This window comes from Heterocephalus glaber, unplaced genomic scaffold (assembly GCF_053883595.1).
Source record: "Heterocephalus glaber isolate CG9 unplaced genomic scaffold, H.glaber_assembly_v1.0 deba00001236, whole genome shotgun sequence".
Classification (NCBI taxonomy): Eukaryota; Metazoa; Chordata; class Mammalia; order Rodentia; family Bathyergidae; genus Heterocephalus; species Heterocephalus glaber.
The window spans coordinates 257,141-329,229 of record NW_028258223.1 but is presented as its reverse complement, the minus strand read 5'-3'; the positions used below and the strand labels follow the sequence as shown (position 1 = coordinate 329,229).

At 43.5% G+C, this 72,089-nt stretch overlaps 1 protein-coding gene and 2 pseudogenes across 12 annotated transcripts; all 3 read right to left on the bottom strand.

Moving 5' to 3' along the window:
* Nucleotides 1-17,960: 17,960 nt before the first annotated feature.
* LOC110347522 (transmembrane protein 250 pseudogene) lies at nucleotides 17,961-23,289 on the bottom strand (annotated as a pseudogene). Its single transcript, XR_015451200.1, has 2 exons — nucleotides 21,483-23,289; nucleotides 17,961-21,311 (listed from the first exon to the last, which is right to left on the bottom strand). The product of XR_015451200.1 is annotated as a transmembrane protein 250 pseudogene (transcript).
* A 9,303-nt stretch (nucleotides 23,290-32,592) lies between these two features.
* On the bottom strand, nucleotides 32,593-71,831 carry Btnl9 (butyrophilin like 9). 11 transcript variants are annotated; one of them, XM_087210959.1, is made up of 12 exons: nucleotides 71,440-71,821; nucleotides 70,169-70,300; nucleotides 66,643-66,777; nucleotides 64,902-65,246; nucleotides 62,575-62,856; nucleotides 50,961-51,077; nucleotides 50,836-50,868; nucleotides 50,635-50,655; nucleotides 49,499-49,519; nucleotides 49,246-49,272; nucleotides 35,006-35,032; nucleotides 32,593-34,029 (listed from the first exon to the last, which is right to left on the bottom strand). In XM_087210959.1, the coding sequence occupies exons 3-12, from the start codon at nucleotides 66,752-66,754 to the stop codon at nucleotides 33,416-33,418; spliced, it is 1,599 nt and encodes a 532-aa protein (XP_087067085.1). In that variant the 5' UTR covers nucleotides 66,755-66,777; nucleotides 70,169-70,300; nucleotides 71,440-71,821; the 3' UTR covers nucleotides 32,593-33,415. The 11 variants fall into 11 exon arrangements, with proteins under 11 accessions (XP_087067085.1, XP_087067090.1, XP_087067092.1 ...); XM_087210964.1 differs by lacking the exon at nucleotides 70,169-70,300 and having other exon boundaries at nucleotides 32,593-33,557; nucleotides 50,635-50,678; nucleotides 71,440-71,826; XM_087210966.1 differs by lacking the exon at nucleotides 70,169-70,300 and having other exon boundaries at nucleotides 50,635-50,678; nucleotides 71,440-71,824.
* On the bottom strand, nucleotides 35,054-49,235 carry LOC147828185 (heterogeneous nuclear ribonucleoprotein R pseudogene; annotated as a pseudogene).
* Nucleotides 71,832-72,089: the final 258 nt, after the last annotated feature.

The window sequence follows — 72,089 nt, the reverse complement described above, 5'->3', positions numbered from 1 at the left end:
TTGCAAGTATTTGGGAACTGTTGTGCGCCTGTGTCTGGGATCTTTATTTTTGTTATTTTTAAAATTTTTATTGGTGCATTTTAGATATACATAATGATAACATTCATTATAGTGAATAGATCTTGCTTCTTTTTTTTCCTTGACCCTTCTTTCCTTTACTCTTCCACCCTCGCTTGTTCCCCTTCTCATTTGAAGATTTTCTTCCCATTTCTGAATATATTTTGCACATTTTGGTCCTTGTTTATTCTTTCGGTATCTCACAAGTGGTATTTAAACATGTAAATCTTGCTTTTTTTTTTTTTTGGTACCATGGCTAGAACACATGACCTTGCACTTTCAAGGCAGGCTGAGGAATCACTGAGCTAAATCCCTGGCCCTTAAACATGTAAATCTACTTTATTTACTCTTAAGTGAAATAAATTGGGATCTTTGTAATTAACAGGTCACACCCAGCTCCCCACCCAGCTTTTGCCACTTTCTAATCTCCTATCTCACTACTTTTAATAAAATTGCCACCAGGGCCAGGAATTTAGCTCAGTGGTTCTGCCTCCTGCCTCGCAAGCACAAGGTCCTGAGTTTGATCCCCCGTACCCAAACAAAACAAACTACCACCATCTGTGCTTGTCTTGATCAATTCTTTGCTTAAAACAGAAAAAACCTAGAAATCACCTCCAGCAGGAGAGTGTAGTATCCCCAAACCCAGGAGCTGTGAGGGAGCAATCTTAGCTTATGAAATTCTCATTCTTGGTCTTTCAAGTCAGAGAAAGATGACTCTTGGGTTCATTGCTTTATTAATTCACTAAAAGGATATAAGAATAAAAATCTTTCACTGTTAAAAATTCTTAACTCTATTTTTCTGTCATGCTTAGCCTGAATAAGTCCTTCACAGCAAACATGACATTCTCAGCAAACAATGGGCTGACCTCCACAAAGAGAACAGATGGCCATTAAGAAAATTTAGGATGGAATATGAAATCTCCCTAGTGCCAAAGAGTCCAGTATAATATGCACACCTGCTCTGACCATCCTTTGACCCCCAATCATAAACATTCTACTCCAGATTATAGCCCCCCTCTCAAAACCTATAAAAACTCAGCTCACCTCTCAGCTAGCAGCTGAATCATTCATGATTTCACCCTGCATCCAGATGGTATAAACCCAGGCTTTTCTCACGTGAAGCCTGTGTCCAGGTTGGTCTCTCATGTGCCGTTTGTAACATTTGGTACCAAAAGGCCAGGATAGGGTTCCCCTTCTTTGAAGGTTTTACACCCTTGAAGGTTTACATCTTGAAAATCCCACCGAGGCCATCCAGTGACATTTTTCTCCAGGCCTTGTTCCAGTGCTTGAGGCAGCTCTCCAGTTCCTGCCATTCCACCAGCTCCAGACCAGCTAAGGCTTTTTTCCTACCTGTTAGCCACCTCAGCCCTGCTTTTCCACTCCCTGCGCATCTCCCTGTTATTGCTCTCCATCCTGTCGCTTTGGAAATCCTCCCTTGCTACTACTGATCTCCCTCCCTCTCCTTTCTACACTGCATCTTTAAGAACACCCCCCCCCCCACCAGCTGCTGCCACTTCTACATTTGCTCCTTAGTCCTGTCCTCTCTTCTCCTTAACTTCTCCCTATCTCTCCCCTCACCCACCAGGACAGAGAGCGGTCAGTGCTGCTTTTCTGTGCTGTTTTCAATCCAGCACTGGTCACAGAAATCCCCAGGGAAAGACCTGTCTTTGTCGTTGGTGTTTGACCAGTCATGATGATGAATATCTCGGTCACTCGCTCACGTTCCTCACAGCCTGGGTTGCAACTGCTGATGTCTATTATTGATCCTGTCACTGCTCTTTGTCATGCCATGTGTGACAGTCCTCTCTCTGCTCCCATGGGAAATTTTCCCTTTTCTATTCCTCCTTCCTCTCCTCTAGTCTATCTATTAAAGAATCTGAAACTTCTCTGCCTTACTCTGATCTGAAGCCTAAATAGCTGAGATTTTTCTGTAACACTGAATGGCCACAATATAAACTAGAAAATGACTTTCAGTGGTTAGAGTATTGCACTTTTGATCTCTCCATCCTGTGGGACTTAGACAACTACTGCCAGAGGCTGAGCGAATGGTCTTAAGTTCCCTATGTTCAGGAATTCTTTATACATCATAACATTCCTACTTTATGTGCCTCTTGTAACACCTCTCAAATCCTTCTCCTTTCTCTCCCATCTACATCTCCTCTGTCTGGCATAGGCTTCTTCCTGACAACAGATCCAACTGACCTTGCTTTCCCCTGGGAGCTCCTAGTTCCTTCCCCCATGGCTACGGGAGCTGCTCCTCTTCTCTCCACAGAGACTCTTGCTGGAACTTCTGCTCCCTTTCCCCCAGAGCCTCCTGCCACCATAGCTGCTTCTACCTCCCTCTCCAAGCCTCCTGTCACTTCTAGTCAGTTCCTGGCTGAGTCCTCTGTCACTTCTCTCCCCACCGACGCCCCCATCTACCCAATGCTGCCCTCTGAATCTGACCCTCCTCTCTACACTGTAGCCAATCCAACTCCTCCTCACACTCAGTCTGGGCTACAGTTCAGTGTCCCTTCCCTACTCCACTCCCAAATTCCCACTTCAAGAGCTGCAGAAGCAGAGGGAAAAATTCAAGTCCATGTTCCCTTCTTCCTGTCTTAGCTCTCTCAGATCAATCAGTATTTAGGCTACTTTTTCACAGACCCTACTAGATATATGCAAGAATTCCGATATCACACTCAGTCTTATGACCTTACCTGGGATGATCTAAATATTATCCTGTGCTCAACTCTTTCACCTGAGGAACAAGAATGTATTTGGTTTTTGGCCCAGGCCACTGTAGATGATCACAGATGCTTTGAGCCTAACTTGTGATTTGAGCACAGGAAGGTGCTATGACTGTTCCCCAAGCCAACCTGAATTGAGATTTTAACTGGCTAGATGAAGAAGGACAATCCCTGGCTCAAAAAAGCCATAACTATATGGTTACTTGCTTAATTGAGGGACTCCACAAGGCAGTACATAGGGCAGTTAATTATGATAGAATTAAAGAAACCACCCAAAGGATGAAACTCTAGCTCAATTCATGGCCCATTTGGCTGCCTCCCTCAGGCATTATACAGCCTTGGATCTAGAGGGACCCTGAAGGCTAACTTATTTTGAAGATGCATTTTATTACTCAGTCTGCTCCAGATATTTGTAAAAAATTACAAAAACGAGAGACTGGCCCTCAAATGTTACATCTGGATCTAATAAATTTGGCTCTCAAAGTTTATAATAACAGAGATGAATGTGCTCAACAGCAGCACATCCCTGAGCTGCAGATGCAGGCCTCTGCCATAAGAATCTGTAAGAATCCATAAGAAAGCTGACTCTAGAGTCAGCTGCCAAGGTAACTAATAAAGGATCAAAAGCACCCCTGACTGGAGGTGCTTCTCCAGGTCCATGATTCAAATGCCACCAGAGTAGTCACTGGTCTAGGGAATGCCCACAGCCTGGATTCCCTCCAAGCTGTGTCCTTTCTATCTTTCTATGGGGGTCCCTACTCGAAGTCAGGTTGTCCAATACTGGCAGCCACACCTGCCACCTCAGCCACAGCCTCAGGGATCCCTGACTAGATCCTTCCCAGACTTTCTTGGCCTGGCCACTGAAGACTAACCCCATTTGGAGGCCACAGAGGCCTCCTGGACCATCTCAGATGCTGAGCTCCAGGTAACACTTGTGGTGCAGGATAAGTCTATCCCATTATTCATCAACACAGGTGCTATGCACTTTACCTTGCCTTCCTTACAAGGACTAACCTCCTCCGCCCTAATTACTGTTGTGAGGATTGATGGCAAAGTCTCCAGACCTCTTAAAATGTCCCCAATTTGGTGTCAATTGGGCCAACACCCTTTCCCACACTCATTTTTGTCATCCTCACCTGTCCCATTTCCCTTTTAGGGTGAGACAATTTATCCAAGCTGTCAACCACTCTGGCCATCCCCTGGGCACAGCCAGCACTTACAACTACTCTGTTCTCTCCTTCTCTGCTTCCCCTTGAGACTCCCGTCATCTTCCCTCACCTCAGCCCCTGAGTCTGAGACACTTCCACCCCATCCCTGGCCTCATCTCAATAGCCACTCGCCACTCCTCTCAAGCCTAATCCCCCTTACACTGCCCAACAATAATATCCCATCCCCGAGCCACCTTTAAGGGGCTTACAACCTATTGTCTCTTGTCCATTGTGGCACAGGCTGTTAAACCTTGCCAGTTCCTCTTACAACACCCCCATTTTCCTGGTTCAGGAGGCAAATGGCTATTATAGGCTGGTAAAAGATCTGTGCACCATTAATCAGGTTGTCTTCTCCACACACCTTGTGGTGTTAAACCCCTACACACTTCTTTCCTCTACCCCTCCATCAATCACTCATTACTCTGTTTTAGACCTGAAAGATGTGTTGTTCACTAGTCCCCTATATCCCTCCTCACAGCTTCTCTTTGCCTTCACCTGGACAGACCCTGACATCTGAAAGTCCCAACAGCTGGTCTGGACTGTCTTGCCTCAGGGCTTCTGGGATAGTCCCCACTATTTTGGTCAGGCCCTTGCACATGATTTGCTCTCCTTTACTCCCTCCTCATCTCATACAGTATGTAGCTGACCCCCTCCTCTCCAATTCCTCCAGAGTTATCCCATAAAGATAGCCTCTTGTTACATCGAAATTCCAAGGGATAGCGTGTCTCCATCTCTAAGGCTCAAATTTCTTCCCAATCTGTCACCTATCTAGACACTAGACTCTACAAAAACACACAAGCCCTACCTCCAGATCATGTTCATTAAATTTCCCAGTTTCCAGTTCCTACTACCAAATAGTAACTCCTTTTTATTCTCAGCACACTAGGATATTTCCACCTCTGGATGCTTCCCTCAATGAACTACACATCTTCATGGTCTGAGAGGGGCAGGAAACTGATGTCCTGCCTGCTTGCATAGGTGTTGGAGATCACTTGTACACAAGACTAGCTAACTTCTGGGCTGGTAGGCATCAAGAGAGGCAGAATTAAGAGTAGTGCATTTTTACTATAGCCTCAGGGATGTCTAAGAGCATGGCCTGATACTTAGCAAGCTATTCCCCTATTAACCACAGTAACGTTTTGTCTCTAGAATAGCCCTGACCTGATCCATTAGGGAGACAAAACTTCTAGTCTCTGTACTACCCTTTGGGTCAAGACACCCAAAGCAATTTCTCTCTTTTCTGATATATAGAGGAAGAAGAGTTTCCTTAGATCAGGTATTCAATTATACCATGCATCTGGGGATATAGCTCAGTGGCACCACACCTGCCTGGCAAACACAAGGTCATGAGTTTGGTACCCAATACAAAAAAAAAATCAATTATACCATGCAGCAGAATACACCGGTTGGGTAATTTGCTCATGTAGAACTGGTGTAGCCCCAGTCAATAAAATCCATTTTGGCCTTTGTTGGAATTTGAGAATTGTTCCCCAATTTTGCTAGTAAATCTCTTCCTAGCAAGATAGTAGAACACTATGGGACAATTAAAAGCTCATGTTCAAACATTTCACCTTCAAATGATGCATCAGGGATTTAGCTCAGTGGCAACATGCCTGCCTTGAAAGTGCAAGGTCCTGAGTTCAATCCCTGGTACTGGAAGAAACAAACAAACAAAGTGACACATCAAAGTAGGAGTAAAGAATCTCCAAGTAAAAGTATAATCTAGAGGGTTTTCCAGAGAAGTAAGACAAAACATAATGAAGTAATTGAATTGGCTCATCCATGACATTCAGGGATATGCAGAACTCCTCACAGGAAACGGTGATGTCCACGGACAGGGACATTTTAGGTTCCCTTGGGCCTCTTCAGAGCATGGAACAAGGGTTTGACTGGCCTAGGCTCTCTCTGGAAGTGGGGACTGTCATGAGTCAGTGCCATGAGTCAGGCACATTGACTGATTCACACTCAGAGAAGGACCCAGGTGGTGGCTTGATGCAGTCATGTGCCCAGTGTCCAGACTTCTTGCACTCAATCATTGTTGGGTTTTCTTTTAGGTGAATTGGTTGAGTTTAAAGAGTTTAAAGCATTGAAATAGCTATAATTGAAACAGTTATGATTCTAGCTTTTCTTTCTTGTCCCTCCTCCAGATCCTGATTATTCAACACAGAAAAGGCCATGTCCAGTAATTGGGCCAAAGGTGTCTGACATCCCATCTGAATTTTCTTCATTAAACAGATGGCAGAGACATATATTCCCCAGAGAGACAGGTAAGGATCAGAGGACAGGATCATCAAAGACACAGAAAATACCTGAATTACAAAGTTCCATTTTGAGAGAACATTCACATGTTGGATTTGTTCCTAAACAGTGTAGTGTTTAAACATGTGTGTCCAATTTATTTCAGTTAGGAGTATGGTCTCAAGGTCCATTCATGTAGCTATAAATCTCTGAAGCTCATCCTTCTTTATGGCAGAGTGGTACTCCACTGTATGAAAAAAAGCCCACATCTTCTTTATCCACTCATCAGTTGATGGGCATTTGGGCTGTTTAAGAAAAAAATCTTTAAAATTCCTAAGAATGACTCACTGTCACTTTCATTAAGCTTCACTGGCTGTTCTTTTGTTCTGTTCAGGCACATATTTCTAAATTATCTGCATTTTGTTAGAAATAACACAAAAGGTATCTAGCCTAATTCAAAGGAAAAGAGGGAAGAAGCCCACATGTTCTCTAAAATCAGAGGCTTAGCTCCTACCTACAAGGGTGAGATTTTCTTATTACTATGAGGTCACTTGAGATCAAATGTGGCAGAAGCCCGTGGCTGAGTCATGTGATGAACCAACCTAGAACTGAATGAAATAGCACCCTGACATAGAAAAGTCCATCTAGGAAAAAAGCACAGATGAGACTTTGAGCACAAAAAGGAGCAAACTGTGGTAGGCAACTACTCAGGCCGGCTACCAAGTTACCAACAACTATTTTTTCGGAAGAGTGAGAAAGCCGAGAGAACACAGAGAACAGCAACATGAGGTCATTTGACAGAGAAACAAAAAATGTGCTCAAAAGGCCTTACCTGCTCTCCTGGCTGGCTAAGGCAAATATGTTACTGGGTTTGGGGGTGCTTCACTCTCCTTCTGGAAGTGGTTTCTAAATTCTTTCTACCATGGGGAAAGAATTGGTCAAGACAAGCACGTATGGTAGAAAATTTTATTAAAGGTAGAAAAGAAACAGGTGGTGTAGAGTGAGTTTTGGCAAAGTAAATGTAGGAAAAGTAGTACAACCTACAGCATGACAGTTGACCCCAATGTAAGAGAGAACTGAGTGCAAAAACTCAATGTGGTCGTGCAGATGAAGCCAATAATGAACATGCCAAACTCCTTTTACTGGAGTCCATTAGAGAGTCCTTCTGAAGAGAGTCTGTAACTGCGAAACCCCAAAATCTATCAAAGGCTCCTTATATTAGTTCTCTGGAAGAAAGTCTCTAACTCCTGTCTCCTCTATATCAACCCCTTGCAGCACGGAGCAACTGGTTTTCCCTTAGTGGTAGTTAAGGATACTTCAAGGTGGTGGAAATGTAGAAAACAATTTATTTAGTTAGCTTATGAGAAAGGCAGCCAGCTAGTGGAAAGGCCTGAGAGAGATGAGTGACTAGCCATATTAATAAAAATTAAGAATAGACAGTGAACTAAGACTTTGGACCAAGAATGAACTTCCTCATCCAATATGGGATATAGCCCATCCCTTACTAAAGGGAGGTGCAGCCACTCCTTATAAATTCCTGATTTTTGAAAAGATTATGATTCAAATTAACCCATTTCTTCTAAGATCACAATTTCCTAAAAACCCCCGCACGTTTAAGAAGTGGGTTAAAAGCCCGAGTTCCTGCTGTTCATTTCAAATCTACAGAGCCACCTGTGATAGATGACCACCAAACAATTAAGCAATTTCTGTGCTCTGTTTATCTATAATTAGGTTTGTTTTTTTTGGGGGGGGTGTTGCAGCCAGCCACATGGGACCCCTCCTGGAAATCCAGGTACTTATTTCAAAAAAACCTCCTTTGGTTCATGATTTCATTCTTCAGCATTTGTAGATCCATGGGCCTGGTACTCATAGTATTAATATCTTCTAACATAGACATTCTTTCTGTATCAGATATCTCTGCCCGATTAGCAGGCTATAGTGGCATAAGCTTCTTGCCCCTTCATAATTTGGCAGTGTTATGTTGGATGTAGCAGAGCTTGGCTGAGTTCACTCCCAGCAAAAGTCAACTGACTCCAACTAAATTCTTCCCCTCTGAATTAACCATTTGTTCTCTTCAGCAAAGATATGCTTGTGCCCTCATTCTACAGGCCTGCCTGCCTGATACTTGTTATCAGCAAGTGTCCTGAGGCCTGCCTAGCTTCTCCCGTTTCCATGCTTGTAATGAATAAACACTGGATGTCCTGGGAGTCTTTTATTTTTACTGCACAGAGCAGCTTAGATCAGCCCAAGACTCAGTTTCTCTCAAGTCTCTGTGTGTTTTTTCTATTTCCCACTTTGCTATTTCACAGACATTGCACTGGCTTGCAGGAGACCACCAACCACTGGAGGGATCTCTGGTAACATCCCCTTTCCCTTTCACTACGTCTTTCCTCACCTACATCCAGTCTACTCATGAGACAAAAGACATTCTTTTTCCATTAGTGTTTCTGAACCTAGCTGTCAGGGCTGAGCCTCCTAGGGGGTGGCAGAAAGGTTCTGTTTATTTGTGCATGAGTTTCCAAGGGCAAAGAAAGGATGTACACCCCAAACCAGCAAAAGCAGCAAGAGCCAGGGAGCCTGGTATCTTTATTCCTTCAGCCCTTATATTAGCCATTATCACACCTTACAGACATTACATCATCGTCTCCTGACATGACTGTGTTGCACATGTGTGGTTGTCTGTGCTGAGTCATTCTTACATAACTATGTCCCGCTGTGTACATGAGCTACACAGGGGGGTCATGTCCTTAAGTGTCCACAGGTGCCCCAGGCTTTGAATCAATCAGAAGTGATACCCCACATCCCACACCCTCAAAGGTTAGGAAAATATCACATTTTATGATTAGCCCATAGAGTTGACCCTTGTATGCAAAGTCTATAACAGCAATAGATAGAACAACAGAATACTACTAACATTATTGCTGCCACAGCACAGCTTGTGCCTGTCAAACACTAAGTGGGTCTCAAGGATTTTTACCACTGGGCACAAGCAAGCAAGTAACATCAGATCCATCTGTTTTCCAATTTCCCTTAGTACGTTCTCTGGTAAATAACTTAGCTTCAGCTGTCTTAACTGTTCCCTAATATGTAACATGTAATCGCCTGAATCCAGTCTTTTTCCTTTCATGCTCACAAGAAGGCCAACTAGACCTTAATTTCTTCTGGTCAATGTAGTGCTGTCTAAGTGCTTATACTAATTTAGTTGTCTGTCCTCCAAGGAAGCACCTCCCAAGTGCCATAAGGGGTAATGGGCAAAGACCAGTCTGTCTTCTTTCTTCTGAAGAGGGTCATAGTTGTGACCAACAGTCAAAGATATCCCGCAAAGGGCCCACCCAAAATCCTTTGCCAGGCAGGCCTCCACAATAGGAGAGCTTTATTTTATTATGAGTTTATTTATATATGTTATAGCAAACCATTTATTGGTACTAGGCATACATAATGATGACACTTATTGCAGGGAATTTGCACCCATACATGATACATTCTACCTCTCTTTGCCCATTCCCCCTCCCCTCCCTATGTACAAAAGCTTTGTTTCCATTTTTTCCTTCTACTTTCACTTTTTTTCTTGTCCCTTCCTTCCTTTGGCCCTCCCTTCTCCCTTGTTCTCCTTCCCTTTGAACATTTTTTCCCATTTTCCAATATCTGTTACACATTTCACTCATTTCCACTTTTGGTTTCTCACACCAGAGAAACAATGTGGTGTTTAAACATGTGTGTCCAATTTATTTCACTTCCGAATATGGTCTCAAGGTCCATTTGTTTAGCTATAAATGTCTGAATCACATCCTTCTTTATGGCAGAATAGTACTCTATTGTGTAAAAAACCAAATCTTCTTTATCAATTTGTCATTTGATTGGGCTCTTTCCAAGATTTAGCTATTACAAATTGTGCTGTTATAAACATGGGTGTACATATATTGCTGTGGCATAATGTTTTTAATTCTTTGGGAAGATATCATGAAGAGGAATACCCGGGTTAAGTGGAACCTCTACTTTTAGTTTTTTGAGGAGTCTCCACACTGATTTCTGCAGTGGTTGCACCACTTAACACTCCCACCAACAGTAGAGAAGGATTCCTTTTTTTGCCCACAACCCCTCCAGCATTTATTGGTTGAGTTCTTGATATCCACCATTCTTTCTGGAGTGATATAGAATCTCAGCATTGTTCTAATGTGCATCTCTTGAATGATCAGTGATGTTGAACATTTTTTCATGTATTTATTCAGTTTCTACTTCATCTGAGAAGTGTCTATTCATTTCAGATGCCCATTTTTGGACTGCACCTTTAAATTTTGAGGGTCTAACTTTTTTGGGATCTTTATATTATTCTAGATAGTAGTCTGATGAATAGCTGGTAAAACTTTTTTCCAATGGTGTGAGTTGTCTTTTTACTCTGTTGGTATCTGTGGCTGTGCAAAAGGTTTTTAGTAAGATGATGTCCTAGTTTTTGATTCTGTGTAGTATTTTCTGGGCAGTGTGGGTTTTATTCACGAAGTCTTTGCCTACTGCTATGTCCTCAAGCATTTTACCTATTCTCTCTTCCAGCAGATTTAGAGTTTCTGTTTTAATATATAGCTATTTGATCCATTTTGACTTTAGGTTAGTGTGTAATGAAAGATATGGGTCTAGTTTCAATCTTTGGTATATGGAAAGCCAGTTTTTCCTGCACCATTTATTAAAGAGGCTATCTTTCTTCCAGTGAAGGTGTTTGGCTCCTGTTTGTCAAAGATAGAGTGGCTGTGTTTGGAGTTGTTTCTGAATCTTCTAGTCTGTTCCATTGATCCTCAGGTCTATTCTTGTGCTAGTACCATGCTGTTTTTATCACTGTAGCTTTATCATATAATTTCAACTCAGGGATTGTGATACCCCCTGCCTTACCTTTGTTTCCCAGAATTGCGTATGCTATTCTGAGTCTCTTCTGGTCCCAAATGAATTTTAGGATTGTTTTTTCTAATTCTGATATTCTATTGGTATTTTGATTGGTATTGCATTAAATCTGTATAATAATTTTGGATATATGGCCATTTTCTTTATTCTTTTTTGTTTCTTTGTTTGTTTTTGGTACTGGGGAATCGAACTTGGGTGCTTGTGCTTGCGCAGCAGGTGGTGAAACCACTGAGCTAAATCCCTGGCCCTGACCATTTTCACTATATTGGTTCTTCCTAACTAAGAACAAGGAATATCTTTCATTTTCTGTTATCCTCTTTGATCTCCTTTTTCAGAGTACTGTAGTTTTCAGTGTCAAGTTATTTTACTACCTTTGTTAGATTGATTCCTATGTATTTCATTTTTTTTTGGATGCTATTTTGAAAGGTGTTGCTTCCTTAATTTCTTTCTCAGTGACTACAGAAAGGCTATTGATTTTTGAGTGATGACCTTGTATCCAGCTACACTACTGAATTTGGTTAACAAATCTAGGAGTCTTTTGATGGAGTTTTGGGGGTCTTCTATGTGTAGCATCATGTCATCTGTAAATCATGATAATTTACGTCCTGATAAGGGAGGGGTTTTTGCCTCCTGGATAGTTTCTTTCAGTGTCATCTGGGGGAAAGCTCTCACTGTTGAGAAAAGTCAAGTCATGTCTCTTTATCAGTATCCATATTGTCTGTTCTTTTCCTGTAACAACACAAATAAGTTTGCTACATATCCAACAATGTAAATATGTATACCCAGGAGATAATGCTGTCAGAATGACTCCATTATAGGAAGATCATATCCTTTTGGGAAAATGTAGGCTATATGCTCATCCTATGCTAGGATTGTGTCTGGGATCATCTTATTTTAATGAAAGTTCTTTGTATTATCTCAAGACCTTGTTCTACAGGTCAGGTATACAGAACAGTCAGCTGTGCTTTCAAGAGGGATCTAATTGCCTGTTACCCATATGTCTAGATTGCCTAAGCTGGTAACCAGAGCATCAGCCCTTGGTGTATGGCCCAATTGCCCATGTAATCATGTAGATTTTTATCCTCATGTGTTAAAGGTAGTCACCTTGCCTGTAACTCTGTCCATTGGCTCGACCTGCCTGTTTCAGTTTTAAATGAGAGGACTTCTGTACTAGGTTGGATAGCAACTGCCATCCATTGTGGGGTTGTGCTATGGCTAGAGACATCAGTATACCATTTCTTGGCTGAAGGCCTCTTTTTCCCTTCTATATAGGGAATAAGTGTCATGAGCTGCAGTCTGTCATCCAGCATGGTCTCTTGTGTCACATACATCATGGCTCCCAGTACTAAGCCCTCTGTTGGGTATCCAGTCTGCACTTCCACAGACTACTGGTCTGTGATTCTTTCACAAGCATGCAGAGCAGTGTACACCACTGCTAACCATTTCTCAATCAGAGAGTATCAACTCTCAGCTCCTTTCTACAACTGTGACCAAAAGCCAATAGGATGCTTCTGCTTTCCTTGTTTATGTCACAGACTTTAAACCTAACATCATCCATACTAACAGGGAAAAAAGCAAGATAGGGTCAACAACTCACAGGGCTTGCCCTTTTTGAGTCCTGAAAAGTAGCTTCCACAGTATCTGTCCAGTCTCGTGTCCTTCCCTTCTGGGTCATCTGTAATTCCTTTTGTCTTACCTGACCAGAAAACATTTAAGAATTTGACAAACAAGCCAGTTCCTAGGAGCTTTGCTTCTGATGGCCCACCCTCAGGCCAGCAAAGTTTCCTTCAGATTATACAGTGGCTTCCAGATCTGTAAGGCAATCATAAATTAACATATAATCAGTGACAAAACAGAGCATTGCTTGGTCCAGGTGGCCAAGTCTTGGGCCACCAGACCATGACACAGAGTCAGGCTACATACACAGCCTGTGGCAACTCCTGGAAGGTTCACTGTTTGCTCTCCATGCAAGGGAGGGTGCAGATTTCATCACTTTATTTAAGTACTGGTAATCCACATTTATCCACCATGTTCCATCCTGCTTCTGCACAAGCTCAACAGGGGACTGGAAGCAGGGCATATTATCCCACATCTTCCAATTTTAAAACAGTCAGTTCTATTTCTTCATGGCATCCAGGAAGCCAATACTGCTTTATGTATACAACCTACTCACTCAATGGTTTTTACCATGCAAATTCACAAATGGAATTCTCCCTGTGTGATGTCAAGCCTAGCATTAATCAGCACGACCACTGCTAGTATATATTCAGCAACCTGGTAAATACAGACATCATAAAGGATGCAGGGTCAAGTACTCAACTCTCATTTGGGTCTTTTGGCCGCTATTGCCATTTGTGGGACAATTGTTGCCTCAGAGACAGCAACAAATCCAAGAAGTGTTCGTTCCATTTGGCTGGGGGTCAGTCACTGTTTTCGCAAGTGGCTGAGTTCCCACTGGTCTCACCTTGCCTTGGCGCTTCACTTCTACATCATCCAATCATGCCAAGACTATTTAGGGTCTCTCTGTGTGTGTTGAGGTTAGTGCCGCTGCCCTAAGCCTTCCGGCTCCGAGTCTTGCTTTCCCCGCCACCATTTCCCCAGATTCTGGTGCCACCAGTTGCATAGCTGTTTCCTTGGCTCTTAGTGCTGCCCACTCGGTCTGGAGCACTGGCCCCCTTCACTCCAGCCCTGGGTCCCCAGCCGTGGCTGTTGGGGCCCTAGTGGCCCTGGTAAGGGTGCCACTCGCAGAGCCTGAGTATTCTCCTCTCTGAGCTTTTCAGGCTGTGTGTGTCAGTACAGCTGTAGGGCCACCACTTTATGCTATCTGTCAGCCCTAAGAGCGAACATAACTCCATGGTATCCAGGAGGAATTGGTGCTCCTTGTGTCCTGTAACATGACTTCTGTGGCAGCCAATCATTGTTCCAGGTTTTTCTGTGTTCATTGCAATTGGTCCACTTGCTGGAGGTCTTTTGTCTCTTTGTCTCGGACACCGGAAAAGAGTGAAAACAGTCACTCCATCCACCCTGACAATTCACAGCGAGGGGGAGGAATTTGTGCGTCCAGCACTTCTAAGGTCCTTAATATGTCCTGCGTATCAGGTGGACTGTTTCCCAGCCCTCAGGGGCCTTTAATGCCACCAAAAAGGTTGCTACAATAAAAGCAAGGACAGGGAGTGCATGCTCGTAACTCCCTGGAGCTCTCCCCTCCCTTCGAGTGCTGTTTCCACAAGCACTGAGGAATCACTCATGATATCTTGCCAGGGATCCTGCCACAACTGCGCCATCTGTCAGGGCTGAGCCATCCTGTGGGTGAATGAACTCATTCACTCCTGAGTTCCCCAGAGTAAAGAAAGGATGCGCACCCAAGACCAGCAAAAGCAGCAAGAGCAAGAGAGCCTGATGTCTATTCCTTCGGCTCTTATATTAGCCATTATTGGACATTACAAACATTACATCGTTGCATCCTGACATGTCTGTTGCGCATGTGTGGTTATCTATGCTAAGTCATTCTTATGTAACTGTGTTCCACGGCCCACCTGTGCTACACAGCAGGATTGTGTCCTTAAGTGTCCTCAGGTGTCCCCAGGCTTTGAATCAGTCAGAAGTGGTAACCCACGTTAGCATTTCCTTTTATCTTGACAAGCATTTTATTATAATTATTAGCAAGTATTAATTGAATAAGTTTTGTGACTTTTTATACATGCACATACCATGATTTGCTTGTATATACCCTCCCTATCATCTGCCTCTCTTGTTCTTCCACCTACCCCACGGTATTTTCTTTTCCGAGTTACTGAGAAGGACCTTCACACTGAGATACATCCCCATGCCTTCTATTTTTTATTTTGAGATAGGGTCTTGCTGAATCGCTAAGTTGCCCAGGCTGGGCTGAAGCTCTTGATCCTTATGCCTCAGTCTCCCAGAGTGCTGGGATTTCAGGTGTGTAAAACCACGCATTGCTTACTTTTGCAGTGAGAGCTGTTGACCTGTTAGTCGTAGCTATGTTGGATTCCTGATCTGACAGTTCCAATATCCCTACTGTATCTGTGACTACCTCTGAGGCTTTCTTTCTTTCTTCTCTTTTTCCCCCCCTTTCAGTGTGCTTTGTAGGTCTTTTCTGTTATTGAAAGTTATACAAAAGGTACGGCCTAAAAAGAACTCTGATAAAGAGGACTTTAGTGATTTGGCATTAAAGTGGAAGGGAGGGTGGGTGGGGACAATTCTATAGTCCTTACCATTAGGTCTCAGTCATTTAAGGAGTCTGTGCCCTTGGGCTTCAACTCTTTAAATCCTTCTCTTTTTTTTCCTACCCTTTGGTGAGACAGGATGGCTGGAGGAAGCTGGAGTTGGGGATCTCCCTTCTCCCAGGTCAGTTAAACTCTGACAAAATAATTTCTTTCAGCTGGGTGTGGTGGCCCACGCCTGTAATCCCAGCAAGGAGGAGGCTGAGGCAGGAGGATTGCCGTGAGTTTGAGGCCAGCCTAGGTTTCATAGTGAGTTCAAAGCCAATACCCTGTCCCCAAAAAAAGTTCCTTTCAAGGATAGGCTTTGCAAAAGGCAAGTATATTTGAAAACTGTTGCTCTCTCTCTCCCTCTAATGTGGTTAGAAGGTCTGTTCTATGATCTTCTCTGTGAGTATCTCCTAAAACTATGGGGATTCTCTGTTACTGAAGTCCTGTTGGAGTTTCATTTATTTGTTTGTTCTTTAGACAAGACTTTCTAGGTGGCTCAGCATGGTCTAGAACTCTTGTCTTTCTGCCTAAGTCTCCTGAGGGCTAGTGTAGAAAATAGTTTTAGTTAGCTTATGAGTAAGGCATCTAGTTACAGGAAGGGCCCAAGGTAGAGTTGGGTGACCAGCCATATTGATGGGAAATAAAATAAGAATAGACAGTGAACTAGGACTGCAGCCCACTCCCTACTAAATTCCCGAGTTCTGAGGAAATTCAAATGCAAAATAACCAGTTTTTTCTTTCTAAAATTTCAGTTTCTTATAAACCCTACATGTTGAAGAACTGGGCTAGAAGATTGAGTTCCAACTGGTAATTTCAAATTCACAGAGGCTCCTGTGATATGTGGCCACGAAACAATTGAGCAATCCTTGTGCCCTGCTTATCTATAGTTAGCTCTGGATCAAGAGGCCAATGCATGCCCCCACTTAGGACCCTTTCTGAAAATCCAGGAGCTATTCTATTTCTGTTATAATTCCCCTAACCTAACCTCCTCTTTTGGTTTGTGACTTTATTCCTTGACATTTGCAGAATTATGTGCTCTGTACATACAGTAACACTAGTATTGTAGGCCTGAGCTACCATATCCAGCCTCCTGCAGTTTTATTTTTTAATTTAATTTTTTTTTTGCTTTTTTTAAAATGACAGGGTCTCACTATGTAGTTCAAGCTATCTAGCCCAGGCTGGCCTCCAATTTGATCCCCCGGCATCAGCCTCCCAAGTGCTGGGATTACAGGTGTATGCCACCATGCCTGGTTTGCTCACTAGAGTTTTAAATTCTGAGCCTTAACCATACTTGGCTTCCAACAATTCATCAGTTCCAATTTACGTCTTCCTACCCTGATGGTGTTTGCTAGGCTGGTTTCTGTTGGTAAGGACTGCTCTGGCAAGTTGTGATTCTTTATGCCCACCTGTCTTTCCAATTTTGAGGGCAAGTTTTATCATGTTATCTCCATTTCTGTGGATTTAAGAAGAGTTGTTGACTTTTCCATTTGCTCATCTTTTTACTTGTAAAGATGGAATGATGACTTCCAAGGTCTACATATGTCAGGCATGAAACTGGATGCTAATCTTATTCTTTCCAGTGAGGGCAAAACTTCAGCACCCAGGGATGAATCTTTGCAAGGCCCAGGGTAGGATGAACAGTGCCATGGGAGAGTCAGACTGTTAGGTGAACCTTACCTTCCTCGGGCCAGGGCTTTTTCTACCTCTCCTGGTACTGAGGATTGAACCCAGGACCTTTGCACTGAGCTATCCTCAGCCCCTTCCTAAATTTTTTATTATTAGAAAAGTTTTCATTAAGTTGCTAAGTTGCCCAGGATGGGCTGGAACTTGCAATCTTCCTGTCTCAGCTTCCCAGAGTGCTGGGATTATAGGCAGTGTCACCATGATTGGCTGCCTGTCACTGTTCTCGGGGCTCATAACCCAAGCCACCTGGAATAGTGTCTGAGAGAGAGGAAATTTTTATTTTTTGTGTATTAAGGATTGAACTCAAGGCCTCACACATGCTAAGCAAGCATTCTTAGCACTGAGCTATATCTCCAATATCTCCAGCCCCCTTTTCTTCCCCAGCCTTTTTTTGTGTTTTTTTTTTTTCTTTTAGTACCAGGGATTGGACCCAGGACCTCATGCTTGCCAGGCAGATGCTGTACCACTGAGCTACATCAAAGCCCCTAGCCCTTTTATTTTTTGTTTTGAGACAAGGTCTGGATAAATTTCCCTGGTTTACCTGCATCTTTTGATCCTCCTTCTTCAGCCTCCAGAGTAGCTGAGATTACAAGTGTGTGGCACTATGCCTAGTTGGATTAAGTACGATGCCACCGCTAGAATAGATAACTTAGTACTGGGGATTTAGCTCAGTGGTGCTGCACTTGCCTTGCAGTCCTGAGTTCAATCCCCGGTATGGAGTGGGGGGATGGGGGGGTAGATAACTTAAAATATTTTTAAAAACTAGAAATGGAACTCAGAATAAGCAAGATTTTAGGATAAGAATGCATTTTCAGAATATTCCTGTCAAAGACCACTAGGAATACAACTGCAATTCAACTTGGGTGCATCCTTTGTTGGAATAAGGAAGAACTCACTGCACATGGAACCATGAGGCATTTCATTAAGAAGGTTACATGGATTTATTGTAGGTTTGGAACTCATTAGAGATTTGGGGGCGTAGTGAAGGCAGCAGGATATGCTTGGCATTGCCTATTGTTGAGAACCAGGAATGATTCTACAATTGAGTATCAATATAAATGCTACGTTGGAGTGGGGAAGAACAAAGTGAGGCCAGAGTTGTAACTGATGATGAAGGGCACAGACTCAGGCAGGAGATGGAGATGTTTGACAATTGTGGTTTATAAGTGGTGTTGTTTTTGTCTGTGCCTAGACAAGACTGTACAATATCATATTTTCCATACTTTATCCCTTGGCCTTGTCTGGTGCTGGTGTTCTGTGAAATTGCCTCCATTTTTTTTTGTCTTTTGAGATATTGAGGATCAAACCCAGGGCCTGACTCATGCTAACCAAGCACTCTCACTGAGCTACACCTTCAGTCCATATTTCTTTTAATTTTTTTCAACATGTTAAAGAAATAGGTTTAATGCAGGAGCTTCCTCTTGTAAAGAATTCAATAGGCACTCAGGACACAGGCAGCTGGGTGTGCAGCACAGCAAGGTCCTGTCCACATTATGGTGACCCAGCCAGACCCCTCCCACCACCCGACGCATCTACCGGCACCCATGCAAGAGGGCTCCGGCAGCACTGAGTTACCAGTCAATGAACACAAAACAAAGCTGCTCTGAGGAAAGACAGGAATTAGTGCAAAAGATTCTCTGCAGTGAGAAGTGGGGTCCTCTGGGGAGCTCCTCACCTGCCCCTCCTAGGGGAAGCTAGACAGATGCTCTGGGCAGAGCCCTCCCTCTGGGAGGTCATGCTTGAAGCTGGAGGAGCAGTTTATAACCAGTAGGCTTTGCTGTCCCACCTGGTTGGCAATTTTCTAGGTTTCTCTTCAGTGGATGAATCTGTCCTCAGATTCCCTGCCTCTGGTCTGCTTCGCCGGACAGGATCAAAGGGGCCACGACACATGCCCAGGCATGGGGATGACAATCTGAGGTGAAGCAAGAGCTGGCTAACCAGTCACTCTCCGACTGGCCCAGGGTCCCCACTCTGATGTTATGAATCAAAGCCCCTCACCAGTAGGCCGTGCTGACCACCACAGCACCATGACCCCACCTCTCATGGGGTTGCTGCAGGGGGTCCCTACCCAGGATGCTCTTGCAGTGCACAGAGGCCAGCAGCCCTCCCACATGCCCACTGCACATGGCACCCAGAAGGCACCTTTGGAGTCTGCCCAGGATTCCCGGGGTGGGCCTGTCTGAAACCCTGACATCCCTCAAGACAAGCAGGTCTAACCCTGGATGCTGTCTCAGAGATCCCGGAACTGCCCAGGAGTTACAAGGAGGCACTCCCTGGAAGCCCACATTTGCAGCAACTTAAGCACAGGCTCAACTCCTTGAGACCTGCCCCAGGTGAGGGGGACAGAGCTGTTGGTGTGGGGCTGGCACCTGACTACCTCACCCCCTTGGGCTGGCCCTGCAACAAACTGCAGTGGCTCTGAGACTCACCTGGGATTCAGGACCCACGCAGCCTCTGTCTGTCTGTGGCTGGCCCAGAACCCACATGGCAGTGTGGTGTCACTAGTGGAGGCTGACTGTCCCTGAGGCTGCAGCTGAGATCAGGGGCACACAGGAAAGGGGTGTGCTGGGAAGAAACCCCTCCAGATCTGTTCCTGTACTGCCTCCCTGTCCTCGAGTCTCAGAGCACAAGCTGGACAGAGGTTCCACCCTGTATGGCCACTGAACAAGTGAGGTGGACAGGAGGCTCGGGGTGCAGTGCACCTTGAGGCGCGCAGAGGGAGGGTCAGCAGGGAGTGGTCAGAGGGAGGGATGGACACAGACTGTAGTCTCAGCCCTCTTTGCTCCTGAATGGGAATGTGTACTGCAGGCCTGTCTGCTGGATGGAGCAGAGGCCCAGCCCCCTCCCCGGCCCCCAACAGAAGAACTGCGCTGGACACATCGAGTGAACCTGGCACCGGCCCTCGGCACCCTCACATGTCCATGAAGACCGTGAAGCACCAGCCCCAGGCCCCCGACCAGCAGCATAGTCACTTGGATGCCATAGATGACCAGCTCGTTCATGAGGCAGAAGTCCACACGCCGGCGGCCCAGCAACAGCAGCAGCAGCACAGACAGCTTTAGCTGGAAGCGCAGTAGCACACGCAGGCCCAGGTACTGCAGGCAGAAGAGCACGGCCAGTGTGCCCCAGAGTCCCGCAGTGAACAGGCTGCAGCTGAAGTACAGCAGGAAGCGGATGAAACCATACAGCCAGCGCGTCTTCACGTACACATCAAGTTGTTGTACTTGGTACCCACCAGGTGGGAGGCAGGCAGGGGCCCGCAGGAGGCATGCAGGCAGGTGGCGTGTGGGTCATGGAAGGAGCGCACCCGCAGCGGGATGGGTATCACCGGCATTGGACGCCGTGGCGGCGGCAGCGGCTGCAGCTCTAGCTCAGAGTGGCTGTGCAGCGTCCAGGTGACGGTCAGCATAGGTGTCATGGTGCCTAGGCCTGGGAGATCGCAGCTGGGGCTTGGAGCAGGTGGCAGCCCGCTGCCCTCTCTGCCATGGCACCGGGGTCCTGGGCTGCGGGAGCCCTTGTCCCCCAGGATTCTGAGACCAGGTGGGCCGCATGCTGCTCAGGGCTCAGGGCGATGGCGCACCCCTCAGGCACCCCTGGCTGGGGCCTGCCTGAAGAGAAGAGTGCGCCCAGGCCCGGCTGCTGGATTTTCTTTTAATTTTTTGATGTGTTTAATATAATGGCTTTCCTTTATAACACTATTACTTTATTTTTTCCTTACCGGCATTCTGAGAATGGATCCATAGTACAGAAAGCAGGGTCAAACCTCCCCAGTGACTATGTCACAAAGTTACCTATATGCCTAAAAATCTTACCTGAGCTGGGCATGCTAGTATACACTTTGTAATCCCAGCACTCAAGGCTGAGGAATGAGGAGTATGAGTTTAAGGCCAGTCTGTGGGCTTACATAAAGAGACTGTGTTAAAGGAAGAAGAAGGAGAATGAGAAGGAGAAGAAGGCAGAAGGGGAGGAAGAGAAAGGAGGAGGAGACCTTACCTGAGTGCCAACAGAGCTTTTTTTTTTTTTTTTTTGGTGTGTGTGTGTGTGTGTGTGTGTGTTGTGTCACACTTGTGGACTCAAGCAATCCTCCTGCCTCAGCTTCCCAAGTAGCTGAGACTACTAGCATGCACCATCACATCCAGCTTGAGGCTTCTAGTATAATTGTTCTGGGTAGGGTCAGAGTCTAAGCAACTATTTGAGTGATTCTAATTGCAGCCAAAGTTTGGAATCATTGCTTGCAATTACTTCATCACATTATCTGTTCTCCTGCTTGTCAAATCCTAGATCAGAGAAAAGAAATTGAGATTACTCACCAGTTTGGAGAAGCAACAGAGTTCTGTGTAGCCCTATCTTCAGCACACTTGCAACAAAATCTAGAATGGTTCAGACTGGCTCCCCAGGACTTCCTCAGGTGAGTCTCTTCAACTTGACCATACTTAAAAGTTACTCACTTGAAAGTTTTCTTGGTGATAGAGGAGATTTAGGGATCAAACTCCAGAGGTTCTGAAGTACCACGTCAGACAATGAGCTCTAGATGCCTCTTCTCCAAAAAGTGGCTGCAAAGGAAGCTTCTACAGGTGACTCCGACAGGTTTTGGAGAAGAACTGCCCTAGGCTCTGTCTGTAGCCTAGAAAGGATGTTTTACATTCTTCCTAGTTTGCTGAGACCTCTCTCCTCATCAAGGCCTGCCTGCCTAATGCTCACTGCAAGCTTAGCTCCTCACTCTCTCACACACCTCAAAGCCTGAGTTCTTCCTTATGTCTATGCTGAGATCAGTTGTCTCCTAACAGCTTTCTGCTGGGGAAAGAGTGGGAGTGGGAATGAGGGGACCTAGAAATAGGGAAAATACTAACTATAAAAGTCCCATTCATCACCAAAGAAAGCCAAAGAAAGAGCTAAAGAAAGCACTGAACCAAATTTTTATCTCCTATGGCCCCTGCCTTGATCCTTGCTCTTGGCCTCCATCCAGCCCTTCCTATCTCCTTAAGACTTTGCTCAGTGACCTCCATCTCAACCTCTTCCCAAGGTCCTGGATGATTTGGGTGCTTCTGGAAGTGTGAAGACCAGGCTTGAGTTCCTCTTGCTATGGGGGCTTCTCAAACTGGCCTCCCCTCCTGCATCCTCCCCTCCAGAGTGACTACATCCTGGCTCTTTTTCAGCTCACCTGTCCTGGATCCCCACCTGCTAAATTACTGTTGCTTCCAGGTGTTTCTGTGGCTGGAAACTACTGATGCAGCATTCCTCTTTGGTTCCTAGGGGTGTCATTTAGTGAGCTCTGAACCAACTCTCCTCTTTCCTTCTGACGCCATCAACAAATGTCTGATAGTTTCTTGGGGAAGTGTGTGCAGGAAGAGGGAACAGTTGCCTGGAGGTGAATCACAGCAGCTGTATTTGTGACTGGTCGGTGCTCACAGTAGTGGCTCAGGGCCATTCTGGAGTGGGCTCTTCAGTAGCCCCATCCAATACTACTCCCTGGAGAAGATGCTGAGCCATCATATAAAACAGGTGAGTGACGGGCATGGGGCAAGGCCCTTTGGAGAGGAGAAGCTGAATTCTTAGTGAATGTGGCTCAAACAGGGGATGACTATGACTAGATTCAGATGAAGATTCCACATGGCTTTGAAACACCTCAGTGTCTCCAGAGTAATGGAAAGGAAGAGACTCTGTAGCCAGAGTAAGATCTGGTTGCAGCTGTCTCTCTGTATCTACAGGGGATTTGTTCCAGGATCCCCACAGACACCCACATTTACAAGTGCTCAAGCCCCTTATATAAAAATGGCATAATATTTACACATAACCAGCCCTACCAAGGTCACAAGTTGTGCGGAACATGCCGGGTCGGCCCGCTGCAGACAGGCAGGTCTGTGGATGCCCTACTGAGGTCATGAGTTGCGCCGAACATGCTGATTCAGCCTGCACCCTGGCAGCAATCCACTGGACACCCACACCCACCCCGCTCCTCTATACAGCCACCTGGTTCCACACTACAAAGGCTGAGAGGACACCAGACCACAGTACTGGGTCCCGCCACTCCCGGCCCAGAGGTAGGGGCTTCTGAGCCGCTGTCCCACTGCTCCTGGTCCAGAGGAAGGGGCTTCCTGGCCACCATCCCTCCTGCTGCGCCCAGCCCAGAGGAAAAGGCCTTTGGGCCACCTTCTGTCCCACCACTCGAGACCCAGAGGAAGGGACTTCTGGGCCACCATCCCTACCACTGCTCCAGGCCCCTGTCTCACATCTCCCAGCTCAGAGGAGGTGATCCTCCTGGGTGCCAACAGCACCCCCCCACCCCCCCCCCACCCCCAGTCAAAATGAGAAAACATGTAAATAAGTCTCAAAACCAGTCTTCCAGATCACGTACAGCAACCCCAAAGAGAAATGAGATGGAACCCTCTGATACTCAACCACCTGGACCCACTGAACTGGCAACAAAGGGGGATCTGGAAAAAATGAAATCAGAAATAATTTCTCAGATAACAGGAGAGATTGTGCTCCTAGTGCAAGACATGATTAATACATCTAGAGAGGAGCTCAGGAACATGATGGAAACCCAACATAGGAAACAAATGGAATCCATAAAACAGATGCAAATAGATTTCCAGGACATGAAAAACTCCATTGAAACTCTACACAGCAGAATGAGCCAATGTGAGGACAGAATTTCAGATATAGAAGATAAGATTGCTATTAATGACCAAGAAGAGAAAAATTGCTTCAAACTTATAATGGAACATGAGAAATCAATCCAGCAGATGCTAGATGATGCAAAGAAGAATAACATAAGACTGATTGGGTTCAATGAAGAAACAGGAGAGAGTGCAGATGACATAAAAAAACTCTTCACCAATGTAATGGCAGAAAACTTCCCAAGGAGGGGAAAAGAACTTCACATACAGATAAGTGAGGCATATAGGACTCCAAATAGCCTTCATCAAAAAATAATCTACACATAGGCATATAATTGTTAAGATTCCAGAAACACAACAGAAGAACAAAGTTCTACAAGTAGTTAGAGAAAAGAAACAAATCACATACAAAGGAAAGCCCATCAGAATCACAGCAGACTTCTCAACACAAACCATCAAGGCAAGAAGAGCTTGGAGTGACATATTCCAAGCCCTAAAAGAAAACAACCTCCAACCCAGATTGATGTACCCTGCAAAACTATCTTTCAAAATTGATGGAGAAATCAGATACTTTCATGACAAAGAGCACCTTAGAATCTTCGTGAATACCAAACCAGCACTCCAAAACATTCTACACAATATCCAAGGAACAGAAATTAAGGATTACAACCCCAGAAAGCAAAGCAGACTGAACCCATCTGGCATGACAAGAAATTAAATGTAGTGGGGGAGAACCTAACAAAAAGAAAAAGTCATGGCAATAACAAGTCAATACGTTTCAGTTATAACCATCAACATTAATGGTCTCAATTCACAAACCAAAAGAAACAGACTGGCAGAATGGGTCAAGAAGCAAAATCCAACAAAATGCTGCATACAAGAAACACACTTAATTCAAAAGGAAACTCATAGACTTAAAGTTAAAGGGTGGAAAACAATACTCCATGCAACAGGAACCTGAAAAAAAGCAGAAGTAGTTATCCTCTTTGTAGAACAAGTAGATTTCAAGTCAACACTGATTAAGAGAGATGAAGAAGGACACTACATCCTTATAAAAGGAACAATCCAAAAGGAAGAGATGACAATCATAAATATCTCTGCACCAAACACTAGTGCACCTAACTATATGAAACAAATACTAACAGACATGGAAAGTCATATATGCACTAATACAACTGTAGTGGGGGACCTCAGCACCCCACTGTCACAAATAGATCAAATAGACTAAAAATAAGTAATGAAATACTAGAACTCAATTGATCTCTTCAACAAATGAACTTAACAGATGTTTACAGAGTCTTCCACCCCACAAAATCAGAATACACATTCTTCTCAGCTGCACATGGATCATTCTCCAAAATGGACCACATACTCACGCATAAAACATGTTTAAGTAAGTGCAAAGGAATTGAAGTTATCCCCTGTATATTATTAGACCATAGTGCGATGAAATTGGAGATCCTTAGCAAAAGAAACTCAAAAAATTACATAAACATGTGGAAATTGAACAGCACACTTCTGAATAACCAATGGGTCACAGAGGAAATTAAAGAAGAAATCAGACAGTTCCTTCAATTAAATGAAAATGACAATACAACATACCGGAATCTATGGGACACAATGAAAGCAGTCTTACGAGGGAAATTCATAGCAGCGGATATGCATATGAGGAAAACAGAATGAGTCCAATTAAATGACCTGATGCTGAACCTCAAGCTTCTAGAAAAAGAAGAGCAGGACAACCCCAGAGCTCATGCAAGGGAGGAAATTATAAAGATCAAGGAGAAATCAAGGTAACGGAGACTAAGAGAATGATACAAAAAAATCAATGAAGCCAAGAGTTGATTCTTTGAAAGACTCAACAAAATTGATAAACCTCTAGCCAACCTTATCAGAAAAAGGAAAGAAAAGGCCCAAATCCATGCAATTAGGAATGAAAAGGGTGAAATGACAACAGACCCAGCAGAAATCCAGAGGATCATCAATACCTACTTCCAGAACCTATACGCCAATAAGACGGACAACACAGATGAAATGGACAGATTCCTAGATGCATATGAATCACCAAAGTTGAACGAAGAAGAACTAAAAACTCTAAACAACCCAATATCAACCAATGAAATTGAAAATGTAATAAAATTCTTATCAACTAACAAAAGTGCAGGCCCTGATGGCTTCACTGCTGAATACTACAAGACATTTAGAGAGGAACTGCTGCCACTACTGTTTAAACTCTTCAATGAAATTCAAAGGGAAGCAATCCTCCCAAATTCATTCCTGGAAGCGAGCATCACCTTGAACCCCAAAGCGGAGAAAGACCCAACTGAAAAAGACAACTATAGGCCAATCTCACTAATGAACATAGATGCAAAAATCCTTAATAAGATACTGGCAAACAGAATGCAGAAGATCATCAAGAAGATCATATACCCTGATCAAGTGGGATTCATCCCAGGGATGCAGGGATGGTTCAAAATACGCAAATCAATTCATGTAATACACTTTATCAATAGAGCCAAGGACAAAAACCATATGATTATCTCCACAGACACAGAAAAAGCATTTGACAAAATGCAGCATGCATTTATAATAAAAACCCTACAAAATATTGGAATGGATGGTCTCTACCTGAACCTGATAAAAGCCATCTATGAAAAACCAACAGCCAATATCATACTAAATGGTCAAAAACTGAAATCCTTCATAGTAAAATCAGGAACAAGACAAGGATGTCCACTATCACCACTCTTGTTCAATGTAGGTCTGGAAACATTAGCCACAGCAATTAGACAAGAGAAAGAAATAAGAGGACTAAAGATAGCAAATGAAGAAGTCAAATTGTCATTATTTGCAGATGACATGATACTGTATATAGAAGATCCCAAGAACTCTACGAAAAGTCCTCTAGACTTAATAACCAAATTCAGTCAAGTAGCTGGTTACAAGGTCAACACACAAAAATCAATGGCTTTCCTCTATACAAATGACAGACTCACTGAGAGAGAAATAGGGCAAATAATTCCTTTCACAATAGCATCAAAAAAAAATGAAATACCTAGGAATCAACCTAACAAAAGAAATCAAAGACCTCTTCTCTGAAAACTATAGCACTCTGAAAAGAGAGATTGAAGATGATATCAGAAAATGAACAGACATCCCCTGCTCCTATGTAGGAAGGAGTAATATAGTGAAAATGGCCATACTTCCAAAACTGCTATATAGATTTAATGCAATTCCAATTGAGATCCCAGCATCCCATACTTCATAGACCTCGAGAAAACAATCCAAAAATTCATTTGGGGCAAGAAGAGACCCAGAATAGCAAAAGCAATTCTAGGTAACAGAGACATGGCAGGGGGTATCACAATCCCCAACCTGCAACTCTACTACAAAGCTACTGTGATAAAAACAGCATGGTACTGGCAAAGAAACAGATCCGAAGATCAGTGGACTAGAGTAGAAAATGCAGAAACAACTCCAGACATACTCAGCCACCTCATCTTTGACAAAGGAGCCAACCACCCTCATTGGAGGAAAGATAGCCTATTTAATAATTGGTGGTGGAAAAACTGGATTTCAACCTGCCAAACATTAAAACTAGACCCATAGCTATCACCATGCACTAAACTAAGATCGAAGTGGATTAAAGATCTAAATATGAAGACAAAAACTCTAAACTTGCTGGAAGATAAGTTAGGTAGAACTCGATGACATTTGCGTAGGAAAAGACTTTATGAACAAATATTCAGTAGCACAGGAGCTAGCACAAAGAATCAACAACTGGGATCTCATCCTATTAAAAAGCTTCTGCACTGCAAGAGAAACTACCAACAGAGCCAAGAGACAACCTACAATGTGGGAAGAAATTTTTAGCAGCTGTACCTCAGACAAAGGTCTGCTATTGAGAATATATAAAGAACTGAAAAAAATCATACCCCTCCAAATTCAAGGACCCAATTCAAAAATGGGCATCTGAAATGAACAGACATTTCTCAGACAAAGAAGTAAAAACAGCAAATAAGTAAATGAAAAAATGTTCAACATTACTGGTCATTCAAGAGATGCAGATGAAAACAGCATTGTGATTCCTCCTCATCCCACAAAGAATGGGTACTATCAAGAAATCAACCAATAACAAATGCTGGTGGGGGTGTGGAGAGAAAGGAACCCTTCTCCATTGTTGGTGGGAGTGCAGACTGGTGCAACCACTGTGGAAATCAGTATGGAGGTACCTCAAAGAACTAGGACTACAGGTCCCATTTGACCCAGCTATTCCCCTACTGGGAATCTTCCCCAAAGAATTAAAAGGATTATACCACAGTGATATATGTGCACCTACATTTATAGTGGAACACTTTGTAATAGCTAAAGCTTGGAAACAGCCCAAGTGCCCATCAACTGGAAACTGGATAAAGAAGATGTGTTTTTTTTATAAAATGGAGTACTACTCAGCCATAAAGAATGAGAAACTAGAGACATTTATACCTAAATGGATGCATATTGAGGCCATACTCTTAAGTGAAATAAATAGGACACACATGTGTAAATACCTAATAGTTTCTCTAGTGTGAGAAATTGAAAGTGTAAATAAGGATGAAAATGATTAAAATGAATAATTGATAATTTGAAATAGGAAAAAGTCCAAGGGTTTGGGGATGGTGAGAGGGGAAGGGGAAAGAGAAAAAGGGAAAGGAAAAATTATGAGAAAAAAAATGGAATCAATCTCCCTGTAAATATGGAAGGGTGGATGGGGTGAAGGGTGCACAGGTAATGGGAGAAAAAATACGAACTAAGATACATCATGTTCTGGTAAAAACACCCAAAGATAAATGTAAATGTATTTTATACTTAAAATGTACCAATAAATATATATAGAAATAAAAATATATAAAAGCAGAGTTTACAAATGGGGCAGATTATTTAGTAGTTAGAGGTATGAACACTATGGGCTCTGCCTACATTGCTATTAGAGGGTAAGAAAGGGGACTGTAGAAGCTATCAAAATTAACATTTTAAAAACTATAAGAAACATTAGAAGCAAGTCATGTTAATTAATACCTTGTAGAGTTGCCTGCCCAATCAAATAATTCCAGCTGTGTATTTTAAAAAGAATTTTGTTGTGCAGGGGATTTAGCTCAGTGGTTCTGCTGCCTGCCTCGAAAGCACAAGGGCCTGAGTTCGATTCCCAGCATCAAAAAAAAAAAAAAGAAGAATTTTCTTGTGATTGTTTCCATTAACATGAAGGATATGGAAAAGAAATATAAGTTTACTTTTTTAATTACAAAAGCAATACATGTTCCCCATGACAAGCTTTGAGCATCATAAAAATTTATGGTGCTATAGTATCCTGGAGTATGAATAAATTATATTTTGTTTATCTGGCAAATAGATACTCCTTCTTGAATGCTTAGGCCTTTTAATATTTTCTCCCAATCCACGAGTTGTCTCTTAACACTGTTCCCTTTGCTGTGCAGAAGCCTTTTGCTTAATCCAATGTTTGTTTGTTTCCTGTACTTTCGGAGTCTTATTCACATAATCTTTGCCCAGGTTTCATAGAAGAAGCAAGTCTGCTACATTTTCTTCTAGTACTATTAGAGTTTCACATCTTACATTTAAGTCTCTAATTTTGAGTTGCATTTTGTATAGGAGATGAGAAAAGGGTCTTTTTTTCTTCTGCTTGTAGACAAAAGAACAAGTTTTTAATATCATCGCAAAATAATTTATGAGTAGGACCACAGAATGTTTGCACAATAATGCAAATGACTCTGGAAAATACAACTTTTCTTTTCTGAATGTCATATGTATCAGTAAGACTATTTTAGCTGGGTGTGGTGGTGCATGCCTGTAATCCCAGCATTCTGGGATGCTGAGGCAGGAGGATCACATTCCACCCCAGTCTGGGCAACTTAGTGACTTAGAGAGAAACTATCTCAAAATTTTTTTAATTTTTGTTTTTTGAAACAGTATCTCAGGCTGGCCTTGAACTCCTGGAGATCTTCCTGCCTCAGCATCCCAGAATGCTGGGATTACAGGCATGTGCCACCATGCCCAGCTTTTTAATTGTTTTTTTAAAGGGCTGAGAATAGAGCTCAGTGCAAAGGACCTGGGTTCAGTCCCCAGTACAAAAAAAAAAAAGCTATAACTTGATCTCAACATGTGGGTAAGAATATTTTCATAACCTTTAAAATACACTTACTAGTTAGAGAAGCAAATCACAGTAGATGGTTAAACATCTTATGTGGCATGAAACCAGTGTTATACTAGAGGTGTCATGAAAGGCAATCATGGGTATCTTTTTCTTTCACTTTCTTTTTGTGGTGCTAGACATTGAACCCATGACCACACTCATGCTAATCATGTACCATTCTCCAGCCATGGATGTCTCCTCTTGATATGATCTAAATGCTTGTTTCCTCCATAGTAACAGACTGAAATTCTAACCCCAAGTGACATGGTGGCAGGGTGAGAGTCTTTAGGGAGGTGATTAGGTCACGAAGGTAGAGCCCTCATGAGTAGGATTAAGGCCCTTGTTAGAGGGACACCAGAAGTCTCTTGTTCAAGGACAAATTAGCAATTTGTAAGCCAGGAGAGTCTATGCTGGCATCCTGATCTTTGACTTCCAGCAGCAAGAATTCTGAGAAATAAATTCTGTTGTTTATAAACCACCCAGTTGGTCATATTTTGGTATAGCAGCTCAAAATAATTAAGACATTTCCCAACTCTGCCTTTAGTGGTATCTCATTAAGAGGTTGAAATCAAATATTGTGGGAGAATTTTCCCTATGGAATCAGAAAATGCTCTAGAATTGTTCCCCGGAAAGCCAGATACCAAATATTCATCAGACTGCGTTCCTTTATCATTCTCTCACTTTTTTTACATTACTTTAGTTGTAAATCCACAAAAGTCTTTCATAATACCTCCTTTCTTTTCCCCAGTAATATCTTTTATGGGGCCAGGATCTCATCCAGCAAGATCTATTGAATTTTGTTGTCATGATTTACTTTTCTTCAATATGATACTATTCCCTAGTCTTGTTGTGGTGGTTAACATCTAGATGACCCCCAAGAGCCTATGTGCTCATAGGCATGGCTTTGGGTAGGTGACTGGGTTATGGGCATTTATAGCTGGATTGCTGTTATGAAGGAGGGTCTGACTGGAAGAGGTCGGTCACTGAAGGAATGGCCTGGAAAGGTTTATCTCCCTCCTCATCTCTTCCTTGTTATCTCTCCTTGATCTTTATGAAGTAAGTAGCTTTTCATCCTCTGTCATGCTCCTCTGTCAGGCCACCCTACCTTGGAACCTGATGACTACTGACTAGAACTCTACAAACTGTGAGCCAAAAACAAAATTCTTCTGCTTTAAACTGTAGGTGTCAGGTATTTTGTCTCAGTGAAGAAAAAGTAACTAAGATGCTTGGCTTGTCATTGATGACCTCAACATCAACTTGTCTGATGTTTTCACATAATTTACTCATTCTGGCTCTGGATTACCTCAAAAGGGATGCTGTTGTGTTCTTTCCTTGCGCTGAATCAGGAGACACATGATGTAAATTAGTTTATATTTGGTGATGTTAACTTTTGTCATTTAAATACAACGTCAGCCAGATTCCACCACTGTAAATATCATTGATGTGTTTTGTCCACCTAAATTAATAACTAATTAGTATTTTTTGAAGGGCTCTCTCTCCCTCATCCTACAGTATTGGGGACTAGACCCAGGACATTCACACTGAGCAACAACTGTTGCTTATTTATTTTATTTATTTATTTTTAAGCCAGGGTCTTGCTATATTGCCCAGACTGGGCTCAAACTCATGATCTTCCTGCCTCAGCCTCCCAGAATGCTGGGATTATAGGCATGTGGCACTATGCCTAGCTATTTTAACACTCTCAATGTAGGACAAAGCTTTCTCGTCTTCCTCATTTATCTATTTATTTAATATGCATATCAATAGAGATATACATACTTAGTTTCCTATTTAACTCAAAGCATTTCAATCTGTAATGTCTGCAAATTATTTTGATCTTCAAATTTGGTCAATGGAAATCCCTTAGAAGTGGCTTTTCTGTCCAGTTGATGTCTCATTATTCTTTGAGTACTTCCTTTGATGCAAGACTATCCATAATGTTAATTTCCCTGCCTCCTCCTTGGATTTCCTGTCTCGTTCCTCCCAACAGACTTAGTTCCTTTTAGTGGAAAATACTGCTAAAAGTCAAACTTGGAGTACTATGTGTTCTCATTACTACTGGAATCCTATTGTTTCTAAGCCCACAAAGCAACAGAGCAGAACTATATGTATAATATATACATGCTATCTATCATTTACTTACCTGCCACACATATGCCAGTGACTCTTAATTGTCAACTTGCCTGGATTAAGAGAGTCTTGGAGAGGTGATTAGGTTGTAGGGGTTCATAGCTGAATGTGCTGTTAAGAGATGGGGCCCAGTTGGAGATGGGTTAACTGGCACCATGCCTTGGAGTGCCTATCTGTCACTGATGCCCTTTGCCTGTGGTCTGCTTCTTGACTGCCATGAAATGAGCAGCTTTCCTCCACCATGCCTTTTTGCCATGATATTCCTGACTTGGAGCCAACCATGGACTGAAACCTCTGAAACTGATCCAAAAATAAACCTCTCCTCCTTTAAGTTGTGGGTGTCAGGTACTTCACCTCATCAATGTGAAAGCTGACCAATGCAACATGTGTATGAGTTCCATCTATGTATACATAGTAAAACTCATATGTACACATTGATTTTTCTAATTCCACTGCATCTGAGAGTTATTCTACCATTTTTTTTATACCAGGGATCAAACTCAGGACCTTGTGCTTTCCAGGCAGGTGTAGCACCACTGAGCTAAATCCCTGGCCCTAATCCTTGATTTTGATGTTCAAACCATCCCATAAGTGGTCAGTAAAGGTCCTCCAAACTGGCACTTATGAATTTTTGCTTTTTACATATTTTTATTTTTAAAACACTTACATACATTTATTATTTTAATTGATGAACAAATATATTTGTGATGTACATGATGTTTTGATATAGGCAGTCATTGTGGAATGGCTAAATCAAGCTAAGAAATGTATGTACTGCTTCATACTTTTTTGTGGCAACACATTTAAACTCTACTCTCAGTGATTTTGAAGTTTACAACACATTAACTATAGTCACCATGGTTTAAAGTAGATCTCCTGAACTTAAGACTTTCTGCTGATAGTTTCTGAGCAGTTTTGTTTTGTTTTGTAGCACAGGATGGTACAGGCTTTTACTTCCTATGCCCCAGCTCAGGAATCATTTCTCCAATTTCATTTTAGTAGGAAATAGTTTTTAAAAGTAGGATCTGAGCCACTGATGAACTCATTGTTTGTGAGGTGCTATGACTTCTAAACTTTTGCAGATAGTAGATATGTACAAAAAGCATGAAACTACAAATCAACTAATACTTCTAATCCAACCATGTTTCTCCTCTCTTTTCCTAATGCCTTTGTTTCTCGTTTCCCACTGCTTCCCCCAACATCAATCAACATACTTTTATTTATGTGCAGTATCCTACAGTATACATGAGTGGGCTTTGGAATTGCCTCTTTCCCTTTAAAAAAATTACATGTATATAGGTACTCTGTCCTCTTTTGGCTAGGCTGAGCCTTTAGGCTTTGGTGACATTCTGGTCAGCACATTTGTTGCCTCCATGAGCAGCAGGATAGCCAAGATGTCTGACAACTTGCCCAGGTCCCAGGCCTGGGTCCAGGAGAGGTCTCACTACAGGACCTGGGTGGGATCCGAGAGCGTCAAGGGCTGTAACCAGGTGTCACTGTTGTCTTCCAGGGTGCATGTGTCTTTAATTGGCAATGAGCATATGGTCAGGGGATCCGGGTGTTCACTGCCATCCTGGGCTCTGGGCCTGAAATACGCACAGAGAGCCCCAGAGAAGCTGTCGCTGAAGGTGAAGATGTGGGAGCCATCGGACACGTTGAAGAAAGAGAGTGTTCCCGCCTCACAGTCAAGGAGAAGGCCCACGCGCCGGGGAGGCACACGCAGGGTGAGTGCCACGCGGTGCGGGTCCAGTGCGAAGTACTCGCAGTTCCACAGACCCAGCACCCAGTAGCCACTGGCTGGACTGAGGCATGCGGGCCCTGAGTGTGGCACTGCTGCCAGGCATACGCCTAGGAACCAGCAGCTGCGGCGACCCACATGCACCTCCCAATAGTGGCGGCCGGAGGAGAATTGCTCCCGGCCCAGCACACACTTATGCTGAGAAAACCATGGATCGCTGGCTACTGGGCTAGGTGGCCCTGGGCGGGTGGACACACTCTTGCCATCCTCGGAGATCTCAAGGTTGGGGTGGGCTGTGGCCCGATCCAAGGTCACATTCACTGTGCATGAAGCATGGGGTTAGCACAGGTGAGCACGGTCCTAGGACCCTCTTACCCACCACCCCAAAGATGAACCTCTAGTTTCTCCCTGGCAGAGCAATCAGTGGGATTATCACCCTGCCCAGACTGACACAATCCTCTCTCTTCCACCTGGCTTCCAAAGTGGCAGGTAAGGCACTCTGGAGCATATGAAACTGATGGGTACTCTTACTCTTTTCCCAAACTGGAAGGTTTATGAATTCTGTACTTGGTGCCAGTGTGAGAAGGGGTGAAAAGAAACAGTGAATGAGGTAGGTGTGTGTGTGGCAGGGGTGGGGCGGGGGGGGGGAGTCAAGTCCTGGACAGGGGCTCTGAGGTCCTCATGTGAGCTTTTGGCTTTACAACAATTTTAGGATTTTCAAGACTGAAAGGAACCTGTAAGCTGATCTAGTCCAGTGTCCTGCACTCCCTCCAACCCTGAGATCCCTTCTATGAATTGATGACCCAAGAAGTTCCTTTCATACTCCACATTCTCTTCTGCAAACAGGCCCAGGAAGCATTAGAGAATTAACCTAGTAAAACCCACTAAGCAATGGGTAGGCAGGGGCAGAAGTGTGTGGATATGTTCTAAGGTTACATGTTACAGATGTACACTGTGTACACATGTGGATGTGTCACGTTGTGTATGCAAGTGTGCTTCTCTGTCTGTGTTCAGGCCCTATATCTGGCTCCCAGAAAAGACTCTTTCTCTCATCTCAGATGATTCCTCATGCCTTCTATTTAAAATCCAGCCAAAGCCAGTATACACCTGTAATCCCAGCACTCAGGAGGCTGGGGCAGGAGTATTGCTGCAAGTTCGAGGCCAGCATGGGCTATATAGTGAGTTCAAGGACAGCCTGGACTGCACAGTGAGACTCTGTCTCAAAAAAACCAACTTTCACCAAAAAAGATCCAGCCAAACCTACCAACAAAGTCATAGTTTCTCAGCTTCAGTTACCTGCATATTGTTGGGCTGCTTTCCATTCTGAAACCAAAAAACAGAAAAAGAGGCTCAGACTGCTGAGTCAGTAACTCTGAAATCTTGAAGGAGGATCAAGACGAATGAGTGATGACTCTAAACCCAAAGAACATCATCCCCACAGCTGGTATGGATCCAGCATATCAGGTCCACCTTAGTATTTAACTGAGCCATGTACAGGCTGAAGTTGTGCTGGTTAATGCCAGGAGAATGGAGCAGGAACACAAAGCACCATGATGGGCAGCCTGAATGCACTGAGGCATGGCAGGAAGTCTCAAGTCTCTGACTGGCCAGGCTCAGTCCTAGAGGCCAGCTGGGCATGCTCCTACTCTGAGAGGTCCTCCAGACATCCTGTCTTCTCTCAGGCATCCTTTCTTTCTTTCTTTCTTTTTTTTTTTTTTGGTATCGGGGATTGAACTCAGGTCCCTGCCCTTGCAAGGCAGGCGGCGGAACCACTGAGCTAAATCCCCAGCCCCCTAGGCATCTTTCTATAATGTGAGCCATTCTGAGCAGATTTCTGTTCTGTTTTTTTCTTGTTCTATCTTGCAACAAATATTTGACCAAAAACAGTAGTGGATTTTTGCAGATCTCCACACATTTAATCCTGGCTTTATACCAGAATAATCAGTAAAACTTAAAAATATATATAGCTCTTGCATGAAAAAATTCAGCTCATAAAATGTCAATTCTCTCCAAATTTATAAATTCAAAGCAATCCCATGTCAATCAACTTTTGAATTTTTTTAAAGAAACTTCATGAGTTTATTCTATAATTTATATTTTAAAGGGTCCATTAACTTTAAAAAAGAAGTAGAACATCCCCTGCTCCTGGGTAGGAAGGATCAACATAGTGAAAATGGCCATACTTCCAAAACTGCTAGATAGATTCAATGCAATTCCAATAGAAATCCCAGCAGCATACTTCAGGGACTTTGAGAAAACAATCCAAAAATTCATTTGGAACAAGAAGAGACCCAGAATAGCAAAAGCAATTCTAGGCAATAAAGACAAGGTAGGGGGTATCACAATCCCCAACTTGAAATTATACTACAAAGCTACTGTGACAAAAACAGCATGGTACTGGCAAAGAAACAGACCTGAGGACCAGTGGAACAGATTAGAAGATGCAGAAACAACTCCAGAAACACTCAGCTACCTCATCTTTGACAAAGGAGTCAAACACCGTCACTGGAGGAAAGATACCCACTTTAATAAATGGTGCTGGAAAAATTGGGTTTCAACTTGCCAAAGATTAAAACTAGACCTGTATCTCTCACCATGCACTAAACTAAAATCAAGATGGAGTAAAGATCTAAATATTAAAATAGAAACGCTGAACCAGCTAGAACAGAGGTTAGGTAGAACTCTTGAAGACATTCACGTAGGAAAAGATTTTATGAACAAAACCTCAGTTGCCCATGAACTAGCACAAACAATCAACAAGTGGGATCTCTTCCTATTAAAAAGCTTCTGCACAGCAAGAGAAACCACCAGCAGTGTGAAGAGACAACCCATAATGTGGGAAAAAATTTTCACCTGCTGTTCCTCAGTCAAAGGTCTACTATCTAGAATCTATAAAGAACTTAAAAAGATCAGGCCTCCCAAATTTAAAGACCCAATCCAAAAATGGGCATCTGAAATGAACAGACATTTCTTAGACAAAGAAGTAGAAATAGCAAATAAACAGATGAAAAAATGTTCAACATCACTGGTCATTCGAGAGATGCAAATGAAAACAACACTGAGATTCCACCTTACCCCAGAAAGAATGGCTGCTATCATGAAACCAACCAACAGCAAATGCTGGTGGGCTGTGGGGAAAGAGGAAGCCTGCTCCACTGCTGATGGGAGTGTAGACTGGTGCAACCACTATGAAAATCAGTATAGAGGTACCACAAAGAACAAGGACTGGAAGTCCCATTTGACCCAGCTATTCCCCTGCTGGGTATCTTCCCCAAGGAATTAAAAGAAACATACCACAGTTGTAAATGTGCACCTATGTTCATAGCAGCATAATTTGTAATAGCTAAAACTTGGAAACACCCCAAATGCCCATCAACTGGAGACTGGATAAAGAAAATGTATTTTTTTAATAAAATGGAGTACTACTCAGCTATAAAAAATGAGAAATTAAAGATATGTATAGCTAAATGGATGCACATTGAGGTGATACTCTTAAGTGAAATAAATACGACACACATGTGTAAATACTGAATAGTGTCTCTAGTGTGAGAAACTGAAAGTGTAAATAAGGACTAAAAGGTATAATAGATAATGTGAAATAGGAAGAAAATGGGCAAAGGGGAAGCGGAAGTGGGAGGGGTAGGGGAAAGGCAAGAAGGGAATGGAATTACTATGAGAAAATGAAAAAATGGAAACAAAGTCTGTGTAAATAGGGAGGGATGTAGGAGCTGAAGGGAGGGCAGAGGAAGGGGGAAAAATAAGAACCAAGAGAGATTATTTAAAGGTGCAAATTTCCAATGATTAAAAAAAAATTAGAAAAGAAGTAGAAATGAGGAAAGAGAACTTGTACTTTCGGTTATTGCAGAAGCCATAGGAGTAAAAGGAATGAGGTAGTAGGTAGGCCGAAGGACAGACCTATCTATACATGGGATCTGACCATGCACTAAAGGAGACAGCTCACATTAATAGGTAAATTATGGACGGTGTACTCAATGGCTTTGAAGAAACTAACTCACTGTGTAGGGTAATATTACTGGACTCTTACCTGACTCCAAGAGAAATAACAAAATGTAGGATTAAAGACCTACATACAACACATATTACCATAGTTTGAATCAGGAATGTTCCCCAAAGGCCTACGTGTGAGACACTTGGTCCTCAGCTTGGTGCTACTGGGAGGTAGTAGGAATTTAAGCAATGAGGCCTAGTTGAAGGCTTTTGGCCATAGGGGTAAGGCCCTTAAAAGTGATACTGGGACCTATGTGCTCCTCTTTCTCTTTTTCCTTCCCAGCTGCCATGAAGTTAGCAGCTTGCTCAACCACTTGCCAGCCCCAGCCAGGATGTGTAAGAGCACCACGTGACCATGGACTAAAAACTCTAAAACCATGAGCCAAAATAAACCCTTGCCCTTTTTAAATTGATCATTTTAAGTATTTTGATTATAGTAACAGAAAGCTAACATAAAAATTAATAAAGTGAGAAGGAATTATCCTTGTGGGAAGATGGTAGAGTGGTGAACAGTACAGAAACAGCCTTTTTGAGATTTGTTGTCCAGACAATGGACTATAGCAATGTGAGAAAGAGAAGGAGAGAAGTGGGTCCCTGGGACTCAGCAAGGATCTAAATCAAGAATTGAAGCCCATAGGGAGAACAACGAGAGAGACTTCAATGAAGAAGAAAATGACAAGCAGTGCTTTCTCCCAGAGCTCTGACATACTGGGTGGGAAGGGTGGCTTAAACCTGCATATCCACAGTGACTACTGGCAACCCCAGAGACTTACACAAAGAAATGCACCAGTGACTGCTTCTGCCTGGCAAGGGCAAGGTCCTGAGTTTGATCCCTGGTACAAAAAAAAAAATGTACCAGTGGAACAGAACACTGGCTGCAGTGGCTGGTGAGTTATTCAGGTTCAGGTGTTCCCCAGGAGAGGGCAATTGCCTGATAGCCATCTTAGAGAGGGGCAACTGAGCTTGAAACTCAGACAGCTGTGGGCTGGCTCTAACACGGTTAGGTTTAATTTTCTCCCCTAAGGGTAAAGTCACCACACTGAGAGTATATTTACTGTATATAATTTTGTGATTCTAGATTTTGTTATATAGCCACAAATCTACTTCACACAATTAAATTTGGCAAATTAATAGTTAACAATTTGCCACTTTTTTTTTAGTTTGTCACTTTCTAGGATAAGTTTGATGCTATTTTTATTGCTGATTGTACTACATCATCATCATCATTATTATTATTATTATTATTATTATTATTATTATTATTATTATTATTTTCGGTACTGGGGATTGAACTTGGGCCCTTGAGCTTGCAAGGCAGGTGGCATAATCACTGAGCTAAATCCCCAGCCGATTTTATTATTATTATTTTCTTTCTTTTTTTGAGACAGGGTCTGGCTTGGTAGTCCAGGCTGGCCCTGAACTCACTATGTAGCCCAGGCTAACCTTGAACTCATGGCAATCCCCCTGCCTCTGCCTTCTGAGTGCTGGGATTACAGGCATGCAGCACCACACCCAACCTACTTTAGACAAGGTGACATAATTGTTCTAATCAGTTATTCTTCCTGGTATGCCAAGACTGAGATTGTCTAAGGGTAACAAACAATACTATAGGCCAGTGCCAAAGAAACAGGGGCTAGGCCAAATAGGCAGCAACTTCTCACTGCCCCCCAAATTGAATAGGTAGGATCTTACAACAGACTCAAAGCCCAAAAGCCAGCTACAGGGCCAGGGATTTAGTTCAGTGGTTCTGACACCTGCCACACAAGCGCAAGGTCCCGAGTTTGATCCCCAGTACCAAAAACAAAAAAACAAACAAAAGCCAGCTACACCTGGAAGACATCTCTGAGAAGTAGTAATTTCCTAAGAGTTCAAAATACTAGCAATAAAGCTACTTGCCATATGCAATTTACAAGCACTAACCCAGAAATTAACTAAAAACAAAAAGAAAGGAAAAAGAAAATGAGAGGACACTTAAGCAAGCTACAACCCCAAACTTCCAGTTAACCAAAGACAAACTTAGCGGGCAATGAAGTGGAAAAATTTAAAACCCACCCACCTGGACTCTCTGAAGTGGTAACAGCTGAAGTAACAAAGCAAATGAATGAGGATTTATAAAAATATCAAATCAGAAATAGTTTCTCAGATAACTACAGAGACAGATGATGACCATGATGAAAGACATGATCAATGACTAGAGCAGATAGAGATTAAAAAAAATAGAGAAGTTTAGGAAAATGATGGAAATCATGAATGCCCAATATAGGAAAGAACTGGAATTCATGAAACAGATTCAAACAAATATCCAGCAGATTAAAAATTCCATTGAAAGTATACATAGCAGAATGAGCCAGTGTGAGGATAGAATATCAGATATGGAAGCCAGGATTGCAGTTATTGATCACCAAAAGAACAATCTCTTAAAAATAGCAAGGGATCACAAAAATCCAACCCAAAAGCTGCTAGAAGCAGAATAATGAGATTGATCATTGTCAATCAAAAAGCAGGAGCATGCAAATGACATAAAAAACTTGTTCGTGGAAGTAATGGCAGAAAACTTCCCAAGCAGAGAAAAGGAATTTGACAAACAAATAAGTGAGGCATATAGAGCTCCAATTTATCAAAAAAACTTTACACCAAGGCATATAATAGTCAAGATACTAGAATTCAACCCAAGAACAGACTATTGAAAGCTGTTAGAGAAAAGAAACAAATCACCTATAAAGAAAAGCCCATCAGAATCAAAATAGGCATATCAACACAATCAATTGAAGTATTTCAGTGCCTAAAGGAAAACAACCTCCAACCCAGATTGATGTACCCCACAAACTATCTTTCAAAATTGATGGAGAAATAAGATACTTCCATGACAAAGAACACCCGAAGAAATTCATGACCACCAAACCAGCACTCCAAAATGTTCTGAAGGACATTATAGAAAGAGATAATGTGGACTACAACTCCATGAACCCCTACAGAATGAATCTGCCAGGCAATGAAAGTAATGAATCAGAGAGGGAAAAGAGGGAATCAACAACAGGAAAATAATATAATGACAAAGATCAGTCAATGCATGTGAGTTATAACCATCAATGTGAATGGTCTCAATTCACCAATCAAAAGAAATAGATTGCCAGAATGGATCAAGAAGCAAAATCCAACAATATGAGGCATACAACAAACCCATTTGATTCAAACAAATTCATAGACTGAAAGTGAAAAAACAAAACACAATACTCCATGCAACAGGAACCTGGAAAAAAAGCATGGGTAGCTATACTGTCTGCAGACAAAGTGGATTTCAACTAAGACTGATTAAGAGAGACAAAGAAGGTCATTACATCCTTGTAAAGGGAACAATGCAAGAGGAAGTGATAACAATCATAAATATATATATGCACCAAATACCAGCATACCCAACTATATAAAACAAATATTAATGGACATGAAAAATCAAATAAACATTGATATAACTGTAAAGGGGGATTTCAATACATAATTTTCATAAATAGATCAACTAGACAAAAAAAATCAGCAAATGAATATCAGAACTGAACCAAACTTTTTTTTTTTTTGTACTGGGCATCAAACTCAGGACCTTGTGCTTGCTAGGCAGACACCAGAACCACTGAGTTAAATCCCTGGGCCCTTGAACCAAACTTTTGAACAAATGGACTTAGCAGATGTGGAGTGTTCCAACCCACAATATCAGAATACAGAATACATTCTTCTCAGCTGCACATGGGATGTTCTCCAAAACAGACCACATACTCGCTCTCAGAGCATGCTTAAGTGAATGTAAAGGAACTGAAGTTATCCCATGCATATTCTCAGACCATAGTGCAATGAATTTGGAAATCAATTGCAAAAGAAACCACAAGAATTGCATAAATACATGGAAATTAAATAAAATCCTCCTGAACACCCAGTGGGTCACAGATAAAATTAAAGAAGAAATTAAGAAAGTTTCTACAATTAAAAATAATACCAATATAACATACTGAAACTTATGGGATCCAATGAGAGTAATTCTATGAGGGAGATTTACAGAAGTGAATTCCCATATCAGAAAAACAGAGTGAGCTCAAATAAACAAGCTAATGTTGAACTTCAAGCTTCTAAAAAAGAGCAAGTCAGCTCAAAGCTCCTACGAGAGAGCAACTCATAAAGATTAGAGCAGATATTAATGCGGTGGAGACTAAGAAAATACAAAGAATAAATGGATTGAAGAGTTGGTTCTTTGAAAGATTAAACAAAATTGATAAACCCTCAGCCAACTTTGTCTAAAAAAGGAAAGAAAAGGCTCAAATCCATGCAATTAGGAATGAAAAGGGTGAAATCATAAGCAGTCCCGCAGAAATCCAGATCATCAATGCCTACTGCAAGAAACTCTGTTCTAATAAGATGGAAAACATAGAAGAAATGGACAGATTCCTAGATACATATGAATTACCAAAGCTGAACCAAGAAGATATAAAAATTTTAAATAAGCCAATATCAGTCAATTAAATTGAAGATGTAATTAAAAACCTACAAAGAAAGAAAAGTACAGGTTCTGACAAATTCATTGCTGAATTCTACAAGAAAATTAGAGAAGACCTAGTGCTGCTACTTCTCAAATGCTTTAATGAAATTGAAAGGGTAGCAATACTCCCAAATTCACTCCCGGATTCAAGCATTACCCTGACATTAAAACTAGAGAAGGATCCACCAAAAAAAGAGAACTATAGGCCAATCTTGCTAATGAACATAGATGCAAAAATCCTCAATAAGATACTGGCAAACAGAGTACAGCAACTCACCAAGAAAGTTATATACCATGATGAAGTAGAATTCATCCTAAGATTGCAGGGATGGTTCAACATGTGCAAATCACTAACTATAATACACCATATTAACAGAGCCAAGGACAAAAAACATGATCATCTCAAAAGATGAAGCATTGGACAAAGTTCAGAACCCATTCATGATTAAAAAAAACCTATAGAAAACTGCTGATGATCTTTATTTCTTTTTTGTTTTGTTTTGAATAGATTTTTGAGTTTTATTGAAATCTTACATGAACAAGAAATTGGAAATACAATCACATCAAAGAACAAATTGTCATGGCTTTGACGTTTAAGCCAAACAAATTTGTAGGGCAGATTTCAAAAAGATGTGAAGTTATAACAATTTAAAAACACAGTTAACCTACTTCTAGGAATGCAAAACGTAGTCATAGGTTATTTTCAACACAAGAAAACTTAAATTTGTTTGCTTTAATTTCTTAAAACTACTAAGACAAAGCACTAGCTTGTATTTTTATTTACAGCATATTTCATACTCCTATGTAGTCTCTATCCCAAATCCAAAAAAATGAAACTGTCCAAACCAAAGGCTCTGCAAAATCATGATTTAACAACTTGTTCTGATGCTAACATGAAGCCTGAAAAGATAAAAGCATTGTAACCCCCAAAATAAGGGAACTCTGCAAGCCCAATAATAACCAAGAGCATTTATGAAAAGAAGAAAAATAAAAAGAATTGAGTATATACACAACAGTGATTTCTTCAGCCCAATACAAATGGCAGCAAACAGCTACTTAAAGATGAAACAGTTAAGTCAATTTTTTTTTGAAGAATGTAGATCTAGAGCCAATCGTACCTTGAGAGTATCATTTTCAAGCCCTCACTTGTCTATTTCCACTGTTGCCCATAAGTATCCTGATAAAATTCCTGGTTGTCATTATTGTAACCATAGTTACCAGAATAGTCACCACCTTGCTGAAGCAGCTGCTGAGTGATGGGTTGGGAACCCCAGTTCTGATGGTTGTTGATCTGACGACACTTGGAATCAGGTTGGTTGTACCCATCTGCCTTTCTTTTGCCTCCTACATTGCCCGCCTCGATTGCCCCAAGCTCCATGGGACCCACGGCCTCTCTGCTGTTGTTCAGGACCCCCTCTGCCACCCTAGAGCTCCTTGGCGGTCCCAAAGGTGCCCCCCTCTGTGAATAGCCAGCTCTACCTCTTAGAGGTGTGCTCCCTGCCCCCTTGGTGGTGGTGGAGCACCTTGCCATCCCCTTCCTCCTCCTCCTCCTCTTACTGCATAGCCATCATCATAGCCGTAGTAGGGATCTTCATAGCCTCCACGATAGTCATGCTAATTGTAACCATAGTGATCTTCATAGCCATAGTAATCTGGAGGGTAGCCATATCCACCTCTACCTCCACCACGACCTCGACCTCTGATTGGTGGTGGCATACTAGGAGGAGGGTGATAGTCATAATCTTCATACGCAGTGCTTCTGGAGGCCTGTCTAGCAGCTGGGAGCTCTTTCCTTTTCTTGTCTGGTGGTTTAGCCAAAGCTATTTCAATTTCTTCCCCTTCTATTTCTTTTCCATTCATTGCATCCATAGTCTTAAGAGCAGCTCCTCTGTCTTCAAAATGAACAAATGCATAATCTTTCAACTTCTTTACTCTTTCAAGTTTTCCAAGTTCAAAAAATGACTTTTCCAATATTTCTTCTGTAACTGTAGTAGCCAAGTTTCTCACAAATAAAACTTTCACCTATGACTTTACTGAATTCTTCCAGAATGTTTTCTTTAGTCTTATTCTTCGGGATGGATCCAACAAAAAGTCTGTTGTTTGCCACAGAAGTACACACTCCAAGTTGTTTACCAGGGTGAATTTCATAGCTGTCACACAGTTTAACAGCTATCCTGTGCAGCTTCCTTTCCACAGAAGGTGATAAACGCGTACTCTTGGTTCTGACCAGACAGTGGATCCATCATAAGACGTAGGTCCCAAATGGGACCAGCCTTCTCAAAAAGGGGCACCAACTCATCCTCATACAGAGCTCTTGGTATTTTACCTACAAAGACCTCTGTTCCAATTCCAGGCTGCACACCCACGTACACACTGTCTGGTGGAGGACCACTATACTTCCTTTGTCCTGTTGTTACATCCAGAGTATAACCAGTCCTCTCAAGCAAGGCCTTGATCAGATCCCTTTGTGGACTCTTGCACTTTGCTGCCCTGTTTCTCTCTTTGCCTGTAGGTCTTCATAACTCCACATAAAAATGCACTTTTGTTCTGAACATGTGATGTCACTTTCCTTGAACTGTTGCAGTACAGACAGAGCTCCTTCTTCATTAAATTCCCTGAGAGCATCAATTGCTCCTTCATCAAGATCAACATAACCTACCAATCCAGGGAAGAACTGGGGTGGGCAGCCAGGCCTGTGAGAATCAGCACCAGGTGCGTTGAAAACGACTAGAAATGGCATGCGCGCCACCCCTTTCCTCCTCATGGACAGAGATATGATCCCCTGATGATCTTTATTTCAATCTAACAAAAGCCATCTATAACAAAACAACAGCCAAAATCATACTAAATGGACAAAAACTGAATATTTTCATTGTAAAATCAGAAACATGACAAAAATGTCCACTGTCATGCTCATATTCCATATAATTCTGGAGACATTAGCCACAGCAATTAGATAAGAGAAAGAAACAAAAGGAATAAGGATAGAAAAGGAAGAAGTTAAATTATCATTATTTGTGGCTGACATGATGCTGCACATAGAAGACCCCAAAAACTCCACCAAAAGACCTGTAGATTTAATAACCAAATTCAGTGGCATAGCTGGATAAAAAGTCAGCAGGCAAAAATCAATAGGATTCCTCTACACAAATAACAAACTCACTGAGAGATAAATTAGGGAAACCACACCTTTCACGATAGCATCCCAAAAAAATGAAATACCTAGGAATCACTCTAACGATGGAAGTAAAAGAACTTACAAGGAAAACTACAGTACTCTAAAAAAGGAGATTGAAAGATATCAGAAAATGGAAAGATATCCCTATTCTTGAGTCAGAAGAACCAATACAATAAAAATGGCCATACTTCCAAAATTGTTATACAGATTTAGTGCACTCTCAATCAAAACACCATTAGCATATCTCAGAGAATGAGAAAAAACATTCCTAAAGTTCACTGTGAGCGAGAAGAGACCTAAAATAGAAGGCAAGGCAGGAGGCATCACAATCCCCAACTTGAAATTATACTACAAAGTTATTGTGATAAAAACAGCATGGTCCTGGCAAAAAGCAAACTCAAGGACCCATGCAATGGATTAGAAGATGCAGAAACAACTCCAGACACACTCAGCCACCTTACCACCTTATCTTCACTGGAAGAAAGATAGCCTCTTTAATAAATGTTGCTGGAAAAACTGACTTTCCACATGCCAAAGATGAAAACTAGACCCATATCTTTCACCATGCACTAAACTAAAATTGAAATGGGTCAAAGATCTAAATATTAAAACAGAAACACTAAATCTGCTGGAAGATAGAACAAGAACTCTTGAAGACACTGTTATAGGCAAAGACTTTATGAAGAAAACCCCAATCACACAGGAAATATCACAAAGAATTAACAACTGGGACCTCATCTTATTAAAAAGATTTTGCACAGCAAAAGAAACCACCAACAGCATGAAGAGACAACCAACTGTGTGGGGAAAAAAATTTTGCCAGCTGTTCCTCAGCAAAAGGACTAATATGTAGAGTAATAATAATGATGATGATGATAATGATAATAATCTGACCCCCCATACATACACACATTTAAAGATGCAATCTAAAAGTGGACACCCTAAATCAACAGACACTTCTCAGATGAAGTAGAGATAGCAAATATATGAAAAAATGTTCACCATCACTGGTCATTTGATTGATGCAAATTACAACAACACTGAGATTCCATCTCACTCCAGAAAGAATGGCTGTTATCAAGAAATCAACCAATAGCAAATGCTGGCAGGGCTGTGGGAGAAAAGGAACCCTTCTTGGGCTGGGAATGTAGCTCAGTGGCATTGCAACTGACTGGCAAGTGAAAGGTCCTGAGTTCAATCCGCACCTTTCCCGCCCCCCACCAAAAAAAGAGAAGGAAAAAGGAACCCTTCTCCACTGTTGGTGGGAGTATAGACTGGTGCATCCACTGTAGAAATCAGTGTGGAGAGTCCTCAAAAACCTAAAACCAGAGGTTCCACTTGATTCAGCTATTCTTCTTCTTGGTGTCTTCCCAAAAGAATTAAAAGCATCATACTAAGTCTTATACATACACCCATATTTACAGAAGCACAGACTGTGATAGCTAGGTCTTGGAAACACCCCAAATGCTCATTAATGGATGAATGGATTAAAAAGATGTGGCTTTTAAAAATATAACAGAGTACTACTCTGCCATAAAGGATAAGCTTGAGATATTTCTAGCTAAATGGATGCACATTTTGAGACCATACTCTTAAATGAAATAAATCAGACACATATGTTTAAATAGCACACTGTTTCTCTGGTGTGAGAAACTGAAAGTAGAAATAAGGACTGAAATTTATAATAGATTTTGGGATGGAATGAAAATGTTCTAATGAGAAGGGGAACAAGGTGTGGGGGGAGTAGAGACAAGAGAAAAAAAAGAATAGAAGGGAAAATGGAAACAAAGCTTTTGTAAATAAAGGGTGAAAAAGGTTCTGAGGGGATGGAGGGAATGGGGAAAAAAAAAAGATATACCATGTACAGGTACAAATTCCCTATGATGTATGTGATCATTATGTATATCTGAAGTGTACCAATAAATGTTTTGCTTTCAAAAATGTTCAAATGAGAAAGGGAAGAAGGTAGAGAGTAAGGGGAAAGGAAAGAAAGGACAAGGAAAAAAAGAATAGAAGGAAAAAGGCAAATAAAACTTTGTAAATAAAGGGGGAAGAGGGGTCAAAGGGAGGGGAATGAGAAAAAAGAAGCATCAAGATCTATTACATACAGGTACAAATTCCCTATGATGAATGTGATCATTATATGTATCTAAAATGTACCAATAAAAGTTTTAATTCCAAAAAAAATTTATCCTTGTGACCTATGTGCATGAAAAGTCTTTTTCAGCAAAACTTCAAAAATATAAACTTTAGGTAAAATCTCAGTGAATTAGATTTTCTCAAAATTAATGACTTCACAAGTTCAATACCAGTGAAGGATTAAAACACACATATAAATGTATACATAAGGAAAAGATAGCAATCCCTTTCAAAATGGCAGCTGTGGGAAGAGGAAGACACAAAAGCCCATTAGAGAGATGTTCAAACTTGGTATTCAGAGTGGTAAAAGAACAATGGCCAATCGTTTATCACCACTGACTGGCAAAAGCTGAATGTTCACTCCCATGGGATGCAGGAACGTGGAGTCTCCCAGCTCTGCTGAAGGCAGGAAGACAGTGTTGCCTTCTGGACAGCCTTCTGTCCCATTAATGCACAGACTCCCCATGGCCTAGCAGTTCCCATCCTGGTGACATAGGCAGATCGTCACACAGTGTCATAAGGAGATGTGTTTGAAGCTATTCACTCACTGTTGTTTGTGATGGTGTTGAGTCAGAGGCAGCCAGGATGTCTCCTCCAAGAGGGTAATGGGCTAAAATAATCTTTGCAGCAAGAAGGAGAAACAGACTACATGTATGCATGAGAAAGATGTTCAAAGAATGATGTGTGAAAAAAGCCAGGAACAGTGTGAGATGGTGAATATCATTTACATAAAACACATGTGACAAAAGTGAAATTCACATTTACAAGGATAAATAGAAAATAGATATACATTGCAGTTTTGCCTTGGATGGATGGGGGACCCATTGTATGGAGAAAAATGTATATATATATGGTAACATGCCATTCCAGACCCACAAGTCAGTCTTTGAAGGAGAACATCAGGAGTCCTGGTGATTGTGACATGCAACAGGATAGGAGCCAATAGTTTCCAGGATGTTTAAGCCTCAGGACAATATAAAAGTAAAACCTGAATAACACCCCTACCAAGTGACATAAATTAATACAAACCCAGAGAGGCTGTGGAATGAAACTAGAATGAAGTGTGGTAGATTACTCAGACCAAATAATTGAGATGCTGAGATGTATAGTCCCTGACTCCAGATGGTTTAACTTATGAAGTTTTTACTCTATTATGGTACAAAAGTCAGTGCATTCAGTAGAAACCATACTTGCAATATTTAATTTTGATCTTTACCCAGGTTAGCAATGATACATGGTATAATACTCTCCTGAGATGCTGGCCAGACCTGGAGCCATAGCTGTATCAGGCAAGTGATCAGAAAGACAGGCAACAGCAGGGATGGTGAGCCTATGGCACATGTGCCACAGGGAGCACCCACAGCCCTCTATGCAATGACATCATGAATTGTTGCAAAGTTGGTTGTAAAGTTGTTACAAAGTTTGTTTTTCTAAACTAAAACCTCAGGTTTAATTGCAGTGTTGCCACTTTGTGATAAATGCATTTTGGGTTAGAGTTTGGGACTCCCTTCTCTACAAGGTTTGCCATCACTGATCTAGTGTGCTGGGTTGTAAAGCTAGGCACATGTTAAGCTAGATACATGTTTAACTTGTGACATTTTCAATTTACAGTGGGTTTATCAGGATGTCAACCATGGTTATTCCGGGCACATAATGAGCAACAATAGGAGAAAAATAGGCTTTACTCACCAGCTTGGCCTTCAGCCCTTCTCCAGTCTGAAGCACAAAGGAAAAATGGGATTAGAACATCAGAACATCACAGCTTCTCTGCCCATCTATCACATTTTGCACCATTCCTGCCCTTTCCCCCTCTTTCCTGCCACCCACGAAGCCATCGGGTTCCAGGCCAGGCATCTCACCTGGTTTGGGAGATGAGAAGATACATGGATAAGGAGGGGCAAAAAGGCGAACAGAAGGAAAAGTTTCAGGAGGGGTCACTTACCCAGCTCGGTCTGAAATGTCTCTATAAGCAGAACACAGAGAAAGTATCAACTCTTGGATGAGTGGAACCACCCTCCCAAAGCAGGTCACTGGAAGACGTTCCCAACCCCATCCTTGGCCCTGCACTGGCCTACTAAAGGAGATCTACTGCGGGATTCTGATGCCTTATCCTACTTGCTTTAAATCTGCATCAAACTGGGAAAACAAAACAGATTTGGATTCAGGTTTGGTTTGAAGAGTCTCCTGCTCTTTCATCCTGAAATGTGAAGTTTTTCCTGGGGAGGAGCTCCTGAATAAGTCCTGTACTGAGCACTGCCCCTGTGAACCTCAGGCTCCCTTACTGGATAAATCACTTAAAGGGCTAGAACATCACACTCGGTTATTTGCCAAGAACTCACATTTTGCCAGTAGAATACACTTCTTTGATCTGTCCACCTTTTGTCCTCTTTTAAAAGCAAGGCTCCTTGGAAAAGCAGCACTATACACCAATTCAGACTGTGGTGCTATGGCTTATTACAACTGTTTTGCTTTGCTGCCCTGGCCCCCCATGACTTGGTAGACTGCAAGACAAGTTTCCTCGACCTTAGTTTGGTTTGGAGTTTTGGTTCTTGATGTCTTCCTTCTACCCACAGAGGTCTTTTCCATCCCCACTTCGAGGTTTCACCCATCCTCCCTTTTACGACCCTCTTCCCACCATGGCTTCAAGTTGATGCGCTCCTCTGGGAACAAAAGCGAATTTGATAAATTATTCACACTTGGGCAGAAATTAAAAGTGCCATGCTTCCCAGTGGTGTCTGCATTTAAAAGATAGGAGAATTTGTCCTAGGAAGATAACTGAGGGAAGCAATCATTCAGTGGGAAAATTTTCAGTGAATCATGTAATTTGCAAGGGAGAGGCTGGCAGGGTCTGTTCACAGAGGTTCTCTGATAGACCAGGGCAGCTGCACACCCAGTCAGACAGGCCTTCAGCCTGTGGGGGAAGAGAGATGCAGAAGGAGGAATTTAGAATTAGGTCGGTGCCAGCCATCTCTCTTCAAAAAGAGCCTAAACCACTGGGCTTGAGCTCAGCTACCCCATTAGTACCCATCAGCGATATGGGCGGGGGGGGGGGGCGTAGGCACCCAGAACTCAACTCACGTAGCTGCGAAGCCAGCCTTCCTGGAGAAGAAAAGTGGAACATTCTTCAGGTTGGGGATAAGTCAGGGGACAGAACACGGATCACAGGCCTCATTCCTCAAAGCACCTATACTGTGGCCCACGCGCGGCAAGGAAGGGGAGACCCTCATCCGACCCACGCAGCTCCCATGCATCCCCGCTCCTGCCCGGCTCATGGCTCACCTTGCTCCTCCTCTGCCTGATTCTTCAGCTTTTCTGAAAGCAAACAGAGAGGGAGAACAATGAATAAGCAGACCTCCGGCCCCGGCCCCGGCCCCGGCCCCGCCGCCCCCGGCCCAGCCGCTCACCTCTGTGCCGCCGCTGCAGACGCGCCAAGGCCGCCAGGAAGAGCAGCAGCAGCAGCGCGGCCGCCAGGGTCCCCAGGAACGCGCTCCTCCAAGGGGACGCTCCGGGAAAGAACTCATCTGGAAAACACCAAGAAACCCAGATGAGGCTCCAGACCCCACGGGCCGCGCCTTGGGTGGTGACCCCGCCTCCCCGGCCCTTGGTGGGCGCAGAGGGACAGGCTGCGCGGTCCTGTGCTCGCAGACCGCTGCCGGGCCTCCGCTCTCAGCAAGCCGGCGAATCGGAGAGCTGCTCTCTGGCAGGCAGGTGGCCAGAGGTGAAGATGGAGGAAAACGCAGGGACTCTTCGGGAACTCCTGCGGCAATTTAATCGTTTTCTTCTACGGAATCTTTTCTTTCTTCTTTTTCTTTTTTTAAAATGGTGCTTTTCCGCCAAGGGTGGGGCCTGCACTCCGCGGGGTGAGGTAGAAGGGACCCTGAGAGTTCAAGGCCAGTCTGAACTACAGACTGAAATCCTGGTTCCAAAAACAAAAATGGTTCTTCTACTTCAGAGGTATTTTTAAAATACATCTTATCACTTTTTAATGAACTAAACAAAACCAGAAAATAAAAACAAAAAGCCTGTCATTTTAGACTTTTCTTCTGTGCTGAGTATCAAACCCAGATTCTCACCCAAATGAGGCATGTACCATTGAGCTATACCCACAGACCTGTTTTCTTTTTCTCCTTCTTCTCCTCCTCCTCCCATGCTGGGCTTGAACTTGAGATCTTCCTGCCTCCTCAGACTTCCAGAGTGCCTGTTACCCAGCCCTCATCTTAACCATTTTTTGGTGTATGCTTTAGTGACACATAAGTACATTCACAGTCTGTGTGACTATCACTGCCACTGATCACCAGGATTGATTCATCTTCCAAAACTGAAACTTTAAACCCTTTAAACACAACCACTATCTTACTTTATGTCTGTAATAAATTTGACCATTCTGGGTACTTCTCACAAGTCGAATTATTATAGATAGATAAATTAGGTAGAAATTAATAGGCAGTCAGAGAAGGATCAAGCCCCTGATGGAGTCAGTGCGGAAGACCAGACACACCAAGACTGTGGCTGGAGGTGAGTCCGAAAAGAGCCAGGTTACGAGTTGGAGATGCAGTAGCCAGGCCCTCAGGCCTCCCTAGAGATAAACAACAGCTTGAGATTGTATTGTGATTAGCATCACCTGGTCAGTGAGCACAGATAGGCATCAGACCCATAGGTGGGGGCCAGAACGTCTGAACCCATCCTCCCTCCTTTTCCAGGGATGCCTTTGTTCTCTCTAGGACTAAGAGTTACAGATAAGATAACATTAATGATGAATCCTGCTGGCCAAGTACCCTTGCTACATGCCCCACTTCCCTACTGGATCAATATTAGCTAAGCTACTATATTTGTAATCCTATAGGTTGATTGTAGTTTGACCCACACTGTACCATGTTGTGATTTTGCTGTGTAAATTACCATGACAAAGAGCCTCAGCAGCCACCCATTTGGGACCCCAAGGAGCTATTCTTCTTCTTTCGAATAAACTCACATAGACTCCCTTAGGGACTTTATTCCTCAATGTTGTAAGACCTCGAACTTGGAACATCTAACATCTAACAGGTTGGGAGCCATTTTTCCCATCACAGAATCATTCCAAATTTATTCTTTTCTATCTGGCTTAGTCTGCTTAGCATCTGTGGTCTTTTACTTTTACATTTTACTTTTCTAGAAGTGTATTTTTGTTGTATTGTACAAAGGTATTGGGTCACAATGGATCAGTACCTCACCATTGATGGTTTTCAAAGCACAGGGGTAGGGGTTAAGACCAAGGGCTCTAAATCTGGCTTAATCAGCACTGAGGGAGGCTGAGGCAGGAAACTGGGAAGTTCAAGCCCAGCCTACATAGTTTAGCAACTTAGTAAGACCTGTCTCAAAAGAAAAAGTAGAAATGGCTGGGCATGTAGCTCAGTGGTAGAACTCCCCTGGGTTCAATTCCCAGTACAAGAAAAGAAAAAAAAAAAAAGCAAAAACTTTAGGCTTCAGAGTTGCTGCCTCCCTGACCTGCTGCTCTCAACTTTATCCTTCTGTTCCAGCCCCTCCTCTTCTACATTTGTTCCCTCTACCAGATATCCATGTGACTCACACCATTTGTAAAGAGCTGAATACATACAAATATATACAAATCTAAAATTATATCTGAAAATTTAATAATAAATATAGACAACAAACATTTAGATACAAGTCTAAAAAAAAAAAAAACAAGACAAAACAAAACCTCAATCCCATGATGCAGAGTCCTTCCCTTCTCTTAGAACATTTCCTTTAGGCAATTTGTAAATTCTTTATTCCTCTAAGATGTATGTAAATCTTCTAAAAAGCTAAACAAACCTCTTTCTAGCTTCACAAAACAGGACTCATCTTTTTTTTAAGGGCCTTGTCTTTGATATGCAAACATCAAGGAAAAGACATCAAGATCTGTGTTTCCTGGGAGTTTAATTTAAGTGCTTGCCTGCAGAAATAAGGTAAGAGGTCTCTTATCTCTCCTTGGGATAAAGACTATTATCAAAGATAGCTACTCCATGTACCAGGGGGCTTTATTGATTGATAGAGACTTGCTGCATTGACCAGGCTAGCCTCAAACTTAAGGGTTCAAGAGATTCTCTTGCCTTGGCCCCTAAGTATCTGGGACTACAAACAGGCGCAACCACACCTGGCTCATTGCGGAAATTAAAGTGAGTTCTAACATACGATGCTGCCAAGTCCTCCTACTTGAGGACAAGTTATTTATCTTGAGATGTATGCAGTGAGTTGTTTCTGCCTGTTTATATCAAAAGAAGAGATTTGGGGGCTGTGGATGTAGCTCAGCAGCACTGCATCTGCCTGGCACGTTCAAGGTCCTGAGTTCAATCCCCAATACAAAAAAAAAAGAGATTTCTTTCTGTTTATAATAATATAACTATTGATTTGGACTGATGTGAAAAGTGGGCAATAGCTTGGGTTTACCCTCAAAATTTTAAACAATTATCTGGGTGTGGTACTGCATACCCGTAATCCCAGCACAAAGCTGAGGCAGGAAGTTTGCTAGTTAGAGCCCAGCCCAGGCAATTTAATGACCTAAGGCAATCCTGTCTCCAAATTTAAAAACAAAACAAAACAAAGGGCCTGTGGGACCAAAATGACTCCATTTTGGAGCCGTCTCCTTTGTTCTCTCAAATTTGTGCTTAAACTAGGAATTCACCACTTGAAATTCCTGAGTTTATTACCCAACCACCTGTGTACCCGGGGAGAGAGCGTTCCAGGCACACTATCTGTAGGATAAGCAGTTAATGAGCTGACTGTCCACACAAGATAGATGCGGCCATTAGTGGGTCTGCTAACGATCAGTATGTGACAACCGGCCGTTAATCTTTGCCCCTTTTCTCCCTCACAAAAACCAATACGTAATCCCCTTCGACCCCCAAAGCCTAGCCAACCAAAACCCTACACTTCATATGTATTGAGTATTAACCAATCACCTGGCTACTAATAACCAAAGCTTGTTGTATTCTCAATAAAAACCCTGCTAGTTAGGGACTCAGGGCTCTCAATCTCGATCCGCTGTGTCGGTGACAGTTGAGAGTCCCTGCTTAAGCTTGAATAAACGACCCTTGTGTGCTTACATCGGAAACGGCCTCCTGGTGGTCTCTGGGACTTCACAATCTGGGCACAACATTTGGGGGCTCGTCCGGGATCCCAAGACCTTCAGGACTCCCGTACCGGAGGGTCAACGCCGGCTGGTGAGTGTTTTTTGTGTTTGTAAAGTCTGGGCCTATCTGGGAAGGTCGGCAGACGGTCTAGGCGGACGCGCTGCAAGGGCCGCCGACCCGGGATCCTGGAAGACGTTCCGGATTCCGCTGGTGGGGACGGAGTGCCCCAAGAGTACGAGTCAGTGAGACTCCTGGAGGGACGGTGCGGGTCGCTCCCGCGGCACGGCAGGAGGCCGTCGTCCCATTTGCATTGCCTCCGATCAGGCGGAGGACGATTTTGTCTCGCGTGTTTTTCTGTTGTGTTTGTCTGTGTGTTGTACTGACTTGGACTGAGACGATGGGACAGACTGTGACTACCCCTCTTTCCCTCATGAAAGATCATTTCAAGGAAGTTAGGGAGAGCGCTCGTAACCTAAGTTTAAAAATTAAAAAGGCTAAGTTCATCACCCTCTGTAGCTCGGAGTGGCCCACCCTTGGGGTAGGATGGCCCCCCGAGGGAACTTTTGATTTGCAAATTATACGCAGAGTTCGTAAAGCCATCCTTCATCCCGACCAGGTACCCTACATTGCCATTTGGAAATTTCTGATCTTTAACCCACCCCCGTGGGTTAAGCCTTTTTTGCCTTCACAGCAACAGCAGCCAGAGTTAATCCTGACAGCCAGTAAGAAGACTCCTAGAGGGCGCGATGACGAGAAGCAGACCGAAACCAAGCCGACCGCGCCACTCTACCCTGTCCTCCAGGGAGGGACCGAAGAAGATCTTATTTTCCCTCCCCCTTACTCTCTCCCCTCTCTTCCACAACAGCAGGCTGAAAGAAATGACCCAGTCCCAGCCGGGGCTAGGGAGGAAGAGCCCGCCCCGGGTGCTGGCAACCGTAATGGTCCCGCCCAAAATACTCGTCACCGGCGCGCCGCCTCGCCGGCAGGACCAGCAGACTCTACTGTTTGTCCGCTGCGAGCGATAGGGCCCCCTGATGAGCATGGGAACCAGCCTCACCATTACTGGCCCTTTGCTACAAGTGATCTTTATAATTGGCGCCGACAACATGCCAATTTCTCTGATAACCCTAGAGATTTGATTAACCTGTTAGAAACTGTTTTGTTTACCCATCAGCCCACTTGGGATGACTGTCAATAGCTTCTGCAGGTCCTGTTCACCACTGAGGAACGAGAGAGGATCCAGAATGAGGCCAGGAAATTGGTTCCTGGTGACAATGGTCAACCCACCACCAATGCTGACACTATCAACACTTCTTTTCCTCTGTTCCGACCCAACTGGGACTTCAACACGGCAGAAGGTAAGGAGAGGCTTCGGGTCTATCGCCAGGCTCTATTAAAAGGTCTGAAAGCAGCAGCGAGGAAGCCTACAAACTTGGCTAAGGTAGGAGATGTACAACAAAAGTTAGATGAAAGCCCTGCTGCTTTCCTAGAAAGAATTCAGGAGGCTTTTCGTAGGTACACTCCTATGGACCCAGAAGCAATTGAGACAAAGGCAGCTGTAATAATACATTTTGTCAACCAGGCGGCGCCAGACATTAAGAGAAAGTTACAGAAAGTAGATAGGTTAGGAGAAAAGAGTATTCAGGACTTGGTGGCAGTGGCAGAGAGAGTGTATAACAATAGAGAAACCACAGAGGAGAAACGAGAAAAAGCTGATGACCGCCAGACCCGAAACTTAGCTCGGATCCTTCTGGCTGCCACTGCGGGAGAACAGAAGGAACGTGAACGTAGACTAAGAAAGATTGCGGTGGAAGGAAAAAACAAAGAGAGACGTAGAGAGCGCCCCCAGTTGGGAAAAAATCAATGTGCTCGTTGCAAAGAGTATGGACACTGGGCCAGAGACTGTCCCAAAAAGAAACAACAGGAAGGACGCCCCAAGGCCCCTATCCTGGCTATGGATGAATTAAATGATTAGGGGGGACGGGGTTCGGCACCCCTCCCCGAGCCCAGGGTAACCCTAAAAGTGGAGGGGAGACCTATCGAGTTCCTAGTGGATACAGGGGCTCAACATTCGGTCCTACTTAAACCATGTGGCCATGTTTCTGATAAGACCTCCTGGGTTCAAGGAGCTACAGGCATGAAAAAGTATTCATGGACAACCCAAAGAACAGTAGACTTGGGAGTGGGCCAAGTAACCCACTCATTTATGATTATACCAGACTGCCCCTACCCCTTATTGGGAAGAGACTTACTGACTAAATTAGGGGCTCAAATTCATTTCCAACCCGGGGGCACAAAAGTCCTTAATCAAGAGGGAAGGCCCATTCAGGTACTAACCATAAACCTAGAAGATAAATATCTGCTACATCAGAAGAGGGCCCCTCCTGATCCTGACATGGAACAATGGCTCATCATGTTCCCACAAGCATGGGCAGAGACTGGAGGCATGGGGTTAGCTGCACACAGAGCACCAGTGTTTGTAGAAATAAAACCTGGGGCAGATCCTGTACAAGTTCGCCAATATCCTATGCCCCTAGAGGCCCAGAAGGGAATAACTCCACACATCAGGAGGTTGCTTGCTCAGGGGATTCTTAGGCCTTGTCAATCAGCCTGGAACACCCCCTTGTTGCCAGTGCGAAAACCTCATTCTAATGACTATCGGCCAGTGCAGGATCTCCGGGAAGTGAACAAGAGGGTTATGGACATCCACCCCACAGTGCCTAATCCATACACCCTTTTGAGTTCACTTCCCCTGAGCCATCGATGGTACACAGTCTTGGATCTCAAAGATGCTTTTTTTAGCCTTCCGCTAGCACCCAAAAGCCAACACATCTTTACATTTGAATGGAGTGACCCAGAACAAGGCCTCAACGGACAGCTGACATGGACCCGATTACCCCAAGGATTCAAAAACTCTCCCACCATCTTCGACGAGGCCCTACATGAAGACCTGGGTGAGTTTCGCCTCCAGAACCCCCAACTAACTCTGTTACAATATGTAGATGACCTCCTCATAGCAGCTGAAACGCGGGAAGACTGCCTAAGTGGAACCAAGAGACTCTTGATAGTCATAGGAGAACTGGGGTACCGGGCGTCCGCCAAAAAGGCCCAGATCTGCAAACCCGAGGTAAGCTACTTGGGGTACATGCTTAGGGAAGGGCAGAGATGGCTGTCGGATGCTAGAAAAGAGACAGTTCTTAAGATACCCACACCAGATTCTCCTCGGAAAGTCAGAGAGTTCTTGGGATCGGCGGGCTTCTGCCGCCTATGGATACCAGGGTTTGCAGAGCTCACAAGGCCCCTTTACGAGGCAACCAAAGACAATCAGGCTTTTCAATGGACAGAAAAGCTACAAAAATCTTTCGATCAAATTAAAACAGCCTTGCTGACGGCACCAGCCTTGGGCTTGCCTGATATTACTAAGCCATTCCACCTTTACATTGATGAAAACAAAGGAGTCGCTAAGGGCGTCCTGGTCCAGCATCTAGGGCCATGGCGCCGCCCAGTGGCATACCTATCAAAAAGACTTGATCCAGTTGCATCAGGATGGCCCCCGTGTCTAAAAATGATTGCAGCAGTGGCTCTAATGGTCAAAGATGCTGACAAGTTGACATTAGGCCAAGAACTGTGCGTGACCACCCCTCACGCTATTGAGGGAGTCCTAAAACAGCCTCCGGATCGATGGCTCAGTAATGCTCGCCTGACCCACTACCAGAGCTTACTCCTAAATCCAACCCGAGTTGTCTTTCAGGCCCCGGCTGCTTTAAACCCAGCCACACTGTTGCCAGACCCGAACTTGGAGGCTCCGCTTCACAACTGCACAGACATCCTAGCCCAGGTACATGGAATTCGAGCAGATCTGAGTGACCAACCATGGCCAGATGCAGATGATACCTGGTACACTGATGGGAACAGCTTTGTTCGTGATGGCCGCAGGTATGCAGGAACAGCAGTGGTGACAGAGACTGAGGTCATTTGGGCAGAACCATTGCCCACCGGGACCTCAGCACAACGGGCGGAGCTCATAGCTCTGACCAAGACATTGACTCTAGGACGGGGCCAAAAGTTAAATATATACACAGATAGCCGGTATGCCTTTGCCACTGCACACGTCCATGGGGCCATCTACAAAGAAAGGGGACTCCTGACAGCTGAAGAAAAGACTATTAAAAACAAAGAGGAGATCCTTGCCCTCTTAACAGCCCTCTGGCTACCTAAAAAATTAGCCATTATCCATTGCCCAGGACACCAAAAAGGCGACACTCCAATTGCCAGAGAAAATAATTTAGCTGACCAGACAGCCCGAGAAATAGCCTTAAAGATTAATCTGACACTGGCCACTCAGCTGCCCGATCCGGGAAGTGCAGCCCTACCAGAAAAACCCCAGTACACTGAAGAAGATTTAAATTAGATAAAACAATTACCTATGCCTCAGTGCCTCAACGGGTGGTGGAAATCTTCTGATTGTAAAGTCATCTTGCCTAAAGCGCTGAAAAAACAAGTTCTCTCCAAGATGCACCGGACCACCCACATGGGCACTCAAAAAATGCAAGATCTCCTGAGACATGCTGAAATTAAGATCCGTGATGCTAACTCTAAAATTGAACACATTGTTGCTACCTGCAAAGCCTGTCAGTTGACAAATGCCACCCACAATAGGGCCAACCCAGGAAATAGGCTGAGGGGAAGCCGACCTGGAGCCTATTGGGAATTGGACTTCACCAAGGTAAAACCTGAAAGGTATGGTTATAAATACTTGTTAGTTTTTGTAGACACTTTTTCAGGATGGACAGAAGCGTTTCCTACCAAACATGAAACAGCGTGAAGTGTGACTAAGAAACTGCTAGAAGACATCCTGCCAAGGTATGGTTTTCCAGTAATGCTAGGATCAGATAATGGGCCCGCCTTTATTTCCAAGGTGAGTCAAACCCTAGCACAGATATTGGAGACGGATTGGAAATTACATTGTACATACAGACCCCAAAGTTCAGGACAGGTAGAGAGGATGAATAGAACATTAAAAGAGACCTTAACTAAATTAACCTTAGAGACTGGCGGTGACTGGGTGACTCTCCTTCCCTTCGCCCTCTATAGGGTACGCAATTCACCCTATAAGATGGGATTAACTCCCTTTAAAATCATGTTTGAAATTCCCCCTCCCATTATTCCCAACCTTCAATCAAATGTGCTTGTTGAATTTGATGACCAAAAGTTGTTACTTTCTTTAAAAAGCCTCCAAAGTGTGCACAAGGATATCTGGCCTAAATTAGAAGCCTTATATCAAACTGGACCGCCTCCCGAGCCCCATCGCTATCGACCAGGAGACTGGGTCTTCGTCCGGAGACACCAACAAAAGGACCTTGAGCCCCGTTGAAAAGGACCCTACGTCACAGTCCTGACCACGCCCACCGCTCTCAAGGTCGACGGGATTGCCTCGTGAGTGCACTACACCCACGTTCGCCCTGCAGATCCTCACGCTGTCCTAGAGGACTTCGTTCCATCATGGCAGGTGTCCAAAGACCAAGACAATCCCCTCAAACTCAAGCTGCGTCGTCGACGGTCATGATTGTGGTAACTGTACTTTTGACACCGATTTTAAGAAGACAAAACCCACATGCTCCCCTAAATTTAACCTGGATGATCATCAATACCGCCACAGGTGACATTATTAACAGCTCGTCCAAAGTGAGCCCACCATTAACCTGGTGGCCTGCTCTAGAGTTTGATCTCTGTCGGCTAGCCACTGGCAGCTGGGATATCGGACACTGGAGCCTAGAGTCACGGGGAAGGCCTGAATGTGGGGAAACAAAAAAGGGGTGTACCCTCCCCCCGGTCGACTCACAAACACCGGGTTACAACCATGTAATTCGCAGGGCAATATTACGAGACACCCCCTTCTACAGGGAGGACTCTGCGTTGCCTTAGGTGAAAAATGTTGCTTCTATGTAGATCATTCAGGAGTGGTCAAAGAGTCCATGGCTAAAGTTAGGGAGGGCATTGCCAAACGTAAGCGAAAAAGAGAACTATCTCAAACCTGGTTCGAATCTTGGTTTAATTCTTCCCCTTGGCTAACTACCCTAATCTCTACCCTGCTAGGCCCCTTGCTTATCGTGTTACTACTGTTGACCTTTAGACCTTGTATACTCAATAGACTAGTTTCGTTCATCAAAAAACAAATTAATGCTGTTCAGTTAATGGTGCTCAGGTCCCAATACCAGCCAATTCCTACCGACTTGATAGAATTAACCCCCAGAGGCCCATGATTGGCCCTCTATAGCATCATGAGAAGGGGGGAATGTGGGACCAAAATGACTCCATTTTGGAGCCGTCTCCTTTGTTCTCTCAAATTTGTGCTTAAACTAGGAATTCACCACTTGAAATTCCTGAGTTTATTACCCAGCCACCTGTGTACCCGGGGAGAGAGCGTTCCAGGCACACTATCTGTAGGATAAGCAGTTAATGAGCTGACTGTCCACACAAGATAGATGCGGCCATTAGTGGGTCTGCTAACGATCAGTATGTGACAACCGGCCGTTAATCTTTGCCCCTTTTCTCCCTCACAAAAACCAATACGTAATCCCCTTCGACCCCCAAAGCCTAGCCAACCAAAACCCTACACTTCATATGTATTGAGTATTAACCAATCACCTGGCTACTAATAACCAAAGCTTGTTGTATTCTCAATAAAAACCCTGCTAGTTAGGGACTCAGGGCTCTCAATCTCGATCCGCTGTGTCGGTGACAGTTGAGAGTCCCTGCTTAAGCTTGAATAAACGACCCTTGTGTGCTTACATCGGAAACGGCCTCCTGGTGGTCTCTGGGACTTCACAATCTGGGCACAACAGGCCAAGGATGTAGCTCAGTATGAAGGCCCTGGGTTCAATCCCCAGTACTGGAAAAAACAAGAAAGAGAGAAAGAAAGAAAGAAAGAAAGAAAGAAAGGAAGGAAGGAAGGAAGGAAAGAAGGAAGGAAGGAAGGAGAAGGGAAGGGAGGAAGAAAGAGAGAGAAAGAGAGGAAGGGAGAAAGAAGAAACTTAAAACAATTAGAACCAGCACTATTAAACCCTTCAGTAGGTGTCTGAAAAGACTTTTGTGTGTTTATTTGAGACAGGGTTTCACTTTGTAGTTCAGACTGGCCTTGAACTCACTACATACTTCAGGCTGGCCTCCAGCTCACAGTGATCCTTCTGCCTCAGCTTCCAGAGTGCTGGGATTACAGGTGTGTGCTACCACACCTGGCTTTCATAGGATTTCTTTTTTTTTTTTGTACCAGACATCGAACTCAGGACCTCATGCTTGCCAGGCATTGCCAGGCAGGTGCTGTGCCCCTGAGCTAAAATCCTTGGCCCTCATGTAAGATTTTGAAACTAAATAATGACCTAAATTTCAATTCATTGCCTAAACATCAACTTCCCCAAGTTATGTTTTTACAGTTCATAGAGAGACCCCACCACCACTTCTGCCCCCCTTCCTTAATTTTTTAGCATCTTCCATCTTCTGATTTATGATGTGATTTACTTACATTGTTATCTGCCTTCCCCACAAGAATGGGAAAATGAGGGTAAGAGTTCGGGGCATGTTGTAGGTGTTCCTTAAATTACTGAAGGATGAAATTAGGAATATGTACCTCTACTAATGCTCTCTGACCAGTAGTTTATGGGTTCTGCTGCATGGCCTTTTGCACAGAAATGATGACCCTGAGGCCTTGCCTACTTACTGTTTAGATAGTCAGCTGCACTCACAATGAGTTCCTGATGTCCAAGTTGCTGACTTTTCAGGTATCAAGGCCAACTCACCTCTTACTCAGACAGGCCTCAGTACCACTGTGTCCTTATAGACTACCTTTGGGTCAAGGTACATGAAGAACTCGATGCTAAAGAATGCAAGGGTGAGTGAGCATCCAACTGACCTGCTATCTGGACCACAAACTCTTTCTTCTGGATCAGCAGGGGGTTCTGGATGGAGCAGGACACATTCCTGTGGGCTCTCCCTTGGACAACCACAGATGTTTCCAGATGGAACAGGCCCTGCACATCCTGGACGATGGCTTCAGTCTCTGGAGGCAAGCACTGTCCCTGATGGCCTCTCCACAGAGCCTGGGGCTTTGGGTACCAGCCACTGGAGCTACATCTCAGCTGAATGCCTCCTTCCTTGAAGCCCTCAAGGGAGATATGAGGGTCTGAACCCAGCCCTGGGAAATGTAAAAACAGTGAGAAAGAGCAGACTCCTTCCCAGAAATTGTACATGAAGTCTACAACATACTGTTCACCATTTGCAGTCATCATAAGACACCAGGAAATGCAACTGTGCATAACGTATGTGTGGACTTACAGTGCCCTCCTCATCAACATCAAATGACTGTCTAGATTGCAGTGGCATGTATTGATAGAACAGTGCCATATTACCTTGTGGGGACATTTGGAAATTCGGAGAGGAAGGTATTTGGTGGAAGAAGACTACTGGCATTTAGTTATATTATGCAAGGGACAGTTCCCTGGAAAGAATTATCTCACTCCAAATTCAATAGGTTGCCTCTCTTTCTTGATTCTCACTAAAGCTCAAATTCTTGCATTTTATATATTCTTTGCCTCCCCCATTCTCATGAAGAGAATTCTCTCTCTCTCTCTTTCTCTCTTGCTCTCGCTCTCTCTCTTTGAACCTAGGCCTTTGCAAAGTACTCTACCACTGAGCTACATCCCCAGTCATATGTTTTGTATATGCAAAACATTAATATGATCTCATTTTCAATCATGAGCCAAGTGTGGTAGCACATCCCTATAATCACAGCATTCTGGGAGGCTGAGGCAAAAGGATCCCAAGTTCAATCCCACCCAGGACAACTTAGTGACTTAACAAGGCCTTGTCTCAAAAAATTAAAAAACAAAAAAGGCCTAGGAATATAGATGAATGTGAAGGCCCTAGGTTCAAAAAAAAAAAAAGAGTCAATGCTATATAAAATGTATATCCCTAGCCTCTCTCCATCCTTTTTTATTCTACTATCTCCCCTCATCCTTAAGTCACCAATTTCATTAGTTTCTAATATATTCTCACTTGTTGTTCTTTTCAATGTTTGTTTTTTCCTGCATACAAAAATTCAAAACATTACCAAATCTCTTATGCATCTTGATTTTGTTCTTTCTGTAATACATCTTAGGAATCACTCCACAGCTATTCATTGAACTACTTTTCACTTTTCTAGCTACAGAGTACGGATCACCCATGTAAGAAACAGGCTTTGTCTTTTCTATCAAAGCAACTCCATTTGGGGTTTAAATGACAGGACCATCTATCTACTCACCATCCACATCCACCCCAACCTCGTTGATATCCTGAGCTGCAAGAGATGATGACTATGCACCTTTTTCAGAACACAGCTGGTTTTCAAGATAAAGAACCAGGAACTGTCCACACCTCATGCCCTCTCTCTCATTGACTCAGCAATACACCAACCCCCACCCCACCCTACCTTGCACCACTTGAGTTAGTCAGCCATGATAGACTTTGAATTCAGCCAATGAATTTAAAAGTCAGCTGCTTCTCCTGCATCAGGGATAAAAGGGGCAACCCTCCTCTGTCCTGTGCTTCTGCTACCTCAGGCTTGCACCTTCTGCAGAAATAAAATGCCTTGTTGAGATTTCTTGATGTCTAAGTGTACCAACAATTTGAGTCTGGGGGCTTATTTCCAACACTCATTATGTGGCTGGACCGTATGGAGCTCCTATGCATGGACAATTTCCACTCTTTTGGAATTAGAAGTAACACTACACAGATTAGACTGATACATAATGGAAGCTACAGAGATGTATCTTCAAGGTAAATTTCTGGAGGTGGGATTGTTGTATCTAAGGAAGGTAGACAGAGAATCCTGTTAGGCTCCATGGTCTGGAGCTTCCTGACTGAAATCCACCAGCCAGATAGGTGAAAACCACTTTCCCAAGAGCCACCGAAAGAGTATCATGGAACTTTTGAATTTCCTCCAGTTTGAAAGGTAAAAATTTACAGTTTGATGTAGATGTAATTTGCCTTTCTCTCATTATAATTAGTAATTATCATCTTCATGTTGAAGAGTTACAGTGTATTTGTGTGTGTGTGTGTGTGAACTGTTTTGTTCTTTTGCAGATGGACTAATCCTTTCATTTTTTAACAACCTTATTTAAAATTAGGGATATTTCCCATGATTCTATATCTACCTGAGAAAAGCAGCTCTTAGGAAACTGATCCTTTTCCTTGACCTACCTGCTACCTCCAGCTCCCAGATGGCTTCTCCAGAGAAGCTGCTGGAGAGGAAGCTACACCCATATGGACCCTGGTCAGAGGGCACCACATTGTGGAGCTGCAGGATCACACTCCCAATGGCCATCTCGTCTGTAAGGAGTTTGGTCCTGTTCTGGAACTGCACCATCTGCCCTCCGAAGAGCTCCTGCCCATCCTGGTACAGATGCACCACATCTGAGGTCTGGCCCCGGAACCAGAGGATTTCCATGTGCTCCACATCCATGTACTGAGACAAGTGGCATGAGAACTCCACCTCTTCCCCAACGAGGGCCAGCATGGACTCCCCAGGCCCTACCACTTTGACCTCTAGGATGACAAAGCCAGAACCACAGCCACAATCAATCTCTTTTCAAATACAATTTTTTATCATACCCTTTTCCAGGTCAGAAGTCTACAATAAGGCATTCAAATGATGAAGATAACACACTCTACAAGGAAAACAGGCCTGGTTTCTTGAACAAAAAGCTACCATGAAAAACAGGTTAAAATACACATGGGACATGATGGCCAGTGGACAGTCTGTGGTCCTAGACTGGTTATTGGTTTGAATCAACCAGAGTGCACGAGTTATTTTGTGGAAAGTTATGGTCAAGGAAATAAATTAAATGTAATAATGAACCAAAAAGACTAAATCTCAAAAATAAAATGTACACGATGTAATTGAGTAAAAATTACGTATTTGTATAGATGCCCTGAGAAAGAGATCTAATAGGAGAGACACCAAATTGTTGATGGTGGGCATTTCTGCATGATGGGGATAGGTGTTTTCTTATTTTTCTTTCTTTGCTTTTCCAATTTTTTTATTCTGGTACCGGGGATTGAACTCAGGACTTCATACTCACCAGGCAGACACTGTGCCACTGAGCTAAATCTCGGCCCTCCAATTTTTAAGATGATACATATATACACATTCTATAAAAGCAAGAAAAATATATAAAATAATGTATATGCTCCTTGCTTCCTGGGTTTTCATAGGTAAAGGCCAACCAAATTCTGATTGATCTTGATCCCTCATTTGGTCATTCTCTCCTTCCATGGTGTCTTCGTGTGGTCCTTCTGCTCTCTCCAAAATAGTCTGTTTCCTTCTTTTCAGCTTCACCTAAAATCTCCTCCCACAGTTCAGCCACCATAGGTCCCTTCACTTTGCCTACAGATCATGGAGCTGTCTTTCTTTGTGCCATTTGAGACAACTTGTTGCCCACTAGGTGAATCCTCAACACTTTCTTACTATCTTCCTTTCCCAGGTCTCTCCAGCTGTCTTTCCCACACATCTGGTGTCTGGCTGTCTCCCTGGATACACTCTGCTTCAGATTATCCTCCACCAGTTGTCTTCCTAGAGAATGTTAATCTTGCAAAGCTCTGCATAAACGTCACATTTAAATATTTACCAGCTGGTTCAATGCAAACACAGACTAAGAAGTTTCCTGGAACCCTCCTATTATGCTCTCTGTTATGCCTGTGGACTTCAAGGTCCTGGGAAGTGTGCTAGGACTGGCAAAATGATGGATGAGCAGAACAGACTGCATAGGCTCACAGCAGTGGCTTTTTAACCACTGGGATGGAAATCTGTGAATTTTAGCAACTAGCAAGGCACAGTCCAGTGTCATCATATCTCAGCCTTTATGGAGTAAGGGGCACATGGTAGGAGGGATGCTCAGTCCTGAATGACTGGGCTGCAGATGATTGAGGTAAGATGCACTACCTGAGTCCGCCTTCCCAAGCTGAAGGAAGAGGAGAAGTTGGGTGAGGATCAAGAGACTGCTGGGTAAAGGTACTCGCTTCAAAAATTCCATGGATACTAAGAAGTTTGCCATCTCTTGTCAGCAGTGAGAGCCACCTGGAAGGGGACAAAGAGATGATGGATGACAGGGCATCTGAACGCACCCCATCAAGTCTTGATAAGTTTTTCTGATTCTTGAGTTCCTTACAGCAGTCCCAGGACCTGCCTCCTTTTATGCTGTGAGCTGCTTCTAATTTTACCAGGCAGCACTCTTAATAGCCTCATTGGCCTTATTCAAACTGATGAAGCTGCAGGTGGATGGGGCTGGAAGGCCCCAGAGAAAGGGGCCTCTGAGCTGCACATTGTTTAGATCCAGCAATAGAGCCATACATTGTCATGGCTCAGCACCACCCACCTCCGGAGTTAGGGACATTCTCCAAACAAAAATAAATTTCTGCAAAATTTCTTTCTCACCACTACTGATCCAAACTTGCTCTCACTTCTCTTTTGACCTAGAACATCATGTTCACAAAAGAGAGGAACAAATAGTTCTGCTGCTTCCAAAATGAAGTGTGTGCCTGGTGGCTGTCTGCCAACTCCAGCAGCCTTCTGGGACACCATTTATTCAGGCCTGTGGCCTTAGGTGTTGCTTCCAAGTGGGTGAGCTGGCCACTTTCCTGTGTTTGTAGCAGCCCCAATGATGGAGTCATCCTATCTGGCCACAATTTCCCCATCCTTGGACACTCAGCTGCAGCCCATATAAGTATTCTCCTCTCTAACTAATGTCCCCTTGGGTCCTGTGGTAATATCTCACAGTCTGGTGGCCAGCAAACATGGTGTGGCTTACAAGTACTTGGATTCATACAAGACTCTCTGTATTTCCCATCCATTTAAGTTGTGAGATTTTAGGCAAATTTTGTAACTGAATGAACTTTAGCCTGTTTGCTTAACAATGGAAGAAATCAATGCCAAGTTGGAAGGTTGTTAAGCCTCCCACAGCTTTGGCTAGATGCTCTTTAAATAAAAGTTAGCACCTCCTTTTCCCTCTACCTTTCACATATCTATTCTCCATCTTCCAACGACACCTCTTTCTCCTTCACTCCATCACACAGGAGAAGGTCTACAGTGTGTTTCTATTCTCCACTCCCCGTGGTTTCCTCTTCTGCATTCTGCCACCATCTTCCCCTCTGCTTGGTTTTCCTGCTGCAAACCCTTGGTGTGGCACAAGTTCTTGTGTCCTGTGGCAGCAGAGCCCTAGCCATACTGTCTGCAATGTCACTGATAAGGAATTTAGAAGCCATGGGGTCATGCAACAATCAGAGCTGTGAGAGGGGGATATTAGAAGGGCTCTCTGAGTTGGGAAAGACTCTGGCTAACAGGAATACAATGGGAAGGAGAGCAATGGCCTGAGAGGTAAGTGGGCTAGGTAAGTTGGGGTGTGGGGGAAAGTAGAGGAGCAAATTGAGGTGACTGCATTTACGCATCAGATGGATTCCTCAAAGGAAGAGATCAGAGTCCACTCTGCAGGGACCTGGCTGTTTTGATGGCTGGAAGTCATGGAAATCATTATTCACTCAATAAGTGGCATCAACAGAGGTCTTGGGCAGGGATCAAGGCTCTGGTTGGACAGTCTGACCTCTTCCCCTGTGTGGCTTATGGCAGGAATGTGTCTGTGACAGGCTTTGAAACTGGAAGGGAGGGAGCAGCATATATACTGGTTTTTATGTTTTCTCCTCCTCCTCCTTAGTCCCTTCTTCCCTTTTGTGCTTTTGTCTTTTGTCTGGACACTAGACATAGATTAGGGTTGCATGAGGGCAGACCCATGAGAGGCATATTAGCATCCAGCTAATACCTTACAAAGCAGTAGGGTCCTAGACTGCATAGGGATCCCTTATGTTGGGCTAGATTCTAAGGAGAGAATCAAGGCTTGTATCAGGTGGTGACATGACATGGGTTCTCCTACGAAGAGGTGATGGGGCATTAGACAGACTCCAGAGCTAGGGTCAGGGCAGCTTCACAGAATAAGCACTTGCTCTAATTACCTTAGTCAGGGAGGCTACATACCTCAGGGGGCTAAGGGGCTCAGGCAGTGTGTTCAAGAATTGTGGACTAGCTGGAGGAACCTCAGCTCTCTGTTGTGATACACCCATATGATTTCCACCACAGAGGCTGTGGAAGAGATTATACATACAGATGTGCACACACACAGGTACATATGTCACATTAACACAAACTAACTCAAATCAAGCACTTCCTACCTACCAAGCATTTACCCATACCACAAATGTTATTACTATATTGCTAATAAATCCAAATTACAAATAAGGAAACAGGAACAGAGGCTGAGGGCCTTGCCCCTCCACACACAGCTAGTGTGGCTGGCAAAGTGAGAGTTTCACCTCCTGAGCTGTCTGCTTCCAGAACCTTGTTCTATATTTCTTTCAACACAGATTCTTGCCAACTACTTTGTACGTCAGGTCTGGGGACACCCTTTGGTCACATCTGCAGCCTGAAACCACGACTGCCCTTAGGAACCTCCAAGCCACAAATTGCAGTACTCACCCTGAGCAGCCATCTCACCATGCATTACAGAAGAGATGGAGTCATAAGGTATCAGCCACAAAAACCAACCAACCAGTGAATGCAAAGTTTAAAATCCCATTATTATAGACAGCTAAGTTAGATAGAAATACAATAGGCAGTCAGACAGGGCTGAGCCCTGGAGAGAGTCAGGACAAAAGGTGAAAACACACTTCAACTGGGCCAGATACACATCAGTTGGAGGCCAAGCCTCAAGATATCCATAAAAGAACCAGCCCTGCATACTTCCCTAAGGGATGAGATAAACGATAACACCTGGTCTAGTAAAATCCAGATAGGCATCAGTCGCCTCAGTGGGTGATCCATCCCCTGCCTGAGAAGTTCTTTGTTCTTTCCACGTACTTTTGCTACATGACTTGCTTCCCCGTTGGATCACGATTACCCAAGCAACTATACTTGTAAACGTATTGGTTGATTATAGCTTGAACCCACATTTTACTCACACGGTTGTGCTCTCTAAAACTTTATAGTGGGATCTCCGGCTACTCATTCTGGTCCCCTCCTGCCTCTCAGAGGCTACCTTCTCAATAAATATTTTTCTACTGTTTTTCCAAGAATTCATTCTGTGATTTTAGAGAACACGCAATTGGAGTATCAGACATTTAACAGATTGGGAGATATAAAGTTTTCATATTTTATCTGCTATATCACCACTATCCGATAAAACAAACCAGAGGCTCCCTAAGATTTTATCAAAAATATCTGCATAGACCGGAGGCACCTGTGCTGTGTCCCTTTGTTTGATGCCCAAAGACATGGCCTTGAAAGCCTTTCCTTGGGAGGAAAGTGGTCTGACAGCTTCTGGAAGGGAAGTCAGGGTCGGGTTGTCAGAGGGCCCCAGCAGCACTTCCCCAGGCTGAAACAACACCCTCGCCCCACCTGCTGCCCGAAGCCTGCCCTTTCTGACCTCACTCTGCAGTGTCAGTCTCTGATCCTGACTGAAGTGCATGCAATTCTGGAAAGGAATATTTTCCAATTTCATCTCTGTGCACCATGGCTGAAATGGATTTTAGATTCTGGTCCTCGTGACAAGGTCTTGCTGAGGGAAGGAATAGAAGAGGATGGACATGTTGGCTATTTGGGGAAGACAGAGAACCAAGTGAAGGGAAAATGGCCAGGAAGGGGCCTCAGACTGAGCTAAGCTGTGCTGGTGGGGTGCATTCTCTTTACTATCTTAGGAGCCTTTGGGCTGCTCCAAGCTGGAGATAAAAGGGATGAGGGCTCCTGCTCACTGGTGCTGAGGAAATTCTGCCACCCTCCACCCATGCAAAGCCAGTCCTCTCCTTCCTTCTCCTCTTTCTTCTCTCCTTTCCCTCTCACTATCCTTGCTTCTAGCCCTATTCTTGCTTTCCCTTGGTCTCTAATTCCTCAACACCACAAGCGTTGTTCTTTCAACTTCCAGTCCCTCCACTCTTGAGTCTCTTTATATTTTGTTTTGCTTTGCTGCTTTTGCAAACTGTGTCAGTGGTGTGTCTTGCCTCTCTTCTATTCTCATATTCTGTGCCAAAAGCCCCCAGGATAGATGAGGCTTTATATTCTCTCGTGCTTCACCTCTCCAGCACCTACTGCAATGCTTTGTCCCCAGCACTCACTAGTTCTTTCCTACAGGTATGCATTGTTTTGCTTTCAGTAGATTCATGAGAGGATTTTCATTCTCTTGGTCTCTAAGGGAATTGAATCACCTTGGGAAGAAAGCTTGACTGGGTGTGGTGGCACAACCAAGCTGAGGTGGGAGGATCACAAGTTCAAGCCAAGCATGAGTAACTTAAAATTTTGAGACCTTGTCACAAAATCAAATACATACATACATACATAAATGGGGATGTAGAGGCCCTGGGTTCAATTTGCAGTACCAGAAGGAGAGGAGGAAACAAGAAGACAGAGGAGCAGGGGGAGGAGGAGGAGCAGGAGGAGGAGGAGAAGAGGAGGAGGGGGAAAGGGAGAAGAAGGGAGAGGAAGAAGGAGGGAGAGGGAAAGGAAAAAGGGGGGAGGGAGGGGAGAAAGAAAAGGACCTCATTTGAGAGGGAAATGGGACACCTCAGAAACCTGCAGCATGGACAGGGTCTGCCTAAGGGAATCTCCTCTTAGCCACACTGAAAAGCTCTTCCCACCACCATTTCCTGCTCTCCATTTCTGAAACAGGGAGGCTTAGCCAAGTGTTGAGGATAAGCCACGTACCTTTCATGTAGCATTAAAAGGTCCAAAAAACAGATGAGTCCAGATGATCTCACCTCCTGTGCAAAATGGTAATGATTATTGTGAAGTATCTTAGTCCTTGATGCTAAGATTGTTAGACATGGTCTGGCAGCTAAGTTCAGGGAAACAGTTCATTTCTGACAGAATTATTTCCCACCTTCCAGCTGTTGGCTCTGCTCTTTGCTATAAACACCAAGATAGACAGAACAAAACGAGGAAGTCTCCGTCACATCCTGTCTTGTGAGGAAAATTACAAATTAAATTCCCTTGGAAAATGTCCCTTGAGGGTCTCAGAAGGAGGGCAAAGGTATCTGAGAGCTTTGCAGAGTAGACTATAAACTGAAGAGGCTCGGAGTGGAGAGAGTGCTCTGGCTAGCTCCTCAGGATCTCTAGACAGGTCAAGCTGGGCTTTTGGGGAGGCAATACTCCACCTCACTGAGATGGGCTCTGCTGCAACTTTGGTACTAGTGTCAAAGAAAGGGAGTGGACCAAACTCCAGCCCTGTCTGCACATCACAATTATTTTGTCCCTAGGACACAAGTCAGAGCTGTGGCACAGGGCAGCTCAAGCATGTGTGGGATCCCCTGCCTCCCAGAACTTCCAGAAATAACTGACATTTTGAGAGAATGCTA

Bases quoted from the DNA above. Each gene is read 5' to 3' on its own strand.
- Btnl9 (XM_087210959.1), bottom strand. From the start codon at position 66,754: ATGGCAAACTTCTTAGTATCCATGGAATTTTTGAAGCGAGTACCTTTA. The intron at 62,857-64,901 runs GTAGGTCAAGGA...TACATTTCCCAG, and splicing joins CTGGGAGCTGGAGGTAGCAG to GGCTGGGTTCAGACCCTCAT. The intron at 49,273-49,498 runs GTAAGTGACCCC...TTTGTGCTTCAG, and splicing joins GACATTTCAGACCGAGCTGG to ACTGGAGAAGGGCTGAAGGC.